We start from the raw sequence: 72,089 nt of genomic DNA, 5'->3' as shown, positions 1-72,089 counted from the left end.
CCTCCCATCCCAATGTGGGAGGTCAATCTGGAACAGCTCAGCATGGAAAGAACCCCGCAGCAGCAGAAAGGATAACATGACTTGGTCTGATGCCTGGAGATTCTCTGCCCAAAGTATAAAATAAAGACAACCCCACACATAATCAAGTATTTCTGTACTGCACTTCCCCTTGGACCTCCTAGACTTTCACTGAGGTGGGCTTTCGATCACTATTTTGAACCCCAGGTCACTTAGATTCTGACAATGGAGAGATTATTTCTTTTTAACCACAGCTAGTTTCAGTTGCTACGATACCACATAATCCAGAACGTTGTTTTGCAAGCATGGGAGAAGAATATAAATTTTACCTTGAGGTACTTGTTATTTTTGATCTTCTTTGCTCCACATTCCCCATTCGAATACTCAAAGTGATTTTTCTGAATTAGTAAAAGAGTATTTAAAAAAAATTAATTTGTGGACTTTATAAAAAAGGTTAGGAGTGAAGGCTGCCTGCATGTGGTTTGTACTTACTGGAAGGTTGAAGGCGCTGTCCAAGTATACTATCAGAATAGCTGTAGACAGACCCTTCTTATCCTGCGAAAGCCAGGGAAGATAAAACCAAAACAAAACACAACACAAGGTAGACATGATCACCCATCAAGGACAATGTAATGCACAACACAAATTCAATGGACAGTTTCTGAAAGCTAAGCAGCTCTTCACCCTTCTCCTAAAACTTGCAATGTACAGGAGCACAAGCCAATACTGCACGACAGTTTTAAGCAGACCAGTAAGAAGAGCTGTAAGTCTTTCCAATTCACTGGCCCTAATGCTCTTCAATCTCTCTGGTGCAGAACTGGTTGGATTCCCCAGTGCAGCAAGACACCTAAGCACATGCTCAACCACATAAATCAACATCAGTAATCCAGTGTCAGCAGAACAAAGCCTGGCAACAAACTTTATTCACTTCAGTGGAACTCAGTTGTTTTTGCTTTATTATGAAGAAACAGCATCCTTGGGAGATGGGCTTTATCCAAGCAATTCTGCTGGACAAGTAAGACACCATTTGGAACTGTGGCCCTACCAAGCACCAGTGGTGGTATCTGCCTATGACTAGTACAGGTTATAGACAGGGGTGCTACACAGATCCTAGATGAAGGGGGAAGGAAAAATTATCAAAGGAAGGAACTGTGAGAGAACACTTTGCAGTGAGTCAAACAAAGCTTTGCTAGTTCAAGCAAAAAGAGCTGCCAGACTTGAGTTACTCCTGAACTACCAAGGGACCTGGGGCAAGCAAACACCCTTCCTCTTCAGTAGGGGCGGGGGGGAAATCACACCAAAATTTTGTCAGACAAAAATAAACTCCCATGAGTTTGCCTGGGGTTCCTAATTTTACACACTCCTTTGTTTGCTGAACAGGGATCAGAGTATCTGAATCCTTTAAGCAAATATACTCACCTCATGTAGCTTTTCTTGGTCATTTACTAGTGAAAGCCACTCCAGTTTTAAATGCAAGTGTCCGCTTGTTGTCTTACTTAAGGGAAACCACTAAACAGAGACAACAAAGAGTAACTTGAGAACTGTGAGGCAGAATAATTTTGATATACGTGTTGCAGTCTCCGAGACTTACGTACAACAGACAATACGAATTGCACTTTGAGCGCCTTAGCTTGCATTTTTGACACTTAGATTGTAGCATGTCCATCTACTTAGAAACACAAGCCAGAAAAAATGAAAATACCATATATGAAAATACCCATATACATGCACATGGATATTTCCAACCAGCAGCAGCACAAGACAGGCATTCTGGCATTGTTTGCAGAGTCCTGGGTTGCAGGATGAAGCACAATAAGACCGGATCATTTCTCCCCTCAGCAATCAGACTGCTTCACCAAACTTTATCTGTAGCCTTGTACAAAACATTTGGTACATACAGGACACGAGATACCAACACAAGATACCCCACCGCTGGCTCAGCGTAACCTCAGGGCTGTCTGTGGTTGAGAGCTTGACTGTAAAAATTATTGTAACGGCTACTTCAAGTTTTCTGAGTGAGGGTATTTTCTTTTTGTGAAAATACTACAGTGCAAGTGTGCAAGGAAGCTTTAAGCACACGGAATCAATGTAGTAGCAGAGGGAGAGAACAAATGAGTACATGTAAGCACATACCACCAACCACATTTAGAAATAAGCTGTGATCTTTACCTCATCAACAGTTCTGTCATTCATTACATCCACTAGGCTTATAAGCAAGCTGAAAGACAAAAAGCAAACGTTTCAGTGTATATTTAGGCATACAACATACTGCTGTTGGGGGAAAAAGAAACCACCTCCAAAAAAAGCCCACACTCAAATCTGTTCCAAATAACTTCTCCGCATTACCTGTGTGCATGTGCACTGGAACGCACTTACACTTCTGAAGTCTCCTCCTTGAAATACTTCCAAAACCAAAATAAATTTGAAGTCATTCTCGAGTCGTGTAGTAACTATAATTTCTAATGGTTTCCTAGGATTCCCTGCAGGAGTCTGGGACCATTCTCTACCCTGTTCAAAGTTAGTTGCACTAGGAACTAGCAACTTGGTATCAATATTTGGACAAAGGGAACAGTTTCCTTCAATATTAAGTTTCTCGTATGAATGATCTGGGTATCCCGCTGCAGAGGTTACTATACCCCAAGCAAGGGTCATGCTAATTTACCTGCCCATAAAGTCATCTTTATCTGGATCTTCATCGTACAAGTCCACTTCTAAGTCCTGACCAGGCACTTCATGCACAACAAACTGGAGGAGAAAGAGGTATTGATTAAAAATAAAAAGCATTCACATAGGTTGATATAGGCTCAGGCTGTGGACGAGAACATGACACTTCGCTGTATAACACATTAAGGACATTCCCTGCTGTTTCGTGGCTAATTGCATAACAAATACAATTGATTATAGCTGAAAATATTTCAAAACCAGTTTGCTTGTTTTGAACTACAAGTTAAACCCCTCAAACTGGTATCCCTAATAAGCAGAGAAGAATCAATGCTAGAGCAGACTACAGCACTGATTGATATTTAAAGCAGTGCTTTGCACCTCCTCCAAAAACCCACATATGTAAAACAGATCAACCTGAACGACATTTCAAGTTTGCAATGTAAATTTGAACTTGTTTAAAGGAACAGAAATGCCTCAATCAAATAACAAGGAAGTCCACCTGCTCCAGTGCAGTCAGCTAAGAGAAGGTCCTCCAAGCACAGGGATGTAAACGGCTGTGCATCCTACAGATGGAAAGATCAAAAGATTCAATACCTCAAAGGTCTCATTCCAAATGGGATTAAGATCTCGGGAAACTGTCTTGCTTCGATACTGCACCGTGCCAACGCGAAGAAGAGCATACGGGTCAGACTTCCCCCTGATTGCACCAAGGAAACTGTCTTTCTGGACAAGGTTTTCAGCTTCTAGCAGATGAACCCTTATTACTCCCTGAATAAGACAAGATACAAAATTGGTCATGAAAATGTGAGCTTTGGATAATTATAATATGCTACCTCCTAAAACTAGTTATTTCAGGCAGCAAGGGTAGTCACCATGACAGTTTTGCAAAGACATGTATTTTGATGCAGTGTATTTCCAATGACAGCTGTATTAAAACACTTTTTCCACCACTCACCTAGAGAAAAAAAACAACCTTAAACAGATACACAGTCCAATCTAGATAATCGGGTAGGAAATATTCAATTTATTTTTAAATCAGAAATATACATATGCACTCAGGATTACAGCCACAGTCAAATCAAGTGTAAAGACCTATTCCCACTGACTGGAGGAAGAACTGAGCACCCATTGGTAGGTTCTTATTTTATTGCAGAGTGGCCATTCAACTTCAATTTGGTGATGCAACTTTGCAGTAGGGAGCATCCCTTTGTCATTCATTTATATTTACCCTCATTAATGAGCATATTAGGTATTTGATGGATGAAGGAGACTAAAGATCTGGATACGTCAAGCACTTAGGAGATTTGTTGTTGGGTTTTTTTCCTGAATTTTTTTCTGTAACAAAGATATGTCACCCTCTGAGCTCCCTATTTACACCCCTTCACAGCATTAGTAAAAAAATCAAGTAGCCTGACACTCACTGCTCATGTATTTACCTCCTCTAACTGAAGATTGGTGGTATTCTCAAATGAGACTAAAGGTTTAAACTGGTAGATGAGCTCAGTGTCTAAACAGACTGCTTATGCCATGTATAGAGGGTAGGATGTCCCAGCGCGCGCCCGCCCACCCCCCCAAATTCTGAACTATCCAACATCTGCTTTTATATTTCTGAAATATTACCTACAGAAAGCCTACAATCCAGGTTGAAACAGCTGATGCAGGAACCTAAGACACTGAGCTTGCATGCATCCACATTGCGGCAAATGCATGCTCAGGTAGATTAACACCCTCACTGAAAAAAAAAACACACTCACATGTGGGATAGGGAACCTCAAGTGGGCAATGTTCATGTTCTTTTTCAGAGGCACTGTGATCCTGTTCGGTAGAACTAGCCGTGCAGCAATGAAGTCTTGAATTAGCGAGTCCGACATTACACTGCAGGTGGGGAAAAACAAAAAGGCAACCTAAATCCCTACAATCGATCACAATTTCAGTTAGAATGAAAGAAGGAGGCACAGAGAAAGAAATGGGCACTGAGAAATGAGTGATACTGCCTACCTTCCCCCAAAGAGTTATCAAGCACTGGAACAGGCTGCCCAGGGAAGTAGTTGAGTCACCATCCCTGGAGGTATTTAAAAGACGTGTAGATGTGGTGCTTAGGGACATGGTTTAGTGGTGGACTTGGCAGTGTTAGGTTTATGGTTGGACTCAATGATCTTAAGGGTCTTTTCCAACCTAAATGACTCTATGAAAGAGTGCCTACACTCTGCAGTACAACTGCACATGGACAGAAGAAACTCATGTTTGTGACATTTATCTTAGAACAAGAGGAAATGGAAAGGACACTTCAACACCAGAACCAATCACCAAAGGTGGGTGTGGATCACTGCGGAAGATTAGGCTGTCTCCTGTCAATAAATCACGTCTAGTTGAGCTGCTGCAGAGGAGAATATGAGCATGGGGTAGCCTCTCAAGATCCCTTTCAATATTATTCCCTATCGTTCTGCACATAATCGCCATTGCCTTGTCGAACACATGGTGCAAGTGTCCACTTGCACGCAGGGGTGTTCCAGTGTAGGGCTACTAGGGCTGGATGTAAATTTGGCGTCTAGGTTGTAAACGATGAATGGGAGCTTAGGCCACATGATGAGATAGTCACGCACCCAAGCAAGTCATACAAATTCATGTGCCTTCTGGGTTTCCTTAGGAATGCTGACACCAGAGACAGACAAGGTGAGGAGGGAATCCGGAATTTTCAGCATTTCACAGGGGGCTCAAGACCTTGAGGTAGTTTGTTTTTAGATTTAGAACATGGCCCCCGTGCACACTGCTGTCTGCTCTTGGCCACATGCCGAGACCTTGCTGTAAAATGGAAGGAGAAGCCAGCCACATTCGAAACAAAATGAGTTTGGCTTTTTTTTAATAGAAGACCAAGCAAAAGATGAGATTCTGTATCTTGGTGTATTTTGCACTAAGAAGGAAAATCTTGTTTGAGGTAACTGGACCTTTGACACACAGGAGATCACACGGACTGAACTGAGGGTACTGTCTGTCTTGGAGTTTAGGGAACTTTTCAGTCTAATTAAAACTTACACATTTTTAGCTTTTCAGTTTAAATCTTTTCTTTAGAATTGCTCTATTTGTATGGCGGGGACAATTAATTTGACCTATTTCTCCTAAGCAAGAAGTATATGGCTATCACAGACATCCTGTATTCTCCAAGTAATTAAAGAGAGGACTTCAGTATAGTACTACAACTCATCATGAGCAGAACACAATATTAAGAGGAAAACCCAAGAGCTCCAAACATCTGAAAGACTTTCATTCTCTTGATAAATCTAGTGCTTATAAGGCAGCTTCTCAGGGTAAGACTGTGCAACAAATTTGTCACAGTTCACAGATGAGGCTGGATTCACACAGAAGGAAAGTCCTCCCCCACTCCAAATGTGAAACCAGGAGCCTGAAAGCCCTTGGTCAGGCTGTTGGCTTTCCTGTCACAGAATCACACTCCCACAAGAAGGTCACAGGATCATTCCTTCTCTTGAGTTTTAGGGTACACCCAACCAAACACAGCTTGTACATGAGGACAGACGACTGCATCCAGCTTCTTTACTCTCTTAAGTAAGTCTGTTTCATTTGAAAAGGAGAGCTCTTGTTCAACCTGTACTTCAGCCTATTCACTGCCAGGCATGTTTTGCTCCTGGCTTTCATGTGCTGTGCTGATGAACAAGCAAGGGTTTTGGGGTTCAAAACCCTGTGAGAGAACCAGGGAGTGAAAATTTAGGACACCAAATTTGCACTTAATTATATGAGAGGCTGTAGGTTGAAACACCTACATAACCTTCTCCCTGCAAGGATTAAGGAAACCACGTTAGAAAAGAACAGATTCATTCCTCTGATAAAAACTGGAGCTCTCAGGGCAAACTTCAGAGCAAAAGGCCACTCTGGCCTCAAATTAAGAGAAAAAGAAAGCTTCCTCTCACTCAACATCAAAGGTCTTCAGAGGCCCTTTAATGCATAAACTGGCACCTAAAGTAGCCAGCCACTTCCTATGAGACTGCAAACCATGAGCTGCAGGGGAAGAGAGGGGAACAGAAGTGTCTGCATTTGCGTTTAAAGGGAGAAAGGCAATGGCTCAGTAACCAAATATATTTTGTTCTTGTGTAACAGAATTTCCTCCTTACACTAAGGAACAAGGACAAAGTGAATGTCCAATCTGGGGAAACAGTTTGAAACTTACAGTACTGAAAACCGCTAAGATCTTCATACTTGCTGTGCAAATTTTATGTACAAGATCAACCCAAAAGGCATTGGGGAAGAGCTACATTTTCTGAAGAACCTAAAGGATGAGCAGATGACACAGAAAGAGAAGAACATTTCTCCTCATAAATCTGGTGCAGTTTTCTTTATCACAGATTGTATTTCAGTTCGTCAGAGGGCCTGCAACTCTGTGATACCTACTCTTTTATCACTTTAAGGTAAATAAACATAAGCACAGACTGCCTGTCACCTAGGTCTGCTCACCTACCTTTATAAGTAACTGGCACATGGGAAGCAGAAGGGATTTTTACTTTATTGATGATTGTAGTTTTGGGGATTTACTATTTCCATCCTAAGCCCCAAATGCAATGAAGTGATTGAAGCAATTTTGATAGAATGTAAAAAGCACCCTCCTCAGGTTTTGCGAACTCCACAGCCAGATATGATAGCATGACTATCAGTGTAACACCTGTTACACACCACTGTTGAGAATAACTTTGATGATTACTGGAGAAAGCCATCCCAACTTCCGAAGGCTTTTTAAAGAATAAAGTGAAGCAAAACGGACACTCACTTAATCCCTGGGACATCCAGGAGGTTGCTCATGCCCGCCCAGTTGATTTCCAAGTGCTACAACAAGATCAGGGAGAAAAATTATACAGGACCATTAAAATTTATTTCAGAACAAAGGTAGAATTTAAAGGGGAAGCAAATGCTTCTAAAACAAAGCCGGCTGTTTAAAGAAAGCAAGATCTGCACCAGTAAGTGACTGCATCTATACATTAAAATCAACAGGTGGTAGCAATTCCCTAATCTATTTTACCTGCCATACCTGAAATGAGGGTATCACTGGGACTTATCCTGCAAGCACAGAGAAACACAGCATTCAGCCCCTAGCAATGGCCACTGGCAGATGCCCTGGGGTCACGCATAGTAAATTGACAGCTCTACTTAGACTTTGAAGCTGTTTCGTCATCCTTTCCCTTAGGGGTTGACCTACGCCCTGAGGCAGGGGGATTTACAAACACCACCTGACTTCAGGAGTCTGTATTCCTATTCACACAATGAACAAAATATTTTTTTCATGTGCTAAAATAATGCTACTACATCTCAACACAAAAACACCTCATCCAAGATCAAAAACGTATGACTTCCATGAACTCAAGTAGAGGATAACCCAGAAGCAAGCAAAGCTGTGTGCTATAAGATAACTGGTTCTTAAAAGACTACAAGGTTTCTTGTATTTTATCAAACCACAGTTCAACTACAAGGCACGTGACCTTAAACAGGCAAGCGTTCAAAGCATGACCATGACTGAATGGTTCCCCAAGATAACTGCATTTAAAATCTACAAATGGGAATATTTAAAATCCACCTGCCAGCAACCTCGCAGCAAAGACCTAGGAAATGGCTCCTGTGCTGTCACCATCAGAAAGTCCTCCCATTCTTAGAGTGATAAGTAACTTTTGATAAGTAACTTTTTAGGTACTACTGCAAAAGCATAGGGCAAATTCATTCCTGTCCTCTTGGAGTTCAAGAGGAGCACTGAACAACTAGGAATTTGCTGTTCAAACACTTGCACTGTGAGGCATTCACTGTCATGCAGTTTGGGTTACCAGTGATGGACAGCTTGTGTCACTCACTGAACACCTATCCATGCATTAAGGCAGACCACGAAGCAAGACAGCTGCAGAGTGCAGTTCACTACTGACTCACCGGTTTCTGCATAAAAAACAAGGTCACCGCTCCAATAAAAGGTGCATCCGTTAGAAGAGGTTCCAGTATCACCCGCAATGTCCCATACAACTGCAAACAGAACAGACCAAGGAAAACTGAGTCTGAAGATACTCTCAGGATGTAGTTTCAAAACTGTGAGCTTTTCAGTGATAGAGATAATTTTGAAAATCCTACTTGAAGGAATTTTATTTAGAATTTAACAACAATAATAACCTCCTCCCCTCCAAACCATTGCTATTGATATCAGACAATGCTTTCTTTAAGTTTGTGGAGTCTCTCTGCAATCTTGACTGTCATACAATGGAGCGATCTGCCTATTAGCTTTCAACATTTCAGAACAGGTTGTTGGTCTATTCATACACCAGTTTATGAACACCATAGCAGAACTGGCTCTTTTGAAGTTCTCTACCTACATGCAGCTCCTCTGAACTCCAGTGGCAGAAGCTGGCCCACATGAGCTCGATGCTCTAGCACTGACCCTGTTTAAGAGTCACACTAAGAAGCTTAACAGTGGTATTTAGGTGCTTTCCATGGAAGGCATCATTTCCCCAGCCAAAACTCAAGGAGATAAAGCCAATCATTCCAAGCCTGTTAGTTGGTGGTTTCCCAGTTAAGCTACCTCCTGCTACACAGAGCCTTGAACAGACAACATTAGCACTGCACGCACCTGTACGCCTTTCACTCCAAGATTAAATTTCGATATGTCCATGTGAATCTCACAGTCCCCTATGTAACTGAAAGAAAATTCTCACATTATTTCACAGTTTGCAATAGTCCAATGAGAAATTTTGGGCTGTACAGAGTATAAATGAAATTATTTTCATGATTAAAAACATGACCCCATAGGCAGAGACAGATTTTCAAGCAACTGAAAAGGGAAAGTTGAGCACATTGAAGAAGGGTCAGATCTTCACAAGAGAAACCCTGCAGTCAGCTGGGATATTGATCTACCTGCAAAATGTCAAAGCAACATCTGTATTTCAAGGTTACTTTTCCACTCTTAAGACTGGGAGCAAGCTTGTCTCAGCCAACTGCAAGGAGGGGATCAACGGGCTCATTCAAAATTCAAAGTCACAGCAATTGCCCTCCTGCTCCCTTCTCTCCCAAAGGCCTAATCCCACCCCACAACCTGCTGACCCAGCTCCCAAGCTGATGCAGAGCCATCCCGCCATTACATATGGGGTCCTCACCTTGCCCACAACCCAAAAGCCCATAGATCACCCTTTACCACAACCCAAAAGCCTACCTGAAGGACAAGTACCTCGCTAAAAATAACCTGGTTTCCTTGAGGCTGAATTAAAAGACAACAACTTAGATCAGATTTTGGTCAGTTGCCATGGAGAACATCAGGCTTTAAATAAAATGAATGCCGAGTGTGGTACGTTCACAATTTGGAAACCACCTTAGACTTTAATAAAAGTACAAACATCACCTTATGCAGAAACCGATAGCCACTCCCCAGGGAGCAGAACCTAGCAGATTTGTTGATGCCTCTGGCAGAAAACAACTGAAGGGAGCTACCAAGTTCCCTTTCAGTTCTCTGAGAAATAGCTCTTTCTGCATCCAGACACACAAACACCCTGCGGGTAAACCAGGGTGTAAAGGTATGGCAGCACAGTGAATGTGCTGTACTTGCTGCCTGCATGCATAATTTCACCCCATAATCAAAGAAAAAAGACAAGATTTTTGCTCTGACCACGTGTACATGGGCAAATAGTGCTGCAGTTGCCACTCATTCACACTATAATTTGCACATAGGCAGGTTCCCTGCCCCCCCAAAAAAATGCCAAGAATGTGTAACCCTGTGAATTTGTCTCCATCTTTGCAAGCAAAGTTCTCAAATATTTGCTTACAGATAGTCACATAACAATTTAAAAAGCTCGTAACACACAAATTAAAGCCTTTAATGTTAGAGCATTCTCATTTCTTAAATAACCAACCTCACAGGCCATGCCAAAATTAAGACAATCTTCCTTATAAGCTAGTCACATAATTAAACAAACTTATTTTTACGTTCATTAATTTCTACAATTTTGACATTATCTTACAGCTCATTACATTGGGTGCTAATAGAGCTTTGTCACAATAAAAGTCTAAATGAGAAGCCAAAATGAGTTCCTTAATATGCAGTAATTAATCCAAGAGGAATTAATTCAGATGTTGCCAGTGTCCAACACAACAAATAATAGTTGTGGTGTTTCAATTTACAACCTTTATGCCTTTCCACACAGTCCTGTCTCTTTTCTCCAGTAACACTTCAATACATGCAATCATGTTTTAGAGTCTAGATGTCACAGAAGTCTTTACCCCTTTTATCAGAGCCTGAGCCTTTAATTATCCTTAAGTCTGCTTCATACAGGCATCACCACACCAAGGTGCTTGGTAGGAAGGATGCACTCTTTGTTCCATTTAGTTTTACTCCTCATTTCCAGTCCAAGCTGCTCATGCTTTCATCTGCCCCCTCTGCCCAGCGTAACCTTGCTGTGCTCTCTGTTGCCCGCCCCCAGACAGAGTGCACCTGAGCCAAACTCAAGCCTTGACACTCAAAAGCATGTAGGGCTTCCTTTGCCCCGCTGCTGCTATCCACATGACCATGCTTTACCCACCCGTGAAGGGTGGAAGAACCACCCATTTCTCCCCTAAATCACCTGCTGCACAAGGTGATGCAGATATGCATGCTTGTGCCACGGATGAGAACTGGAGAAGCTTGTACAAGTGCACATATCTGTATCTCTTCTGTACTTGGGTGGAAAAGCTGGGCCCAGTGTTTATGATACAATGGCAATCCATTGGCTGAAGGCAGGGATGCTACAAGAGCACACCGACAAGTTTGGCTAACCTGGATGCCTACGTATCCCTTTAGAAAAGGCACGTGCAGTTCTCCCCCTGTAAAGTAACTCCCCATGGGCCCCATCTTCTCATCGGCCCACACGCTAAAAGCCCCCTTCGGTCCAGCCTTATCAAGTGCCTTGTAAAGCAGACTACTGCTTAGTCTGCCTGACTTCGGACTTGGGTAAACAACCAAGCAGTATTAGACAAATAAGAGAGACAAGAAAACATGACCAAGTACCACAGGATATGAGAGAAACTAGACCACCTCTGCCTTTCCCCTTTGCCTGAGTCAGGCTCCCGAGTTCCTTTTCTGCTCAAGACCGACAAGTTTCCAAAATGCTTTTAGTTTCTTGTAAGATCCTACAAACTTAGTTAAGCCAAACTCCACCAAAGCTCAAGGTATTGTTGCACACTACTTCTGACTACTTTCTCCAATTCTGCACTACATGACAGAGACTGTCTTTCCAGATTTGAAAACTTGCCAGTTAGGAAGTCCAGAGATTCTCTTTTGAGAGTAAATTGCAATGCATACATATTTTTAATTAATATTGTATTGGGTCTGGCTGAGATGGAGTTTATTTTCCCCATAGCAGCCCTCACAGTGCTGTGCTTTGTATTGGTAGTTAGAAAGGTGTTGATAACACTCCAGTGTTTTGGCTACTGCTGAGCAGTGCTCCACAGCATCGAGGCTGTCTCCCCAGCATTCCCCCCTCACCAGTGGGCTGGGAGTGGCAAGATCTTGGGAGGGGACATAACCGGGACAGCTGACCCAAACTGACCAAAGGGATATTCCATACCATATGACATCTGCTCAGCAATAAAAGCTAAGAGAAGAAGGAAGGCAGCGGCATTCGTTATTTAGGTTTGCCTTCTGGAGCAACTGCTACGTGTACTGAAGCCCTGCTTCCGGGGAAGTGGCTGGACATCACCTGCTGATGGGATGTAGAGAATAAATCTTTTGTTTTCCTTTGCTTCTGTGCACAGCCTTTGCTTTTGCTGTATTAAACTGCCTTCCTCTTGAACCACGAGTGTGGTTTTTATCTAATTTTCTCCCCCTGTGTCCTGCTGAAGGGAGTGATAGAGCAGCTTCGTGGCACCTGTCATCCAGCCAAGGTCAACCCACCACAAATATATACATATTAATTATTACACTACTCTTCTATGACATCTCATGTACTGTAAATGCCACAAAAGAGCACAGAAATGAAAATTCAAAACATTTCCAATGAAAAATGATTATGAGTAGTAAATCAGATTAATGAAATAGGAAGCAACTGGATTGCAAGATATTCTTCTGGGAGGCAACAGTGCCTTCAAATACTTTGAAATTCTGATGATTATAACCAATGATTACATGGCTACAGCAGCTCAGGCAATTGCAGAATTAGTGGGAAGAAAAGCAGCTGTAGGAGGTCAAGTGGCTGCACTTAAAAAGTTCCCAATTTGAAAAACGCACTTTTGGAGAACATTTCTGGAATGCTTTGACATTAATTCACTTGGAGAATGCAACTGTCAGCTCCCTACACTCAAGGGACAGATTCACAATTTAGATTTAGGGCAAACTGTTTGGAGATCCCAGGGTAGTACCAGTTTATTTCCAGCTCGGATCTCATATTTCAGATTTGGGGATTTCAGATCCCAGTCTGGCAGGGATCTCTTATTTCATTTAGCCACTGCAAGAACCCTGATACTTTCTTATGTGTCATGTGAAAGCTGTGGATCAGGTATATTTGTGCAGGGAAGTGGACAGATGAACATAACACAGACACCAGGACCTTCAGACAGATAAATGACAAACTTTGTCTGTACCCAAGGGTAAGCAGTGATTATCTCAACATTTCTGCTCAGTCCTATAAGCTGTGACAAAATTTACGCAACTTAATTTACACCAATTGGGTGCATCATCTCAGGGACCGAGCAAAAGATTTTGAAAGAAGACTTATGGCCTAATTCCTTGCCTTTGCCAAAAGGTCTCTGTGCCTCACAAGTAATCACCTCCGAGCCTTGATTTTCCTGCCAAAAACTCAAGTATAACCCTTTCACATGGGACAGTCAAGACTGTAATGAGACAGTGCTCTACATAACCATTCCCAATGCTCTGACGCTACGGACATGGAAGCTGTTGTTAACAGATGTAATTAAAGAAGCTTCTCAAGTTCCTTTTGGTAACTCCATGCAACACCAGATCTACTGCATCACTGCCTCTGCCGACAGCTACAGCCCATGCAAGTAAGGGACCTCTAAGTGCTATTTTTCACAGTTCCCAAGCGAAGGATGCAATTTGTGATTATCACATCATGAATTTAACACAGAGGAAAGGAAGCTCTTCTTCACATGGCACAGACCTGAACCACAGCATTCAGTGCTGCATCATATTATGGAGATCAGGAGCACAGATTAAACAAAACACATGATGGAACATACGTCTACAAGTGGCCATTAAAACTACACAAATGATTCCACACAGACCACAAAGGAAGGCTAAGAGGGAAAGTTTTTTTCTACTCGGGTCCTTTTCCTGTGTTTTTCCCTGGCTGAGTCAAAGACTCTGAGCTTCAGAGACTAGTCCCCTCCTTGATAAAACTGGAGGAAAAAAATCCCTCCTCCTGTACTGCTGCAAGACTGAAAGCAAGAAGCATTTACAAAGCATGCTGAGATTTCTGGACGCAAGACGCTGCCTGACACAAAGGGTAACTCAGCACTGGAGTGAGGCAGAGCTGCTGCCAAGGCAGGAGTGCTGTCCACCAGGACAACAGCACCCTGCGTGAAGCAGCTGCTTGGCCTTCCCTGCTGCAGTCGCCCTGGCCAGGCTGGATGCAGTGGTGAGCCAGCCAACAGGCCACGCTCACGTGGGTTCACCAGCGAGGGAACTCCCACAAAATTACAGCTAGCAAGCACCAAGGCAAGGGACTCATGTTTATAACATGCAGACACGTTAATCCTTTAATGTCCACTGCAACATAGCTACACTTCTCTGAAACCTAACCCAAGAGAGGGAAGTCAGTCACTGTGGTCTCGGCATTGCAAAGTGCACCACACTGGCACCCACAGCACACCCCTCTCTTCTCCAGAGCCGTGATGCCAGGTCTGTGGACAGATCCAGCCATTGAAACCTCACCAGCATGCAGCAACAGAGAGGTTGTGCAAAGGGCAGCAGCCCCACATTGGGGCGGCTCAAGTCCACCTCCTCTAACCAGCTCTTCTCCCAACACCAGCTGCACTTAGTGCAGACACTCACTGCTATTCATGTAGCTAAGAAAGCCTATTTTGTCATGGGGGTTTGCCTCACTCCAGAAAAGTGGAGATTGCCCTTTTCTTTGATTAAAGAAAAAAAAAAACATGTTCCTTTGGCAATCCAGAAAAAGGCAGGTAAATAACACCACTGCTCATAGATTTGCTTCTCCCTGTTCCTGAAAGTAATACACTACCTCCTGCGGACACCATACAACGCACAACACCCAGCTTAGTTGCAGAAACCAACGTTAATGTATTAATGTAAGAGAAGCTGGGTCCTTAACTCAGCCCAGGAGAAGAGATCCCCATCAGAGAGACAAGGTAGTCTTAATACTCCTGTGTGAATACAGAAAATACTTGGGTTATCAGATGACAGTTCAGGTTAAGTCATCGTCAGGATGAGGAACAGAAGTGTTTGGCCAGTTTAGAGATGCTGATGGGTCTGCCAGAGGGACAAGAATGAGGAGGTGGGGGAATCCCTCTGCAGAAGATCGTTAAAAGTGAAAATGAGTATGTGGGAGAAGCAGCCTGGAGAAGTAGTTTAAGAGAGAACAGCAGCAATCTCCTGTAGAGCCTTAAAGGCATCAAATCCCTCGATTTCAACGTGGAAATTATGAACGATTTGCCAAAGGCCCTAAAACTAGTCTGGCTATTACAAAGAGCACTTCACTGACAGCACTGAAGCACAACATGATCTGGCTGAAAATCAAGCATGTCATTTTGCAGGGAGCAATAGTGCTCTGCCAGGGCTGGGGATGCTGCCATTCCCTTGCCACATTAAGCAGCAGGCACAGTTCTGAGCAGCTCTGTGCTGTTGCCAAGACACTCCGTAATTTCACATTGCTTTTTCCTGGCACCACGATGAAGAAAAGCTATTTAAATTAGGCAGCTCAATCACCCACTAAACTTACAGAGCTACAGCAGCATGCAAGTGGTAATTCCCCCAGTAATTCCATTCTCCAGGCTAAACCAGGAGAGAGTTTAGCTCTGCAGTGGCTCTGATGTTAACAAAACACACAAGCTCATTCAAAGCAGCCTGGAAGGTATCAAATATTTTATCTAATGTTGTTGTTAACAGAGCTAGAGGCAGTTTTATGCTCAGAGAACAGCTGTAATCAAAAAAAGCAGATGTGTTAGGTGGCATATGGAACAAACAGTGAGTAAAACAAGAGGATTAATCTAGGGGAAGGCATTAAAAAATAAATAGTGCAAGGAGTTCTGGAAGAACTGGAGAGGTTGGACTGAAGAGGAACCATAGTGGGGCAATAGACAGATCAAGTGCCTCCATGCCCGAGAGCTGTCAGAGCAGGAAATACAGTTCCAAAATCAATTATGCAAATGTTACCATATCTGCAGGTCTAGGATAACTTGTCTTCTGTCGATTTCTTTGGTGTAGGCTTTTATTCCATTGATTCTAGGGCACTGAAATAAAGACAAACAAGATATGGCATAGTCAATATCTTTCAAGTTAAGCCCAAGTGAAAAGTACTACTCACTTCAATCAATTTGAGTACAGAAGCATTCATTAAAGACTTTGCACAACCGCATGTAAAGTATGAGTAAACCACACAAGTTTTTCCCTTAAAGAGGTAGTGTGAACAGCCTTGGCAGTGCTCAAATACAGGGCTGGTTGCAAGCAGCCCATGCTGCAAGCCTCAGGAAGCACCGAAAACTCCTGTTGCAAGGGTGTAACAGAAAGAAATGTGGATACGCGCCCCTTTTTCTATCTCCAGTCCCATCATACTGGCAGCATGTGGGAAGGGTTGTGTGTCTCCTATATGATCTTTCCTTCACGGTGAAGATGCTTAAGTCAACATGAGGAGGGAAACAAAGGAGGGTGCAGTGTTGTACCAATACCATTTTGTTAAACACTCAGAGCTATTAAAGAGCTGAACATCAGACTCCACTTGCATTTGCACTTTTCAGAAATACTGAACTGCAAGTGTTGCAAAGGATTCGCACTACCTTCTCGCCAAAGTTGATCTTGGTAAAGGTGCATGTTTTCAGATGTACATTCTTTGCTCTGATTTTTGGTTCAAGAACTTCTTTAAATGTTTTTTCCATGATTGTCCCAAAGTATGGCCAAGCCTGTACAAGGACCTAAGGAATAGCAAAAGCAGAAACACACTGAAGATGCTTTGTAGACGATACCTTTTGTTGAGAAACAGACACACACATCACAGAAAACCTGGCTATTAATGTCTGGCCTTTTAAAATACCAAGTCACATTTGTGGTCTTAAGTCATCTTTATGGAAGGATCCATCTCAGTTCCTCAGAAAATGAATTTGTTTTAGGAACTGAAGGGTGAGTTTTCAGCCTCAGAGAGTCTATTGACTGCTTCTAACCACAGGGGTTGAGCCACCAAAGCCCAGTGTTAAAGCCTCTAAAGCACAATAGTCCCTCATTACTCTGAAGTGTCACAAAGTTCCCTGGAGTTAGGTTTATTTAGAGAAGAGCGAGATGAGCTTTTACATCAAAAAGAAAGTTTGCTAAAAAGAAAAACAGGATAGTTCGTAGATGCTAATTTGCAAGTTCAGCTGTTTTGCTTTGAATTCCAGAGCCCAGTTCCAGTGAGAGCTTGACTACACCTCTGCTGATGGGAACACCTGCCTCAGAGCTCTCTGGGAACCTCTTTGGTAAGACGAGATGTCACTACTTTTGCTAAAATAATAATAATATCTACACACATATGTATATACACATATATATACATGTCTATATATATACACGTCTATATATATACACACACACATGCTTTTTTTTAATCTCAGAGTGAAGTGTTGTGGTCAAATTCATCAAACCTCTATCAACCAGGCACACCTTTGGTTCTCACCAAAACCTCAGTGGCAACTCTATACTTAAGTGGCTCCAAGACTTAAGTACAGACACTGATGTGATTGAGATGTATTGTAGCGACTTGATAACTTTCTCAGACTTGGCCTGCAGAGTTTGTGCTGTGATGCAGCTCAGAGCAGATTGCCTCACAAACTGGAGTTCAGAGCTCCTCACCTTGTTCAGCCACTCCACTCGTTCAACATCAGGGAAGTGAACCTGGGTGCAAGGAAAAATAAAGTGAGTGCCACATGCCATCTGTTTCGGCATACTGCAACACATGCAAAAGATACCACAGAGCGTGGAACAAGTTTTAGAGTAAGTTGAGAACCCTCCGCCCTCATACATATATCCTTTATAATTTACTACCTCCTTGAAAAATTGTAAAAGGCAAATAAAATAGTAAAAGGCAAAAGAACACACGTGCACTGATGTACCAGTATGCCTCTGGGAACGTTTATATGATTAAAGCAAGTGTCATATCCTGTTCGTGATGTAAAGCAGCATTAGATTTCTCATCGTTCTCTTGGTCATGCCTTGGGAAGCCACGAGAACCTGCTTCTCTTCAAGATCACTAGACGTGCAAGACCTGTTTCCTGTACTGGCTCATCTCAACCAGGACACCGCACTGTGGAAAACAAGAACCTGCTTGGGAAACTCAATTTATTGGGTCCGACAGCATTTATCCACTAACACTTACGTAGTGCCAATGGCTTCAGGGAAAAGAAGCACTGTAAGAGTTCAAGCCTATTAGCATACACTATCATGTGTAACAGTCCAGTGTTTTCACCTCTCAGAGCTTTTTAAGATGCTAAGGACAAATTAAAATTAAGTAGTCACTCATGCATCATGTTTTCAAGTTGGACACATCAAATGCCAACAAGAAGTGTATGTGTCCATTACAAAATCCCTACAGTTCCCTCAAGTGATGACTCGTTTAATCACCATCAGGACAGTCGGATATGAAGCCACTCTCAAGTAACTAACTGATCTCTCAGACCTCACCAAGAAACTGCTGAGTGAAGAGCCACAATCACCTTACTACGATCACACATTAAAGTCTTATGGATGTGGTATCTTCAGCCAGTGCGACAAACTGGTAGCAGGTCATTGCAGAAGGGAAGGATGGTGCAGCAGCTTCTCAGAACAGGCATTCAGGCCCTGCTCAGCTCTACAAGTGCACCGGAATACAAAACAACTCCTTCGACTATCATCTAGCCTGATAATAGTAATTGGGTAGGACAATACATTACCTCCTTATACAAGAGCTGTGAATTACACTCTTCAGTCAAAGGCTTGCTGTTTAATGCAGCAGCTTTCAGAGAGGTGCTCAGAGATGTTTGGATGGAAAGGACAGCAGCTTGCCTTTTATTCCAGCTTGATGTATTATTTCAGAGCCCATTTCCCTTGCTCAAACAATGCTTCAAATCATCTCCAACTATTACATTAAAAAAACCCAAAGTGATATTACCATATTCTTTATAAGCAATTTCTTTTGATGCTCTAAATAGCAAATTTTGCATTAAATAAGACGACGCAAGTTCACTGAAATGTCAGCCTACCCAGATCTATTTGCATGATAAAGTGAGAATACCGCACCAGAAGGGACAATCAATACTGATAAAACGGGGCTGACATTTTACACTGAGGCGGATTATGTGAATCAGGGGACCTCCACTTCACCTGCCAGCCTTTCATCTTTCACCAAAAGGTCCTCCGCCAGGGCACATAAATCCTGGGTAGCCTGAAGGCAACTGGTCCCCAGCTCCAACGCAACTGCCAAGCGCCAGTGTCTTGCAGCATTTGTGCCACAGCCCCAGATCAGTCACAGGCAGGGTAGAGCAGGGATGGAAGTAGGGTGGCGAGCTGTCCTTCAGAAGACCTTACAGTGAGGAGAGGGTTGTGACCCAAATGGAAGGACAAACCAGGACTCAGGGCAACAGTTAGGCCACCACATCCCAATGAGACAGTTGCAGACCATATTGTGAGATACATTTCTCCCCTTAACGTTGGTGTATCACAATATAAACCACTAAAGTTGGTTGGGTTTATTCACTAAAACCAAAGCTGCTAGAGATGCAACTGCAAGAGGCAACCAAGAAGCAAGCCAGTGGCCGAGGAGAGCTGGAACAACACACAAGAACATCAGGAAACGGGCAAAAACCGTGAGAAGGAGGCAGCAGCTAGACCAACCTCAAGAAAAAGCAAAACTGAATTAACTGTTTGAGCCACAAACACCAAAACCAGGCAGCCCAGGGCAAACTCCAAAAGCAACCGCAATGAATCACGTATCACTGTGTCACACCTCAGATTGCTGTGATAGGATTAGCAGGCATTTGTGGTACGTTTCCATCCCACTTGACACCCCCTCATTCATGTGTCAGCAGCACAGCTCCTACCCAGGCACTCTGTGCCTCAGTTTCCTTTGACAGATGGAAGAAATAGCACTGCTGTAGCTGAAAGGTACCAAAGACCACCAGGAGCTCCTTGGCTAACACAACAGGGGTCTCACAGAGGCAAACACCACAGTAATTGGCCAGCTACATGTTTCTGGTGAAAAACAGCTTTCTGCCTATTATGAAAGGCCACCAAATTTCAGTGGGTTCCCAATATCAAAGGTCAACTGCACTCGATGGTATGAATTCAATGAGCAGTTCTGCAGAAGCAGAGCTTGGCATCCAAGTGTTGCAACTAGATTATCTGCTGACTAGTAAGATACAAGTTCTGAACACAGCCTTTCTTACCCATGGGGTATTCCCACAACATGCATGTCCCGCTAGCAGAAGATGAGTTCTGCTCTAGTTCAGCCCAGTGACACCACCAAGCTCTCTTCTTGACCCAACAGCTTACTCCAAGAACTTATGTCCCATGGTGTTGTGTGGTGTGGGTCGTTTTTTGTGTGGTGGGTTGGTTGTTTGGTTTTTTTTCTAATGGTTGGACTTGATGATCTTACAGGTCTTTTCCAACCTTAGTGATTCTGTGATTCTGTAATATGTTTTGGAAAAAAACCCATCTGCAGTTCCATACTTTTTAACCACATGCTCTGGACTTCAGATTCACTTCTGACCCTTGTTACTGGTGAGAGCCCTGGCAGCAAGGTCTTATCCTCAGGTTTGTCATCAGTACAGCACAGGTAAGAGAAGCCCCAAAACACTTCCTACTAAGCCCAGAACCAGCCACCAAGAGCTGCCAAAGTTAACACTATCCCAGAATAAGGCTTAATTCTGTAGCCTTGGGCAAGTCACACTATCAAAATCAGCTTTCCCCATCTACAAAAGCAGGCATACTTCTTGTCAATATTTTAGGAATGCTGCAAAAATTACTTAGCATTTGAAAAGAGCTTTGAAGATCAAAACCACTAGGTAAGGGCTAATTACTAGCAAGTAAAGAAAATGTGTAAGCTTCTGCACGGCTCCACCTTGCCCTAGGGCAGGCCACACCAACAATCACAGCAATAGTAAAAACTATGTCTGAAACAACAGTGCCAGTCTGTTCAAATACAACACAGGAATCTATCCATCAGGGGTGCTTTTTTTGTTTGGTTGGGGTTTTGTTGGGGTTTTTGGTGTTTGTTTTTGGGGTTTTTTATCTCCCTGTGCAGGGGCAAAAAAAAAAAGTCTAAACAAGCCTTTTGTATGAACAAGGAATTAGCAGACAAAGTTTTAAAAGGACTGTTCTGTACCCAGCAATATCAATTTCTCCTGGTAAAAGGAGTTTAACATCAGGAAGAAACCCAGCATACTTGGATGTTCTCAACTGCAACCTGCTAACAGCTGCAAAAGCAACATGGAGAAGTCACCAGAACCCCCAGGAGCCAGAACAAAGGTGGAAGCCTGGCTACCTCTGCTCCGGGCACTGACTGGTTTTACAAAAGTCAGGCTAAAAGCTGCACAGGCTGAAGTCAGAAAGTCTCACCTCTCCAAGACACAGACCTGACTCTGCTCGACGTGAGCAGATTTCCAGCCTGGTTTCCTAAGGAAGCACAGCCTGCCCACGTAAGCTGTCTAGCACAGGAATGCCTCTATTCCAAACTCACTGGCTGGTTTCAGCCAAGAAACTGATGCTGCAAAATAACCCTGCAAACTCCCTGAAACAGATGGTTGAGTAGATGAGGGAAACCCTCCCAGCATCCCCCCTGAAGGAAAGGCTGCACTACGAATGCATCTCCTAACAACTGATACCAGGACTGAGCGGAACCTGAGTCGCATTTGAAGGAGCCACTGCACTGCTCTCAGGGAGAACGGTTTTTAACCAACTAGCGCAATCAATGATTGGTCCTAACTCTTCACTGGAGGGATCCTCCTCATTTTACTACAGGGCACATGAGGAGACAACTATTTACCGATCCCCTAAGACACTGCCATTGCTTCATGCCTCCGCACCTTTCCTAGGATTACAACTGCAAATCCAACCCATGCTCCCCCTAGCCTGAATTGTATTCCCACTCCCACCTCTGTGTGTCAGGAGAGAAGAATGCAAGGGACGTTTTTAGAGCTGTTTCAACTGAAGGCTCATGAACACTTAAAGGCAAAAATGAAAGATAAAAAAAGATGACACCATGGAGAATAAACTGAATAGACAGCGGGTGAGAATCAGCCTCCAAGACTGGCACAGGGCAAAAGTAGGAGATCAGATGGAGTAAGGGAATAGGAGGAAAATTAAAAATGGGACGTTAAAAAAAAACATCAAGCGTAGTGTGAAAGCAAACACCAAGTGATGAAGAACAAAAGTTACCAACACAGAAAAGGAAAGGAGAAGTGGCAATATGGATAAAAGCTAAACCTAAAAGCACATGGCGCAGCCCCTTTATCCTTAGGTCCTACATCCTGCCTTCCAGCCAGCTCCAAGAACTCGAAAGTCAGGAGCAAGGCCTCTGGAGCGAGTCTGACTCCACCTTCTCTGTGAGCTGGGCGGTGGGAGACAGCAGTGAGATGCCCCTTAAGGATCTCCTGAAGGAGGCTGAACAGCCCCAGCTCCAGCAGCCTCTCCTCACACTCCAGGTGCTCCAGCCCCTGACTGCCTCAGTGGGATCTGCTGGAGCCTCCCCGTTTCTCAAAACCCCTCCTGCGCTTGGGGAACACAGTGCTCTCGGCGCGGCCTTGTGAGTGCCAAGCACAGAGCAATCAATAATCCCTTCCATCGACCACCGGCCCATCCACTAATGAAGCCTGACACTTTCAACCACAAAAACGAAGAACTTTTGAGAGTGCGTGTGTGCGTGTGTTGGGGGGGCTATTCTGATTTTTCAACGATGACTAAAAGACTCAATTTCTCATTACCAAGATTCAGGGAACTTGAGGATAAAACACACTATTCCCACAGCATCAGGGCAAGAGCTGACACCACCACACTCATTAATGCTCTGAGTTGTTTTAAATGCTCTGTCAACACAAACAAGCAGAAACCTCATTCAGATACAGACTTCTGTGCCCAGTGGGAAGGAACATGTGCAGGGAGCTGCACCAGCTCTGCTAGGAGACCCTGGCCTCACTTCTCAGAAGTGCCAAATTCCTTCATTTCCCACAGTATTAAGGAGAGCCAAGTGCTGTAGGTTATATAAAACAGTTTGCTGACTATAAATGTCTCCATGCAACACTCCTTACAAATAGAGCTCTTTGATATTGTCTTTCTTACAAGAAAAGCATTTCCCTACCGGTCCCTGACATGTTTTTAAATGCTAAGCAAATGACGATGAAGAAAAAAAACCGAAACCCTCATCATCCTTTTCCATTAGCCAACCCAGGCTACCCAACAAATAACCAAAGACGTAGAATAAAATGTGCAGCTAGATTTTCAAGTTTCTTCACTTTAAAACCTACAGTAGCTAGGAACAAATGTGAAGAACAAACAGGGGCTGGCATTCCATACTATCAAGAGATGGCTCTTTAAATATCTGGGTTTTAGCAGGCAGAGAATATTATGTTTATATATATATTTTTTTTTTAAATGACACTAAAAAGAAGGGGGGAAAACTTTCTAGATGAAAAGGTCTAAAATAAGTATCCTCTACATGAAAATAGCTGCAATGCAACAGCGCGTATGTGAAAGAAGATGTCTCTGGGGATACAGCAGTCTGTTTTGCAAGCGACATGCACATTTCCTGGACTAAAACAACTTCCAGTTCGGTACTCACTTTACTAAGCAAGGCTTCAAAGCCCGAGACGTGACTGCTCGGTCCAAGGCATCACTGCCACCTCCCTTCCCTGCCCTTTGGCTGCTCACCACGGAATACCCCGCTCTCCACACTGCTCCCGCCGCACCGCCGGGCGCTCCGCAGCCACGCAGCCCCCAGCCGCCCGCACGCCCGCCGCCGGCAGCCCGCAGCGTCCCCGCTCCCAGGGGCTCCCGCCGCTGCTGCGGGGGGATGCGCGGCAGAGCGGAGGGCGCAGCGCTCCTCCGCCCGCCGGTCCTCACTCACCCAAGCCGGCAGGTGCCGCGCGGCCAGGCCCCGGCACACCGCCTCCCGCTCGTCCTCCAGCAGCGCGAAGGCGGCAGCCAACCGGTCGCGCTTCCACCGCCGGTTGTGTCCCCAGCACAGCCACAGTGCCAGCCCCAGCAGCACCCAGCTGCCGCTCAGCCCCAGGTAGCCCGCCAGGTAGACGGGACCGAGCCACAGCAGCGCCCGCGCCGCGGACGAGAGCAGCAGCCGCGGCAGGACGCCCGCCCGCCGGGCGGCGGGGCGGGAGGCGGCCGCGGGATTCATGGCGTGCGCCGGAGCCCCCCGACTCCGAGGGGTCGCCCCTGCCGACTAGCGCCGTCCCCGCGCCGCTGCGGCAGCTGCCTCCGCCCGGCGGGGAGGCGCGCCCCGCGCCGCCGGGGGCACCCGCCCGGCCCGGCCCCGCCGCCAGCGCGCCACGGCCCGCCCCGCCCCGCCGCGCTACGGCGCCCCCCAGCGAGCGCGCCGCCAAGCACCGGCGGGGCAAGCCGCGCCCTGGCGCCCCCCAGCGAGCGCACCGCGGGGGCAGGCGGCAGGGCCGGGGCCGGCAGCGCCGAGCGCCCCGCCGAGGCGCCGCTGCCCGGGCCGGGCTCGGGGCGCGCCCCGCTCTCGCGCGCAGGGGGCAGGCGGCTCTCCCGGCCAGGCTGGCTTCCCCGAGGGCCACCCGGCACCGGTCTTGCCGGTAGCCTGCGGGTGGGGGGCAGTCGTCGCATCCGAGCGGGGAAAGGGGCGAGAGTGAGGGAGGCCGTCGCAGGCGCGGCAGGGCGGCGGCCAGCTGATGAACTGCTGCCGAAAAGGGGTGGCTCCCACCTGCCCAGGGGCAGCCCCGCTTCAGGCTGCAAGATGTGGCATCACCCACCACCGAAAGGGGGGCCGCCCCTGGAGGGGCCTGGCTCGCTCCAGCCGTTACTCCGGTCCGTTTCTTCCAGCGGACCTCACCACGTCCTGCTGTGGTTGCTTGCTGCTAATATAGAAGGCTATGAGGCAGAAACAACCTGTTTCTGTTGGTTCTGGACACTTGCTGCTTGGAAGAATAAGAGCACTTTTTTCCTCCCGCTCTTCTGATTTTGAGGGGGATGTTGTGGGGGTTCAGATTTTGAAATACTGAGGATTATGCGTTAGGGAATGCGGCATTATTTGGGAACCATAAGACACTTTTTGAGATGCTTTTACTGGCAGCAATATTAATTCCATACCTTTCTGTACATGCCTGAAGAGACAGGCTGTAATTGTACGGTTCTACACTGTGTTTTCCACCGCAGTTTTCCCTGGATCAGGCAAATGCTACTCTTTGTTCAGTGGATAAGTCTGGAACATCAGTGAATGATGCCAGCTTTTATTGTGGCCCCTTTTTGATATTGGCTGCACAAGATAACAAATGATGAGTCAGACACAAGCCTCCAAGAAACAGAAGTTGACCATGACTGGGGAGAACCAGGTTTGGCCTCCACTTTGCCATGGAATTGGTATTTAATTATGGGTCAGCCAATAAATCAAACAATACCGCCAGTGATCCTCATTTGTATGTTAATCATTGCGCATGACTGATCTTGGATAGAAATCAGTTCAGGCATCTGAAAAAATCAAGCCTCAAATATCTCACATTAGACAAAGTCATGCATGAGACATCTACTACTAACAGGTACTTTTGGACACCCCCCGCCCAATCTTCCCCTTCTGTTAAATGAGGATGAATATGCTCTTCTTCCTGGGGGTGTTGCAAAGATAAATCATTATAAAACACACTTAAGAAAGTACTTCTTTACACAGTGGGCAGTAAACCTCTAGAACTCAGAGGAGGGTGCAAGGCAGACAGTATCAGCGGGTCCAAAAAGGGATTAGATAAATTCTCAGACAACAAGGCCCATAAATGTACTTCCTAACATCATGGATACAACAACTGTGGATGCTGGGGGATGTTGAGGGGAAAGGACAGCAGAAAATGACGGCTCATGCTCTCTCCCTAAACAGCAACTCCTATTGCCACCCAGAGCAAGTGGAACAGCGGTCTGACCCCAGAGGGCATTTCTGTTTGTAAAGTGGGGAAAAAAGACCAGAAACTGATGGATCTAACAGCTGAAGGAGCATCTGCCCTCTTGATACCATACATTAAAAAACACGCAATCGTTAGTTTGCACAATTACATGTATCAGGAGATATGTTTACATGCAAAAACACACCTGGTTTTGTTCTAACTGGGACCAAAGACTGAGGCTGACTTGTTACTTATTTTTCCCCACTGCCATTAAAGCTCTGTAAAACATTTTCAATATGACATTTCAGCCATGGGGTGGGACTTCACAGAGATAACCTCAGCCCCAAAGTCTGACCTTTCAGAAAAACAGAAGCTTCTGAAAAAAAGGGAGGCTTTTTTGTTGCTTTGAAGACTTAGATGTTGCTTTTGCTACCAGGAGAAGCTATAAGAAAAGGTAGATCCAGTGTTTTCCTCCTTCGATTTATTACTCTATGAGAGTTTGAGATATTTCGCTCAGACAACTATGCAGTTCAGGAGCACCAACAGGAAGGAAAAACAGTGGGGCTGCAGTGAAATACATACTGGCTAATTTCATAAATAAACTACCATTTTTTGCTTATTCTTATCCTTCACTCAGCTGATCACAAAAACCTAGGTTCAGGTTAAAGAGTAATAAGAGAGATCCCTCTGTGCAAATGAACAGAGCACTTTGAGCCCTGCAACACAGCCCGCAGCTACTGTTCAGTGAAGGAGATGCTTCCCTGAAAGCAGAACTCCATGTCCCAACCCGCACTGTCTCCCAAGACCCTGAGCTCAGAAATAGCCACGCTCTCCTGGGCACTGCTTTTTCCTTTGCTGCCAACTCTTTCCCTTGTGAAGAGACAATTCCTTTCTAGATCCAAAGAGGTTTTAGGAACTTTAAACAATTACACAAATAATATAAAATTTCTTTAAACTTTAGCTCATACTACTTAAAATTTTAAAAGTTGAACAAAAGAAAAAGAGGAGTAGAGGTGAAAAATTACTTTTATCACAACAGGTTACACAGAGAGCTGCTCTCAAACCAAATACTGTGCTCATGAGAACAAGATAAATCAATAGCCTTTGAGACCTCTGTTAACTCTGTTTATGATGGATAGTAGTTACCCTTTAAAGAATAATTGTTTCCTGTGGTTTTCTAAAATGTCAGAGGAAATACTGAATCACTGATCAAGAGGACAACTTAAGACCTATCAGTTTCCTACTGGGAAAAGCATGATCTTGACTGCAGCAGGCTGCTTTCAAGCACCAGGTATCTGAGCCACCTGAAGTCAATCTTATTTTCAATTACAGGGAGATTCCACAACCTGTTTCTCCCAATATACACAGGACAGTCACTAAGGTAATGACCCAAGGCTATTGTTCTGGCCTGTGGCAATCTTCACCTCTGATTTAACTTGACTAGACATCACCACTAGCTTATTAACACTATGATAAAAACATATGTTGTAGCTGATTATGACACAGAGATTTTACAGAAACTGCAGGGCTTTGAAAATGTATTAGTACTAAATTTGCTGTCTTTCAAGCTGGCCATGGTAACTAAGGCAACCCGCTTTAAAGGTGGAGAGTTATGAAAAACCACTGCCAACGCTTTTTCTTTTAACTATAGAGAATATGCAAAGGAATTCATCTGAAATATCCATTTAAGCACATACCAGTGAGCTATCAAAGGGTTTACTGAAGATGACTTTCTAACTTTCTTGTGGCTTTCAGGGTTTGTGACCAGTGTGAAATTCCCACGTTAATGCCAGCAAATATTAGAGGTGCACCATGTCTTTTCTCTGTACATCCACAGCAAAACAGAAAACACTTACGTAAGGATAAAACCTTACTCCTTGCGTTACAAGAATGACTTCTGTATCAAGACCAGATTAAAGCAGTTGCCCCTTTTGGAACTCCCTGTCACTTGACAAGGAATTATTGTTTAGTTTCCTCTGGGTTCATACTCTCCACCCATGCACTGTTCACCCTGTCAAGCAAAGCCATATGCAGACTCTGCCTATCATAGGGCAAACCCCTTGTATCTACTCCTACTGCCTGTTCTCAAGCAAACACTCCCACCAAGTCTGGAGTGCATTTCCCCAGGGAAAGCTGTGGCTCCTCCATTCTGTCCACAAATTAAATATGAGCTGGGCAGCTAAAATGAGCCCGTGCTACATTGTTCAGCCAGGTGTATTATTCTCGCTGGAGATGCGTAATTTGGTCATGAAAATAATTATGAATGTATGTCCTGTTTTTGGAATCATTCCACTGGCATAAAACAATACCAACCTCAAGCCTAGCTGTGGGATACTCACTAGCGAAGCCATACCTAGGACTAACTGGTATTATCTGTAAACCTGGTCTGGACTGGTAAAGCTAATGGGACTTCTTCTCGCGTGAAAAATAATCACATGCGGAAGACTGCAAGACCAGGGCTTTAGTTGGGAATATGTACAAAGCTGGGCTGGGAGGACATGACCCTTGCTTTTAAAGGCTCTGCTTCACTGTGCTCACTCCCCCGTACCGTGCCTTGTGTCTGCCTGGTTCATGGGTTCTCACTGCTTTTATACAACAGGCAGTAAAGAGAGGCACTGAACAGCCAGTACTTTTGGCAATATAACGAAACCAGTAACAGCAATTTATTTCACACATCCACTTGTTCTTTCTACAACCAGGCCATTAATGTTAGGGCAGTGCAGTAGGATGCAGAGTCTCCACCGCAGCAGATAAAAGGGTGGTGTGGCCCAGTGCCCCTTGCCCAGCCTTGCCCTTCCTGCCATCAAATCCCAGATTGCTCTGACACTGCGGGTTGCAGTGGACATCTGGGTTAGCAGAGCGCTGAGAAAAGCTGTGTCTTGTATACACAAATTATGTAACTGCACAGGTGAGGCACAAGAAAGTGAAAGAATACAAAGTGCAATCTACAATGGTAGCGAAGGGAGAGAAAAAATAAACTTCCCTTACAGTGAGGACAGTATTTTCCAGTGCTTCCAGAGATGGCCTGCAAGTTGGAGCTGTCACCTTCCTGGCTCTAGGGACGACTTGGCTTTTCTCACAAGACACATGAGCGCATGTTTGTGTCATCTCGGAGCCTGCACTGACCCGTAAGCAGCTGGTGCCACCTGGTGAACACAACAGCTTTTATTTCAGAAAGCCAGGTTACAGAAAATAGAGCAAGAGCAGAGATTACCTGAGAGTAGTTATGACCTGCCTGCCTAGGATTGATCCCTGGATGCTGTCACAAGGTGGCTTTGCATCCTGTCATTGATGTTAGTATACAGACTAAATTGGGTAGGTAATTTGCAGTCTGGGGAAAAATTATTTCATACCTGAAAAGTCAAATCTTGCTGAAATTAGACTGCATAACAGAATTAGCAGAGAACTGAAAGGAGCCAGGGGAACTTCAGTTTATTTTTAAAAGTCTTTGCTGAGTACAAGTTCTGTTATTGTACTATACATTTTACTCTCAGAAGCACAGCATGTTAAATCTGTTTTTTTTTAATTTTGCTGTTGTTATAACATGAATTTATTCCATTTTTCTGTTTGAACAATTGTGTCTGCAACAGGATCTGTGAGCACAAGATACAATGTCTTCCGTCTAAAAATAGCACAACACATTTCTTGGAGGATAAAATATTTTATAGATTTTGTTATGTCAGTTAGTGAAAGGCAAGCAAGAAAACCCTAGTAAAAAAATTGTCTCCACATCCTTTTAAATCCTTTCCTACTTTGCTGAGTGAAAAAACATGCTGGTACAGGCTACTGACACACATTAGGCTGTAAAAATTGCCTTTCAAGTGCTTGATGAAGTTCCAGAACAAGCTTATTAATAATTTATAGTTTAGTCTGTAATCTGTACAACGTACATCTTGCTGTATTTTAAGTGCTTAAAGGACTTGACTGAGCTCACAGAAACCTCTTCTTTAAGGAATTCGAGTGCTCAACCTTTGTGAAACACATTAAAAGTGTCAAGCAGTGGAGGAAGATAATTCATGAACTACAGAACTGCTGTCCCAGCTAGTACCTCCCCATCAATGGTGAAGCCAGGAAGGAGAAACTTTCTCGGTTAAGTTTCTTGGAGGGCTACATCTTGTTTACCTGACACTTTCCATTTTAAGTGTCACAAAACAAAAGGGTTTCTTGATAAACTGTACCTGCCTTACCTAATAACACCGTCCCTGTGAAGCTACTTTCTTTACACCGAGGCTTTGAGGAAGTAATGGATACATCATCTGCTATGCTTTCTCTCCCCAGAAGGAAAGCAGGGAGGTAAAAACTGACACTTTCTACACCTTTCTTTCTGCTGCAGGGCTCAGTCATAACTGCACCTTTAAAAAAGTCCATTTAAAATGCAGATCTGCCTGAACACTCTTCATGTCTGTGGTCTGTATTTGACACGGCACGGGACACAGATCAAATTGAGACCTACAGAGTAACAAAACACGTGAAACTGTGAGGAATGCTGTTTACATTTTTGCCTGCTTAGACATCCCTTCATCGTAATGGATCCTGACACAGGAACACCTTGCCTGCTATCTCCCACTTGGAGCGTGGGCTGCCAAAGACAGCACAGGCACAGTTTGCAATGGCACGGCCTGGCTGGCACAGGGCTGGGAATTCAGTCAGTCAGAAGCCACTTTCCTCAAGCCAAGTTATTGCCAAGGAGCAATGACAGTATCTTGCCTCTCTGTGAGGCTGTGCCTCCCAGCTGCTACTAAGTTTCTGATTAGGATGCTTAGCCTTTTCTTTGAGAAAGGAAAATGTATACAGCCTGACTGAAGAGCTCCCTCCAAAGAGCTCCTACCACCTATTTTCACCCATTTTCACCTATTTTTGCTTTCAGCAAAGAGCTGATGCTCTAAAGCAAAGACCTGAATTTGGAGAAGTGCTGCCTTCAAAGCTCCAGAAAGGTCAGTGAAAAGCCTATTCATGGCAGAATCAGTGCTGAATTCAATAGTGTCCTGAAACCTCTTTGACCAGGCAGAACTGCTCTGTGCCAGAGTTTGGCACTGGAAGACGTGCACTGGGTGAAATTTTCAGATTACTTTTCTTAGCTTATCATGAGCAGCTGCAGCACACAAACAAGCTCAAGACTTAAAGGAATTGCACAGTACTGTGGAAATAGGTTACTAAGCCAAAATTGGCTTCCTTTACACAATGCTTCTCCCTTCGCAGCAGTGTGTATCCTAGAACTGAATGAGGTTAGGTGCAGAACGATGAATTGTTTGGACTGGGGAAAGATGTGATGGTATTAAGTGGGTTTTATCAAACCCAAAGGGACTGAGAAAAACTTGAGGGAAGAAGACAACTTTGGAGTAAGCCAACACTGCCACTCACAAACACGAAATCCCCATCAAGAGGAACATGAGATTACAGTAAACTCAGCAGATTCAAAGCCCACCTCAGCCACTTCACTGCATCCCTGTGGCACAGACAGCTGGGCCCCATGGGCTACACCTGAGCTTTTACTACTGTCCATCCAAAAGGGATGACAGGTGACATCTCAGCTTGACTATTAAACCCTGACACAAGCATGCTGACACTCTGTCTTCGGCTAACTGTACCAAACTGCACGGTGTAGTTACAAAGTCCTCCCTAGCACTGTGCACAAGTAGAAGAGTATCCTGCATCTCTTTTTATAAAGTGTTTTCCCTCTGCACCTGCTCCAGCTCATTGCTGGCAAGTACCAGCCCACTCAGAGCGCAGACCAGCTGCAAAAGCAATATTGATCCCAAGATTATTTTTAAAATCTTGGAAATTTTGAAAATCCTGAGAAGATTCCTTCTTTTTAGTAAAAGTCCCAATCCACAGCCCGATGCTATCTCCCCAGCAGTGAGCATGCTGAACAACAAGGCCTCCAAGGCCTTGTACAACAGTTCTTCCTATAATCTCTCAGTGGCCTCTGCTGGCCAGGACTGAGATCCCGGCCTCTGTTTAAGTGTTAGCAATCCTGAATCCAGCTAAGATTTACATAGATATTTTATTGGTGACAACAGCAGAGACACCACCTACAGCTCTGTATTAATCTGCGAGCATCCCACCTGGTGCTGAGCACATTGCTCAAGTCAGTCACTGACAGCAATACAATAGCAAGGACCTTGCAAAATAGCCCAGATTTCCCAAGTCTTTCCTACTTCACTTTTGCGTGCAGGTGCAGGTATCCCTGCTGGTATGAGAGGCTCTCTAAGCTATGTCCTAGAGAAAACTCTTCCCAAAGACTTCTTCTGTCACCCAAATGTTTGGTAAGTGATAGAAATGCCTGAGTGGTATGTAAAGGCATAAGTGGTATATTGAGATTGGTATTCAAAGGTAGGTATCTTCCATTATGGATAAAAAGAGAAGTGCATAGAAAAGTAAGCAAATGCTTAGCACTGAGAAATATCAGAATAAGTGACTAGAAACACATCATTGGCTGTTGCAAACTATTTTGGCTCCATTACATTTAGTGGAGTCAAACTAATACAGAGCAGCTGATTGTCTGACCTGCAGTTCAATATACATAACACTAATGCTACTAAAGCCCATTTCCAAGAGCAGAAACTGGGGTAGAGAAGTTAAACAACTGGCTTGGTAATACAATGAGGAATCCTAGCTGGTCTCTGGTTTCCAAGCCAATGTTTGCAGTGTATTTGTGGCCCCGGCCTTATTCAGAAAGCAGGAGAGATAGTGTTATTGAATCAGGGAAGCCCAGCTACATCTGGGCTTGTGCTAACTGGAGTCATTGTTTACTGCTCTCGTGATTAGACTTCTAAGGTTTAAAAAAAACCAGAACATACAACCTCCAAATGAAAATCATACTTTTTGCTCCAGGAAAAAGGTAGCAGTTGATATAATCTTGCTCTTTTATGAGTTAATTTCCGATGGCAAATACTGTTCATTCTCAGGGTAAATTCAATTGTTGCATATTAAATGCTCACAAACAGGTGTTTAGGAAATAGCATTTCAGAGCGACCGCTTGGAGCTCTGGACATCAAATTCTTATGTTTTCACTGTGTACTTGCACTAGAAAAAACATTTGTCTGGAAAATCAGCTAGCTTCTGCCATTCAGTTTCTAAAACTTCAGGCTCACTACCTTCATTTATAGCCATCCTTTACCAGGTCAAATTTAATACACGGGAAATTTAAGGACCAGAACATTTTTTTCTGAGAAAGTACTTGTCAATGAGAGATTAAATTCTCCCCCTGCAGAGAGAAGGCACAAGTGTCTGCAGTTCCTCACAAGTGGGGAAGGAAGGAGGGGCACTGTCACAGGCCGAGACAGTTTCCTTCACTCAGACAGGGAACATTATTAGGAGAAGGGCTGTACTGATTTTTTTACTCTTTACTTTTTGTACAGTGTTATCCTATTGTATGTTTTAGTAGACTTTGAATGGGCTTGAGATTGGGAAAAATCAAGAAAGAAATGAGCTACCTGTTGTCCAGAAAATAAGAATTTGTATCTCTGTATTATAGTACACTGTGTTACAGAGGAACCATGGGGGAAAGGACTTTGTGTCCCTTGGTATTGGTATCCTCAGTTTTGTTAAGATACAATTAAGATAGCAGTTTTTCACCTGGTTAGAGAGCAGCTGTCATTTCTGATGAACTGCTTCTGTCACTGTATAAAGAGGAAAGACCTAGTGGAGCTAAAATTTCTCATATTAGCAAAGTGGTCAGCATTTTTTACCTTAAAAAGAAGGTGTTTTCAGTGCAATACACTTGCTCCTGCTAGTCCTGTCTGCCTCACAATTGTTGTGATGTATGTGATGCAATCTTGTTTCCAGATTGCAGCAAGCAACAAATTAAAAAAAGTAAAGGATTGCTAGTCATATCATATCTTTTCTTGAACTCATTTGTTTACATTCTCCCACAATATAGGCCAGTCCCTGAAGAACTTATGATCTAATTTAAAGACAGATCCAACAACTGGTGTTACAAGTGTACAAAGAAATCAGATGGATTAAGGTCTTGGGGGAAAAAAGAGGAAGAGAAAAAAAAGTCAGAAAAAAATTGCTGGGAAAGAATTTAAAGCCTAAAATGCTGTCAGGACCAGTGTACAGTGGCCTGGCAAGGGGCCAGGGGCAAGTATTCAGCCATGTTCTGACTGAACACTGAGCTACAAAAGTTCACAGACTGTTTCACATCTGTGTACCCAAAAGGAGCAATTTCAGTGGGAGACAGGAGTCACAATACCCTAAGGTTCATGCTAAGACACTACTCAGAGAAGTGGACAAACACGCGACTGAGGCTTGTACTGCTGGTAGACAGCACATGCAATGTGGCAGTGTAAGTTAGAAACAAGTTGAAACAGGAAAGGGATTATTAGTAAAGATAAGGAATGGAAAGTCGAGTCTATTGGTCTGGCATTTTGTATAAGAAGATGCTAAATAACAGATGGGAAAACACAGAGCTGATTGAGAGATACCCATGTCAGTTCCTGTATCATTCACAGGTTTGCTACTGATAGCAGCAGAAAGTTCTCACTAGAGATCACTGTTCCACTATAGCTCCTTGTTTTGGACATGAAATACTTCTGGCAAAAAATCTTGAGGGGTACAAATCAAAATCACTGAAGTCAAACTTTGGATGTGATTGCTGTCTTTGTTAAACCTTCAGCTTTATGTGGTGCTGTAGGAATATCATAAAAGAAGACACTGGCTGGGAGTGTGCATGGCTGGGAGTGATCTACTCTTCCAGGAAGAAGAGGAGTACTAGGGAGTACAAATTCTCTGCTTCTAGAAGAATATAACATTACCCTATCATTGTAAACAGGTATTTTTCTCTTTGTTTCTCTACAGGAGGTTGGTAGCCTTCCGCTGAAGGATTTCTCTTTGAGAGATATCATAGCTCCATTTTCTTTCCCTTACCTTCCAGTCAGTTTCCAATCCTTTATGGGCTCCTGATTCCAGTAGTTGCCTGTGGAAAAGCCTGTTGATACAGAAAAGAGAAAGGTTGATTATTTTACGTTAAAAAAAAGTATCTTCTCTTCCACTCAGGAGCATTCCTACAAAAGTTGGGTTTCATATATTCTAAAGAAAAACAAATTAAAACCTTTTTCCCCCCTTATTTCTCTGTTATGGTTCTAATTCAAAGGCTTAAGTGAGATTTTGCTTTTAGCCTTTTCCTTATTGAGATCATTAAGGACTTCTGCTTCCCTACAAGCAAACCCATCATTAGAACATAAGCTCAAGGTTGCCATTACCATTGAATTTATGTGTAAATAACTGAGATACATGCTACCTTGCAGCCAATCAGTAGTCAAAACTGTATCTGCTGGGAAACATAAACAAAGACTAGGTGCAAAAGCATAATGTTTTAAAATTAAAAAAAAAAAAAAAAAAAGGAGAGACATAAAAGAGTCAGAAAAACTCCAAGGCAGGAATGTTTCTACCACTCTCTCCTGCATAAAAGAAAAATTGTGACTTTTTGGGGAAAACATGAGAGAACGTTCCTTATGCCGTGGTAACAGAACTCTGGAGCCCCTTGCCAAAGGGAACTGGAATGGCAAAGAACCATGTGGATTCAAGGGGAGAATGGACAAGTACCGAGAGAAGAGGTTTGCTGAGGTTTAGCACATCACGCTCAGGAAATCCCTGAGATAAGAACAGTTGGAGGCTGGGAGAGTTTTGGGGGAGAATTGTAAGTGCTTGTCCTTACTCTCCCCTAAGTGGTTGCTTATGGATACCGGGATAACCCTTGCTCTGGACCCTTATGGCCATTCTTATGTTCCTATGATGCAAAGCAATAGGGTGGGGTGAGAAGTCCCCTTATCCTCTACAGGATAGGATCACAGCTCGGTGCTTTCCACTACACATTGCTGGGGGATTGGAAGGTAGAAGTAAGGCAAGGGTTAAGTCCACCCCACTGAACCATTCAGCACAGTGTAGCTGGCTGTACTGTGAGGGCATTGACCCCCCCAGCTGTACACCCCACTCCCTCACGCTCCCATTTACAGTGGCTGGTGGGGCAGATGCCAAACCAGGTCTATTTGTAGATCTCCACCAGCAGAACAGCTCCATTGTCTTTTTCGTGACATCTACTTGGTGGCAAGAGAAATCATAGATAGAAACTGAGTCCTGTATAATTATTTTTTAGGTGAGATCTTTTGTAAAAGGCTAAAATGTTCCGTTTGTTTCAAATAAAGTGCCATCTGGGGATGCTTCTTCAACAATGGCAGGGTCAGAGAGTCCCAATGTAGCCTGTAGGCTAATAGTAGTAACAAAAGCCTGTCCTACTCCATCTACCAGCAAAATCTGGTGAGATGGGATATGGCATTCACAACTGAGTGAGTGTGAAAAAGACAAAGATACTGTTTACTGAGAAAATGCTCCTCTTCTAAGCACCCCGGCCAATAAAGTAATGATTGATTTCAAACTGGAAACACAATAGTAGCCTTGTTCCTTCTCTTTGTTCAAGCTCTTCTGCATCTGTTTTCTTCCTGGAAATTAGCTTATAGCTGAAAAACTCTTTTCTTTCCAGTTCCTGCATTTGTTTCTAATATGTTTGTTACCACAAAATCTTTTGTTCAGAGGAGCAGAGCAAAGGCCCACTAGACTTAATTATGTCCTTGAAAACTGTTCAGCTTTTCCAGTAGAACTGTGTGATTTTGGTTGGTAGTTTTCAGGAATACTTTTTCTTACAGAAAATTTAAGTCAGATCAAAGTGCAAAAAATACATCCACTGGAGGGCAGGCCTGAATCTGGTAGAACACGCTGAAAAGGCCTAGAAGGAAAGATAAAAAAGTTATGTTCTGCTGAATGGAAGTTGTCATGAGTCAATCAGGACTCAACAGTTAAGAACTAAGAGACGGTCTTTTTTCTGAATGAATAGTTTCATGACTTCAAATGTATAGTCTATAAAACAAAGACTCTAATAAGAAGGGTTTAATAAGAGTTCATGGGTAATAAGAAAGGTCCTAGATGAAGCTTCTGACCGTGACTATAATTAAAATAAACCTAGCATGACAATTATTAGTTGAAGTCAGCAAATCCCAACAGGACTGATCCCAGGTTGATCAGACAACCACCAAATGAATTCAGTGGAGATGAATTCAGTGGAGATGATAGGGCTACAAAGATGATGAGGGGACTGGAACATCTTTCTTATGAGGAAAGGCTGTGGGACTTGGGTCTTTTTAGTCTGGAGAAGAGAAGACTGAGGGGGAATCTTATTAACGCTTATAAATACTTAAGGGGTGGGTGCCAGGAGGATGGTCTTTTTTCAGTGGTGCCCAATGACAAGACAAGAGGTAATGGGCACAACTTGGTCATAGGAAGTTCCATCTTAACATGAGGAAGAACTTCTTTACTTTGAGGGTGGCAGAACACTGGAACAAGCTGCCCAGAGAGGTTGTGGAGTGTCCTTCTATGGAGATATTCAAAACTCGCCTGGACGCATTGCTGTGCAATCTGCTTTAGATGGACCTGCTCTGGTGAGGGGGTTGGACTAAATGATCTCCAGAGGTCCCTTCCAACCCCTAACATTCTGTGATTCTGTGAATTCCAGGGCTGAACTTGGCCCATAGGTTTCATGTGTTCTCACAGCAGCGCTACCCTCCAGCATGGGCATGCAGGACTTGTCATCTGAGCTTGACAGGGTGAAAGGTGCCTCACAGGAGGTTCTTTCTGTGCCCATCCATGCAGTCCAGAGGCACATTTGATGTGCACAAGCAGAAGCGGTGTCCGGCTCCACCTCACACTCACAGCCAGACCAGGGCATGCTCAGGAAAGAACTGTTCTGGGTGGGCATCTGATGTCCCACTCCCTGGAAGTGCAATCTGTGCACTCTCTACTGCCAGGTCCCCTACTACCATGGAGATGGCTCTGCTTCAGAGTTAATTACATGTGACTGGATCAAATACTTCATACTGTACTTGTTTCTAGCAAGGACTAAGTTTGGCTCAGCAATTTGAGATGCTAAACCTTTGACAATCCAGATACCATCTTTTGCTTTGAGTGCCATCAAAATCGGAACAAAACCAAAGAGTTTATTTCATACGGCAGCTGAAGATCCCATATTTAACGCTGCCAGACTTTGTCAATACTCAGTTTTCTTTCAGACAAACTGAAAACTCAATTTTCTCTTTGCAGTGTTCATGGGAGCATATTAAATGAACTTCCTCCTTTCATCAGTGACTCACTCCTGGAAAGGCTATTTCACAAATAATATCTCCATTCCAAAGGAAACAAGCTGTTCCCTCTTACATTACTCAAGTAGCTGCAGATAAACTAAAATACATTAAGTCAAAAGCTTTCAAAATGCATTAGATACTTAGCTCAGAGACAGTTAGCTTTTTATCAGATAGTTTTCTGATATGAATTGCTGACTTTTAATGAAATCACTCAAGCCAAATTCTAAAACTGACTAGAAATTCTGGGTGCCTGGCTGGAGACACCTTACAGTCCCATGGAGTCCATAAGTTCATACCCCTCTCATGGTGTCTAATGTTGGTCACACAAAATTTCTATAGCCTTTTTTGAAAATCTTGCCCATACAGAATGCAGCTAACAGGGTTAGATAGAAACTAATATAGTTCTACAGAAATTCTTTCAGCAGCTGAAGGCTGGTCTAAATCAGAATCAGGATCTAAGTCAGAATAACTCCATTTGAGATTGTTAACAGCCATTGAGACATTGCAAAGTCTACAGCTGCAGATTTTACCTAAATTACTGTTTTCTACAATGTGAACTAAAGCCTTACCTGGAGATGTGAATAAGGTGATGATATGGATACTTTCATTAGCAATGATTACTGATGTGTTTAGAGTTGAGCTGCTGCTGCTAATCTCATCAAAGAAAAGATACTAAGAATTCCTCAAACAAACAGTTAAGTCCCCAAACAAACAGTTGAAAACAGGCTATCTTGACCGTATGGGTGGGAAAAAGTCAGGCCTTTCTTGTTGAAGAAAACCAGAAGTATAATCATATCTTTAAGCAAAGAGAAAAGAGAGAAAGACTTCTATAGGAAACAAAATACCTCCCTGGCAGTGTCTAGTATAACATAAGAAAATGCAAAACTGTCATGTTACATGTCAGTCACAGGAAGAACGTATTTGAAAAAGACTCTTCCAGGGAATATTTGTAAAAAGCAGCACTCCTTAAGGTGTTCAGTGGTTCAAGTGTCACAAGCGACCAGGAATTTTTCCAGCTAAAGAAGAGTTCGTTAGAGCCAAGTAGCTTTCGGAGATCTGGCTACCATGGGTGAAGACAAAGGACCAGTAACTCCAATATTATGTTGAGTGATAAAATTAAAACATTATCAGGGTCCAAGATTGTCCTACTGTTGGCAGTGTAACAATTCACCTCTGGTATATTATCTGTAAACAGGCCTTCCAAGAGTGCTCCATGCCAAGAAGGTATTATTCCATTGCTATCAGTGGAAAGCTTTGTGTTGTTAGACTTCTGTTGGGTATTTATGGACATTGTTTCTGTTACACATAGCAAAGCCAGCAAATACTCAAAGGGAACAAGATAAGAGATAGGCATATGTAGAAATTACAAAACCAAACAAGAGCCCAGCCTATGCAAGACTTTCCAGTGCTGAGCTGTATATAAATGACTTTAAACTGATCTGAGTTCTGCCTGCAGGTTAAACAAATATTACTGATGTAAATAGTTATTTTTGTCTTTGTGTCATTGTGTCTGGATTTCTTTACTTTCAGTGCCCTGAAATCAGACTGCAAACATCACTTCCTCACATTTGCATACCTTAACAGAGGCAGACTAGTATATTCACTTGTCTTAAGGATAAGAAAGGCTATCATGACCTCTTGCATGGTCAATGTGTTCCATCTCATTCAGTAACTTTCGCTTAAAGTCAAAAAAACCAGTGATCAAACACAGGCACATCTTTCCACCACAGATGCCCCCCTTTGGTTTTCTTTATCAACATTTTATCAGACTCGGATTGTTCTGATTTGATGAAGAGTCCCTTTTGGAAAATATTTTTCAACTGGGCCGCTTTCATAGACTTTACCTATTCTCAGTTCATCCTTTTGGGAAGCCCTTTCTTCCACTGTGTATCTTCCCTACCTTGAATATTTATTTTAATCTAATATATAAAATCCACCTTAGCAGTGACATTCAATTGTACATCAATCTCCAACTCCTGGAACAGATATTCTAGACACTCACTTAAATAATAACCATAATCACAGTAATAATTCACTACTTCTTTTCGGAAAGTACATTAATAGCTTTACTTCTCCTGTGTGAGATGTCATCACTATAGAGAGTGGGAAGTTTTGACATCTTTCAGGGTACTTACAAAGTTATGTCACCATGTTTCATTAAAAAGGAGATTTTCACTGTGATCTGGTATGTTTGTGGGGTTGGAAGGGTAGATAGGATAGTTGTGCTTTTCCATTGCCTCCTGCCTGATATTTTTCCACAGCTTTTTGGTTATTTTTAGAGTGATTAGTATAAATTAGTACTGTTGCTCTGTCCCTCTGGGAGTCTAACACACTCCAGAGCAATAAGCGCAAACAACCTGTGGGGTCTGAGAGACTGAAAGGAGGACTGTCCAGAATCAGCAAGTTGCTGCAATGTCTGAGGTTAAAGATTCCTTTCTTTGCATTCTGGCACAGCTCTTTGGCTCAAATCTATGAGGATATTTGGATGCTTCACCGCCAGGGGCATCAAAGGGAGTTAGGTACTTGAATTCCTTGCCATCTGCTCCCTCAGTGATTCGCAGCAGCATCTGATGCCTTTATAAACACACAGGATTTAACAGAGAACATTTAACAGCATTTAACAGCAGAACAAAGTAAAGGCTTTCCAAGAAAAGCAGGCTACTGTCAGGCCCCTCCTGTGCCACCCCAGCCTAGCAGGATGAAGTGATCTCTCAGGCACCAAGTTCCAATCTATCACCTTAAATATAGGATTATGTCAACGGCAAATGTTTAATGTAGCAAGAAACATCATAGCCTAAAAGGGCTAATACTAATGCCATTGATGTCAGTGACAAAAAGCCTGTTGTTTTCAGCCAAGGCAGATCAGAGCCAAAACGCAAAAACTTCTGAAGAAAATTCAGTATGTCAGTTTTGCAAAACTAACTTTCCTTTTATCTGCCCATTAGTACAGAGTCTTCTAAATAATACATCAGGATAATAAATCCAACAATGGCTAGACATAGCCACAATTATCACACCCAGTCCAGATGTGACCAGGAATTTCTTCTGACCAACACAGTGTTTGAGTCTCCAAAGGAAATGACAGAAAAGTAGTTTTAATGTTAACACAGACTCTGCTGTTTACAGTTTAATTCTTATAGAGGTATTCTGCTGAAGTTTTCTTGAGGCCTGCTACTCCCTTATTGCACCTTCTTTGGACCAGAAAGCATCAAGGATGACAGCCACTAATTCCAAACAACACTAACAGGCAGAAAGAATCAAATATAGCTAAACATGGTGATTTTTCAGAGGCTCGATTATTCCTGTAAAAACAGGACCAGACCCTAAACCAGTCTTCAGGTGAAGCTGGTTCATCTTTATTGATAACAGTTTTAGGACACCTGCAGTAACAGTCTGGAGTCTCACAGTGTCTGGTGCTGTTATAAATGCCTGTTTTGTGGATGATTAAGCAACACAGTTTTTAATTTAATATAATATACTTGAAATTAAGGTTCCAGCTTTCATAATTTCAGAAGAAGCTTGAGAATGTACTCTGAGCATAACCTGCAGCACAGAAACCAGAAGTAAAGAGAAGAAAATGCAGACTGATTAAAAATAATTCAGACATTCTGAAGATCTGGCTCAAGCTTTAAATGTCTGTGTTTGGCATCACTGCGCACACTAGCTGAAGATCTGGCCAGCAGTCTTGCCTTTTGACACTCATTCGTAACACTGAAATCATATGAACCTCTTCTTCCCTCACTTCCTAAATATGAACTACAAACAATACAACATTAAAAATTCTATGTGTTCTCAAGAGAGGGCTGGATCAGTTTACATCAGCTGAAGCTTCACACTGATACCCAGGGGTGCTCTTTCAGATCTCCACTCTTTTTTTCCCTGCTGGTTAATCGAGTAATCAGGATCACTCATCATATATAACTGTTATTTTTACTTACTGTTAACTTTCAATTCTTAAGTAGAGTTGCACTCTAAAATGCAGGAGTCTTCAAGCATGTCTCTGCTAAGGTGGATGGTCTGACTGCAGCACAAAAAAGCTGTCAATGCTAGTTTTAATCAAGGTTGATTCAAATGGGGGCACTGTGAACCTCCTTGGATGCTGGACACTGGTGTTGGTGACCAGTCTGCACTGATGCCTGCTTTTTTTGCCACCAAGATTTGAAATGTCCAGTTTAGCCTGAGTCACTCCTCCCAGCAGGTGTGTGAATGCTTGTATCAGTACCTCGAATAGAAGCTCACAGCTTCTGTATCACCTGCTTTTAGCAAGGCAAGAATGTGACTACACTAAATTGACTGAGAGCGAAATGATGGATGATGCACTGGGAATGGCACTGAACTTCCCCTGCTTCCATAAGCCAGTATTTCCAGCGGTGCAGATTAAAAGGGAAGGCTGGGAACAGGAAACCCTCGCTGGGCTAGGACCCTAGCACTGTATTTCTGGAAGACAGGTTTGAAAGACAACTCATCAGTAGTATCTTCAGCACTTTCCAGGAGGAAGGATCTGTTGAGGAAGAGTGCATACAAGCAGCTGGAGAGGTGTTTGCAGAAGGGATAAATGAGTGACCATGGTGGGTATTACTGTCATAGCAAACACAGGTGCTTTGTTCCTTTTCAGCTGTTCTACAGTGTTACCAAACAGCTACTACAAATTATGCTGTGTTCTAGCAGCAGATGGAACTACTCCTCACATTGACATGGAGGGGTTATTTATTGGCAGGAAGAGCTGAACTTCAGAAATTTGACATTCCCTGTTCTGTTAGCTACAAGGGGAATCAGAAGCTTTTCGGCTACTAGCTCTGGTGGTGGACATTGTTCATCAACAACACTTTTCAGCATCCTGAGCTGTATCTGACCGTCCTGTACCAATATATAAAATGACTGTTCCTGATTGCTGACAGTACCTGTCTGGGGACATCTGTGCCTACTGTGTTGCCAAAGTAGCAAGTTTGTTGAAACACGATGCTGCCTGCAGGGAAAGGTGCTTTAGAGGCAGGGAAGCAAAGAGAGAATTGTTTGAAAGCAATTCTCTCTTGATACTTGATGTCCATTTTCAGGGTAACATACAGAGAACTAATCATGCAAATCCAAACTCCAGGGAAATAAGCCTTGGTTTCTTCATCTGGTGCTCTGAAACTCAGCCAACAATACATACAACCAATATCCCTGAAGTGACAAAGTGCATTGTTGATTTGTAGGCATATTGGATTACTGGAGACTCCACACTGTGAAATGATTATAAACCAGTAATTAGTTGGTGATGGAGGTATAATTTGGTTCAGAATTCTGCAGCCAGATAAAATAAACTGATTAAAAATAATGCACTGTTAACTCAGTCCCTTGTGTAATTAAAAACTCATAGAACCTGACTGAAGTAGTTAGAAAGGTCTTCTAACAGCAGGAAAAAATGGTAACCATTTAAAAATGTGCTCAACTAACAGTAGGGTTGGGTCCTGGAAATTTTATTTCTTTAAAGACAGAAGGATGTGCTATTGCTCTTCACCCTAGAGACCCCTCACCCACTTAAATGCAGCTTAACCTTTGGACAGTAAAACATGAATGCGCTGGAACTAAATAGTGCCTGGCACAAGTTAGCAGCTCATCAGAAGATGTTTATTTGATGTACCGGTGCTTTGGAAAAATACTTCCTGCAGGTGTTCTGAACTCACCTGGAGCTTTTCAGGAGCTGCTTGATTTAATTTTCAAGTCCCTGCTGTGGTCATACAGACATAATCTGAGAAGTCCCTCATGACCAATTAGCTTCTGCAGGTGTTAAGTGGCACAAGGTAGCCCTATCAGATGTGTCTGGCTTTTTTTGGCCAAATCATGTGATTTCTTGATCTTTTTTGTGGTTGAAGTTATTGCCGTGATACTGCACGGATTTTGGTTTTGACGAATTCAACTTTCTTAGAGGACATAGAGGGACATAGCCAATGAAAAGACAGCTCAGTACAGCGGTATTTATGGGAGACTTCTGACGAATTCCAGCTATGTAGAAATGACACGTGTTACTTGACATGTCCATAAAAATGAAGAATCACAAGACAGTTTTGACCAAGTCCTTCAGTCTGTGGGAGCAGTATGAATAGTACTGATTCCTGGGAAGGGCAGGAGGTGCCCTTCTGAACACACCCTGAGACCCTGCTACTGACAATACCCCACACCACAAGGCCCAGAGAAGAATTGTATCTGACTGTAGCACTGTATTCCTGATGGCTCTCCAGGGCCCTACACTAAAGCAGCTACCACTGACCACCCTTTGGCAGCAGGCAGAGCTGGAGGAGGTTGAAGAGGTTGCTCAGGCTAGAAGAGCTGATTCCTGTGCCACCAGTCCAAACAGCTGTAGACACTGCTCATTGCTTTAAAAGTCCTCTCTGAAGGCTTCTTACATTTCAGAAAAAAAAAAAAACCCTAAAGATTTTGAGAAGGCTGTCTTATCACTGTATACTGCTAGCCACAACTGCTTCAAGAAGAGGACTCATTCTAAGCAACCAGTGTGGCAGTCTGTGCAGGCTGACAGCAGGACAAGCAGAAAACAGTGGACAAGAAACATTTTTTTAAACCAGTTATGCTTTAAAATTACTTCTATGCGAAACCTACGTGCATCAGTGACAGCTCTGGTTTTCACAGGTCATAGAAGCACTCAGCACATCACCTGTTTGGTGTTTCTCCAGGAACTGTACGAATTATGCACTTATTGATTGCAGAGCATCACTTCACAATTACATTTACAAAGAAATTTACCCACACTAGCACACAGAGAAGTCCTTGTTCTCTGTGTTTACCCAGCTTTGTAAGAAAATGACACTGTTTGTGTATCTCACCTGATAAATTCCAAGCCTGCTGGCTATTTCCAACCAAACTGAAGGAGCAGGAGAGGTCTCAACAGGAGTTAAAATCCCTCATGGTTAAACAGCTGGAGAGAAGCCTTCAGTGTTTCCGTAAGGTAAAGGATGCAGTGTGACCACAGCTCTTATTAGACACAAGAAATCCTGTGCAGGAATGAGACGAAATAAATGCCCAGACCACAAGAAAAACTTCAACTGGAGCTTGGAATGAATGAAGGTTGCGTTACAAACCCAAAGGTAACAAGGTTTCTTTAGTTTGGGGTTCATGAAACTATTCTTATGAGCTGAAAATATAATTTCACCCACTTCTGTACATCAGACACACACTGCTGTTTTTCTCCCAGCCTTCTTATAAAATACAATTAATTTACATTTTAAAGACCTTGATGGGTTTTTGCTCATTGTGGAACAATAAGTGAGATTAATAACCCGGTTACTGACCACTTAAGCTCATGGATCATTTCCATATAAAAACATTAACATTTTCTTCATTTTTAAAATGCACCTTTTATTTGATTTAGAGGTTAATGCTCGTTTCTTATGTAATAAAAGGGAGAAAAGCTAAAGTGTGAGTCAGTGTTTATTAACCTTGCTAATAAGACAGGCTTTTTCAGGCAAGATGGATTTATCTTAATTGGCAAAACTGTTGCATTGTCATTTAGCCAATTAATCCTTTCCAAACAAGGGAAGCAGCAGCAATTTTATTTGCAGTGAATGGAAATAAACTTGTCACATTCAGCATATCAATTTACACATTCTTACTTTCCCACTTAAATTAGTAAAAATGCAGCCCTTTGATTCCCAAAATAAGTCAATCCACAGATCAGCATTAGAATGTATGGAAATATGGCTATATATAACATATTATTTGATCTTAGTTTGCAATCTGTATGTAAACTCAGTCTGCACATTCACGGGATTAATCTAGAATTGAATGTTATGTTTCCTTCAAAAGAATGTGATTTGCATCTTTAGGAGAGGCATAAGAAAGCAGATTGAAAGATGCCCTAATAAACTGTTTTTCACAGTTTGTAAAAAGATAGCCTTAGGGCTGAAGTTTGCACTAATGCTGTTTTAACTAGCACTGATGTTGAATGCTGACATTTCACACAATTGCTATTGAATCCTACTGGCTGATCCTTAAAAGAAGAACCTATAAAGCATCCGAGTGTTTATTAACAGGTATTAACAGTCTGTTAGAGACAACTATATATATGTCTTTTATACATAAAAATGACCTCCAAAATTTATGCTCTGGTTCCATACATTATAAATGATAATCCAGATAAAAACAACTGCCAGAAATATTCCAGTGCACTGGGTAATGTTATACCAAAAGCACGATTTCCATTACATCATTCCTTTTTCTTTCGATTTATTTTCTGTAATACCTCAGTCCTTTTCATGAAACACTGAACAGGCATAGAACTATGAATAACCACCAACTGCAGGTTATAATTCTTATAGTTTCTATCCCATTTCTGCAAGTGTTCTGTAGTCAACCAGGAGAATACTTAAGTGGCCTCATATATGAAAATCTAAGACTTCTCATTATTTAGCCAAATGTAATGTTCTCAGACACAGCTGGATTGCCTCTGATAGCTTATCACCTTGAGAAGAGTCAACCTCATATTATGAGGTATTCTGGAGGGATATAATGCGCAGAGGTCTGTGCATTACTAGCTGTTAAAACAGTCCCTTTGTATTTTAGGGCAAGGTAACAGCTTTTTCTTACCTTCTCTGCACACTGAAACCTAGCCCACAAAAGCCTTAAAACACAGGAGGATCACTTAAATAGAAAGGAGGTTCATTTCTTCGAAGGCTGGAGTCTACCACTGGAGAATGGAGAATCATGACTAATTTCCATTGGGATGACCAGGAAACTCTGGAGGAGAAGGGAGGAAAGAGGATACTGCTGTAAAAAAAAGGACATCAACCCTGGTTAATCACCGTTGTTTCTGAACACTTACTCCATCTTTACTAGACATTGAAATTTAGCTGATAGATAACAGTTCCCAAGAATTATCTATGCTTGATTTAACCTAAACTGTGAATTATGAACTGTGAACGCTTTCACTGTAAACTGTGAGAACGTTTTTGTCATGGTCATGTTAAGAAACATGCTCAAGTCTTAGTGGCCTCTTAAAAGATCAACTGCTTTCCTTAGGACTTGCAGAAAAAAAAAACAATGTGTACATATTTAAGCAGTTGTTTGTAGTCAGAGAAACTCTGCAGATATCCAGACCTGCATTCTGAACAATCCCTTGCCAATAAGACAGTTAGCAGAAACTTAACAGCTTTTTATTTCTTTGAAGTGAGCAGAGATAGTATCTAGCTAGTACAATACAGGCTATTCTGCAGCTTTATTTTCACCCTACTTTCTGATTTACTATCTCTCTGGTTTTTTTACAGTTTGTCTACACTGATCTCCTCTCTCTGGAACAAACTTCTTTTCTTAGGGGTTTTAAGCATGTCTGGAAAGAAGTATGGCTCCTAGGAATGTAGTATGTATTGCTGCATTTTCCATGCCTTTTAGTATAAAAGATATGTGCTTTTCAGTGCAAATAGCCTGGACCACTGTTCAAAAAGAGCCATCAACTCACTGTGGATAAACCCAGTTTTGCCTGATGTCCAGCTTGCCCACAAGAAAGTAGGAAACATCTCAACTGAAAGGTGATATGCTGAGAAATCTCCTTTCTTAGGAATACACCCTGAGCATTACAGGTCTCTCACGAGGCTCTGGAGTTCATGGCCCCAATCCATGCACCCTTTTGCCAAGAGAGCTATGATTGAATTAAACCCCTGAACAGCTAATGAAATCTGCTTGGACATTATCTTTGTGGGCAGTAACTGTGTTCAAGTCTTCCCTTTCATTAAAAATCTCAAGTGTATGATTTACAGTCAAGTCTGATGACTTACCTGCAAAACTTCAAGGACAGGCCATAACTAAAAAACAAAATCAGAAGAACTTGGTCATGAGGACTTTTCACATTTTATTTGAAAACAGTGGGCTGTAAATTAATTACCGAACTATTTACATGGTAGTACTGTGGTTTTCTGGTCCTTCACACCAGGACAAAATGAGCAGGTACATGGCTGAGGATTCTCATTGGAGCAATTACTATGTTTGGGGTAATGGTCACAGTGAGAGTCCTTGACAGAGGTGGCATTACTGGTGGTTCTCTTCTCTTTGCATAAGAAGTTGCTGACCTCACTGAACATAAGTACATGTGGCTGGGACATAGGAGGCCTCATGCATTAACAAGATAAGCAGTGCCAAACCATGGACTTCGTAAAACTACTCTTATCCCAGAATAAGGGTTTTATTAAGTGCTTTCAGCTTCATTTTCTCCACATGTTTTTGAACCTTCTCTCTGAGCTCGCTGTTTTCGGGTTGAAAATGTCCATCTGGATGGTTGTGCAGGTCTCTGCAAGAAGTTTAAAAAGTCATTTGTATTTATAATAGCCAGGGGAGCTACTTAGGAATGCTGACAAAAACAAAGGAAGAGACACTCACACATAATTTCTCTCTTTTTTTATAATGAACACAGGGTATTCCATTACTTATGCAGAACTGGAAAAGGAGTGAAACTGTGAAGAGAACATTCACTCTTGGGTTGGCCAGTTAGGAAAGCTAACCATCTGATAGGTAAACGCATAGTGGACTGAGTTTTACATTTTATCTATGAAGGAGCATATGCTGTAATGGCCAGAACATGAAAAACTGATTTGCCTTAAGGATAAAATGCTGAAACTGCTGTAGAGGAGCAATCTGTGCTCTGTCATCTAGTGAAACACCACCCCATCGATAACAACAAAGAACCTTCCAGTGACAAAAGAAAGGATTGGGACTTCATTGTTTGCTAATAAATTTTTGTTTCCCTCTTTACAAAGCCAAACAAATAGAGAAGCTTTCAACAAGTCAATATCAATACCGAGAGGTGTTTAATATAGAAAAGTATTCTCATTTTTGAAGAAAACTTCTAAAACTTCAAAAAGAAAGAACCTTATGGTTATAAAACTACTTACCCAGGAAAAGCACCATCCAACGCTGTACCACTGTGGAGAAAAAGGTCACTCTTTAGTTACACAAGCTATCCCAAATCCCCAAGTTCTGACAAGCAGAGTGTCATAAAATGCAAAAAGAGGCACTGAGTCAGACACACCTGCGTTTTTACAGCAAATTATTTTCAAACAATGCTGTAGTAATCACAATACAGCAATCAGTGTTTTGTCAGAGAGCTCATAATATGCAGCACTGTTTTAAAGTTTAATGGCTGACAGTTGCACAGGATTTGAATGTCAATCAAATAATTTCCCTCTAAAATTAAAGAAAATGAGACATTCAAATCTCTTGATGGCTCTGAAAGTTTCAGGCCACTATGCACATCCTGACATCTAAGCCACATCATGACCACTTTAAAGAGGGGGCAACTGTTGGACAGAAAGATTAATTCACTTGCTCCAAGTCACACAAGGTATCTGTGAAAACACAGGGTTAGAACTCAGCACTTTTTCCTGTGTTGCTCTGCAATCACTTATCCTACCCATACTGCCTGCTGCTCAAGCCCACTGCCCCCAGTGTCCCACTTACCAGCTCATACACCTCCTTGCATCCTTCCTGCACCATCACATGCCCCCAGGTTTCACACAGTGCATCCACTTCTGCTTCCAGCCCCACAGAACTGCTGGGCAGTTCTGAAATGCTGCTCTGAAACCATGGTGGTAATCATCAGCCCCATCAAAGACCCGTTCATTTGTCCCTCAGAGCTTTCCCTGTCCTCAGGTTCCCCCTCAAGGCTTCTCTGCTCAGCTGCAAGCTCAGGACATTGGCCTGACAACACTGGAGGCAAAAGGCAAAATTTGGCCCTTACAGTGGCCAGTTTACAACATTTTAGGGAGCAGGTAATTCTGCGTTTATGAGTGCAGGTTATTTTACAAGCTGTGCTGTATGCCTAAAACACAAAGTGTGTTGGTGAAGTGTGAAGCTCGGACAGTAGAGCAAATGTGACCCACTTCTAGGAACAGCCTGAGAAAAAAGCACCATTCCAGGGGGAAATTCTAAGGGCTCATTCCTCTGCCAGCATTAATAAATACCTAACCAAAAGGGTCACTGAAAAGGAAATGCCACTGGTCCAAGAACATTGAATAAGTCTGCGAAGGCAAGAAAACTGCCTGTGTTAGATCATATTGATAAAACTGAAGTCAGAGACATCCAGGCCAGCATGACACATTCACAGCTGCTTTCTGAAGTCAAATCCAGAGATGACATTTGCAGTGCACATTTCCTGAAAGTACCAGATCTGCACCCCACTCATGATGGAGCTCCTAGAGCATCTCAGTATGACTTTCTACCTAGTTCTGAAGGGGATGCTTGTCTTCAGATTCCTTCCTATTCCTCTCCCCTAATTTCAAATTATACCTACCTTTCTTCTTTTGCTGATTTCTCTTTGCCTTCTCCTGAGAGTGTCTGTCCAATTTGTGGAAATTCAGCTCTCACCATCTCTGGAGTAAGAATCATTTTGAACTCAGTTTCATCTGTCTCACTAAAAATTAGTAAGATGAAGAACAATCAGGCTTTATCCTTTTAAAAGTATTTTTTAGCCAACAAAAAAAAAAAAAAGTATGTTTTATGCAAGAGGGACTTTGTGCTTTTGCCTTTGAGGATCTCTCGGGACAGATTTAGACACATCCATACAAGTGGTTAAGACATAATCAATCACACTGAACACAAAATAGAGGAGAAACTTACTGGTCAATTATGTTCTCCCTGTCTCTCTCAGGTAAGTCATACAGTATTGGTGGTACATCTCTTGGAAGCATATCTAAACTGTAAGGATCCCTGTGATGGAAAAAGTATTAGTTTAAGATGGACAGAGAGTAACTGCACTCAATGCTTACATTTTGAAGCTTCACAGTAGTTGTAGTTACAATGAAGGTAATGTACTTTTATATATTCCTGGAAAATCTGAGTACACCAGAAACTGCTGTGATATGAGGGAACATGAGCCTGAGAGATGTTGGCTACCGCTGGGTGCAGATGCCCATATGTTAAAGGTTTTACTGTTCATACTTCTACAGGACAGAGTTTGTACCTCCCAGGGTCTTCTGGCACTGAATCAAAAAGCATTCAGGAGAGATGTTATTGAATGTCCAGACTGGAACTCTCCTTCCAGGGCTAGGTATTTCCTCTAATGATATTGTTCTTAACCCACCCTTCAAGGAGGTCAGTAGGGGTTTTCCCCATTGGTTTTGGATTTATGAGCAGCAAGTAATTCCATGTGTAGGCCCACTTTTATCTGTGGGACTAGTTACTGATCAATGTAGTTACAGACAGCAGAAACTGCTGCAGGGTGGAGGCACTGTACATTCAAAATCTTTCTTACCTAGGTGTTGTACTTGTCAATGTGGGAGTGTTAGAAAAAGTGGAACACACCACTGGCAAGAATTTTCTCCATTCCATTACTCCACAAATCACTTCCTGAAATGACAAGTGCTACAGCAATCAGACCTCTAACACATAACACAGTGGGGAGAGAGGCTTGCAGGACAGAACATCTGACTTTTTGGCTGAGAATTGAATCTGGGGAGCTGCGGTTCTCCATGTTTAAAAGATGCTTCCTCCACTACAAGGTCATGAAAATACAATAGACAGTGAAAAGAAGGAAAGAGCAGAGAAACACTTAGGGATAAATAAAAGACATTGATAAAGCCTAACAAGAACAAGTTATTCTGACCCATGTACTGACTATTTAGGTGCATGCATGATTTATATTTGAAAATGTCTTCTATCTAGGATGACTCTTCATCTTCCTTTTTGATTCCTTGGAGCAAATTCTCAGCAAGAACATACTCAAGTCAGGTACTCATACAATAAACCCAAAAGGCCATACCTTGTGATGCAGAAATTTCTTTTGTGTGACTGGAATACTGGATCCTTTGGGGCATTCCTTGGTAAAGGTATATTTTGGATGAGGACAAAGATGATATTCAATATTTGTTTCAGAATAGGCCAAAGGAGGTAAAACTGGAATTAATCCCGGAGTGGGGTTCTAAAAAACAAAGAAGAGATTATTTTAAAAAATCATTCTGAGCACGATAAAGAAGTAAATTGATGAAAATTCAGTTCTTACAATCCATGTAGTCCTCCCAGATTCACACCTTTGTCTCACTGTTACTGTTCTGTTTGGTGTGACCCTTCATTTCCTGTCTCTTCCCCTCATCACAGACCCATAATCTGCCTGGTTTATCCATGCTCTTTGCTGTCTAAAATACAGCAATTTAGGTGTTTCCAAGTTTGGAAGAAAAAACTATTGCCTGATTACTCCAAAATCCACTGCTGATTCTCTGAACAGTTCAGAATCCAAGAAAGGGAACTGGCCTCACTGTAGTGGAAACTAGTGAGCATTTTGCCATCTATTTCACTGCACTAGCATCTGTTCCTGAACAAAGTCTAATGCTGGGTAGTGTGGGATCAGGCTGCGCCTGGCTTTTACATTGACATGACAGAGGGATGACAGAGATGCACAGAGGATCTCATCAGCAAGTCCACTGGAGCCCTGGCCACATGCAGTGAGGACAAGTCTATACCATATATGTTATGCCAAGACCACCAGACTAGCACACTAGACTCTGGGCCATTGCAGATAAGTAATGCTGAAAGACAGAGCCACCCAAGCAGGCACAGTGCCATGCTGGCTTGGAGATGCTGCCTATACCCACGCACAACACTTCACTGAGCTATACAGCTGTCTCTGCTCGCTCAGAGACACCTCAGGGACCTCCAGGCTGTGCTGCACTGTGTAGGAAATACCTTCTGTAGTTGGTGCCAAGCACACAATCTACATGACAATGAAGTAACAGAAAATCCTCCCAAGTATGTGGTTGTAATTTTTTGAATCTCTGCACCTAATAATTTGGAAATGTGGTTTTGAGATGCTATGAGAACTATTGGAAACTCTAAGGCAGCAGGACGCAACGTGAGCAAAGAGTTTGACTTCACTTTTCTCAGTTTACCTAAGGATCAGGCAGAACTGCAGTCCCCTAGCTGAACAGAAGGAAAAGACTGAACTTGTCCTACCTACCTGGGCAAGAGCATGAGGTTTGAGAAGGACTGAGATGCCAAGATCATGGCTTTTCTTCTAACATCCAAATGGAGAAACAAATGGAGAAGAAGGGAGGGGCCCCATGGTGTTCCAGGGAATCCTGGGATCAGTGACCATTTGTAGAGTGTGAGACTGGAAGGGTCTCCAGTTCTCTGCCATCACTGGCAACTCTGCCTTATCATCCCTCCCCTAAACTGATCAAATTCCACGTTAAAGTGAAATGGTGCCCCTCTCAGTGGGATGAGCTCTGTGACTTCTACCTACCAGGGCTTGCAACTTGAAGGATTACTCTCATGCTGGATAGTTTTATATACCAATCTGAGTAAGAGAATTGCCCACCAATTCCACAACTGGCTTCTGATGAAACAAACTCCTTTTCCCCTCCATTCTTAGGTTCGTTGTGGAAGTCAGCTTCTACTTACAAAAATGCGAAGTGGGTTGCTCTCTGTAGGGTAGACTAAAGCTTGGGGAGGAACCAGTTTTAAGAGGCTGATATCCTTTTCTGCTACTTCTTCTGGGGATCGTTTGTGAAAATCCATCCTCTGGGAGACCAGGTTAAGCTGCCCCTCAGGAGAAGCAACTACTTGAATCAACTCATCCTTGAAAAACATAGACATCAAAGGTTTTCAGACTGTAGTAAGCCTTTTGGTATAAAATGTTGAGACAAAATTAATCAAATAATTGTAGAAATGTAGAGTTGGAAGTGACTACAGCAGAGTTTGTATTTGAGATGACTTGTTACCTGGGCGCCCTGCCTCAGTGGTCGGGAAAGTTTTCGAGGTTTGTAACTTGTGGCTGCATGGTGTGTACAAAATGGCTGATACTTCATAATGCTGAAATGCTGAGGAACCTAAGTACAAAGAAAAACGGTGTGCTGCAGAAGATTACTATAATCACTTTTGATTAACACATAGATGGAATGGAACATTCCAGCTTTATCACAGACATATCACATCTCTGTGGTAAAAGATACTTGGATCACTATTCTGGAACATGGTATATGACCAAAACTTGGAGAAGCCACACTTCACCAGGACAAGCTGAATAAGTGCATAAAGGAATATTACCATTCTTGCTTTTCTATGAAAGATGATGTATTTAATAGTTTTTTGATCAAATATACTGAACTTAATGGGGTGGGGAAAAGTTGTGTTAAGTAATATACATAACACCGATAGATGAACCAATGTGTAATAAGGGGAAAAGATGCTCCAAGAAAGCTTCTAGACTTGTTACACCACCTGAAAAAAAAGGAAGTGGACATTGAGCCAAAATCTGCATCGATTTGAACCCGAGGAAATATTTTTACTTTGATGGGGTGCAGAATTTGATCTTTTGCCATTCAAAAATTGGAAAGAAAAGGGTTTCGAAGTCAGGAGAAAAAAATGTTTCTGTACTCGTAAAGTTCAAAACTCGTTATATATTTCAAGAATGAGATGTTTGCATTTCCTGTGCAGGAATGAAAGAACGAAGCATGCAGAACTGGATGCCAAATAAACAGAAGACTTCCATTACTTTCTAAAAGGAAGGATACTTTTATAATGTCACTTTCATAAAACTCTAAAATCAAAGGAAAAACTGTGTGGTATGCAGGGCTTGCAGTATCCTCATTCATAAAAGGATTTTGTTGTTTGAGATATAATAATTTCAGCTGAGGTGATTCATATCTCTGTCTGGAGAGAGGAAACTATTGCTAACTATAAGCTTGTTCCTTATGGAAACAGGTGAGATTTGTTTTTAATAAAAGCATGGTAATCACACAGCCAGGTAACATTTCTACTGGGCTGCACAATGGAGCCACTGAATCAGGCAGAAAACATATCTAACCAGACTAGTGAAAGACAGAAACATGATACAGCTGAGGGAGCTGTACTGACTCACCTTCAAGTCATAAAAAGGAAGAATGTGTCTGACTTTCACATCTACAGATTCGATAGGAACTAGGCCAAGAGCATCAGGTGCCTGAAAGAATACAGTATTTAAAACCCAGTAATATGGTGGGCATTTTGTTTTGCATTGGCAGCAATCCATCAGCACAGCTACTTAAAAACATATGGAAATAATTATGCAAACATTTTGTTTGATATTTCTCCTGTCCTTTCTTGGACTTTGGCTTCGACTTGGTTATTTTTGATTTCTTTTCTTCTGCAAAATCATGGATGTTAACTAACTCTGATCATCAATGTAATACTCAGAATTTTAGAACGCAATTAAGAGAATGTAAAGATTTTTTTATTGTTTTCAGCAGCACCCTTAGGAAATCTGAACTCCTAAATTAATTTGTGGGAATCCCACAACACCAGTCACACTGTGAAATTTTAATAAAGGCAGTACTGGGCCTGGGGCCAATTTCTTCAACAAAATTCTATCTATCTTGAGTGTTGGCCATCATTTTAGTTACTATACCTACCAAATCATGGTGCAATTCATGGGAACTGTAAAAGGGGAATTGAAAAGGCAATATACGATCTTCAGATATGCTGGAAGAAATGCCCTTACATTCTTCACTTTTCTCTGGTTTGCTGAAACTCCTGCTTTCTGTCATGAATGGAAAGCAAATATTAAGATTTTGTAATAGATCTTAATATGCTGTTTCAAAAATAGAATCAAACCACAAAATATATTTAATATCTTCCTAAGACAGGATGTGCCTAGTCATTTTAATATAAAAAGTAAGGTAATATTTTCTAAAGGCTTAAATGCCACATCTACAAGACAGCAGGCACAATACCTTGACTAGCAGACAGATCTAATTTCCCCTTTTCTAAAGGGACATTACAGCCGCCTCATTCCAGCATGGTCCTCTATCTCATTCCACTCAGCAAGGCAGAGACAAGTCAGAAGGCCTCTCTTACACTACCTGCCATTATGCCTTCTACTTGAAGGACCCCTGCAACTCCTGCATGCTGGGGATTAAAAGCGCCTGATACGGAAAGGTGTTTCTGCAGTTGTCAAATTGTATGTGTATGAGGGAGTGGGAAATAAGAGACACAAAAATTCTCTTCTGTCCCCAGTATACCCAACTGTGACTCCCATCCAAGGCCAGTTTCCTTCTATGACTGTTAAAGAACAAGTGACTTTTCCAGGCCAGCACTTTCATTTCACTGTAAAGAAAAGTGATTGCTTGAAAGCTCTTGTATGAGAAAATGATAAGAAGAAAAACTCAACCCAGTACTGGACACCTAGCCATGTATCTCATGGTTCCTACCATCTCATTTCACTGAGTTCAGGTAACTTGCCTTCATCACATTCAGGTGTCTTTCCCTCTTCCATCCCCCGTGTGATAAGCTCCTCTTATCCTACATCTCTAACCTCTTGGGCTCTACCTGATCTGTTTACCTACCTCTGTTTCTCATATAGTCCCATATGCCCTTTCCTTGTTCCTCAGGCCTGTAAGTAGAATCATAGAATGGTTTGGGTTGGAAGGGACCTTTAAATATTATCTAGTCCAACCCTCCTGCCAGGGGTAGGGACATCTATCACTAGATCAGGTTGCTCAAAGCCCCATCCAACCTGACCTTGAACACTTCCAATGATGGAACATTCACAACTTCTGCCCCGTTATTAAGTAGATAAGCTGCAAGGCTCCTAAGAAGAGTTAATCATATTTTTAAAATCTGGTAAATAATGTGCATTAAAAATAGACATATTTTGACTACAGCCATTTCTACCTTGTCATACTTCTCTTTTTTGCTTGAAGACTCCTTTGTAGGAACTCTGTCTTTATGTTTACATGTCAGTATATATGTAACGCACCTGACACACTGCAGTACAACCTGAATTATCATAATTCATGGCCAAAATATCAACTTGTTCTTCTGCTCCTTACCAGACACAGAGCCTTCCTCCAAACCTCTGGCTTCTCTGATTAGCCCACGGAACAGGATCAGTAAACGATTTAGCCGAATCTGAATCACAATCTGAGAGAATTATTTTAAAGTTTAATATTAAGCCATAGAACCCTAAGATTTACAGCCATAGAAATATATGTACATTACAACTGTATTTATTCTACGGAGCTCACTCAAACATCTCTATTGCTCTCTACAATTACCTGAAAGGAGGTTGCAGAGAGGTGGTTGTTGGTCTTTTCTCCCAAGTGACTAGTGATAGAATGAGAGGAAATGGCCTCAAGTTGCGCCAGGGGAGGTTTAGACTGGATATTAAGAAAAATTTCTTTACTGAGAGAGTGGTGAAGCACTGGAACAGGCTGCCCAGGGAAGTGGTGGAGTCACCCTCACTGGAGGTGTTCAAGGAACGTGTGGACGTGGCATTGCGGGACATGGTTTAGTGGGCATGGTGATGTTAGTTGATGGTTGGACTTGACGATCTTACAGGTCTTTTCCAACCTTAGTGATTCTGTGATTTCAGAATTTTTACTATAGTTTTCTGTTCAGGAGGGAGAAAATGAGGAAGGAGAGATGTGGAATGGATCTCAACTTTTCAGTGACATTACACAACAAAAACAATTCAAACCTTCATTTACTCTTACAGGTTAATTAGACTTTTTTTGGCTGTGTCTATTGGCATATACAGATTTAAAATGGGTAAACAGTCAGTTGATCAGGGCCATATGAATACTTGTGGCTCTGTGAATGGGGAGAAGAAGTAGTAAACTGCACTGTGCAAATTGCCTAATGCCATGTATCACAGGGTAACAATGAAGAGTCCTAGGTTTTAATACCAGAAGGGGCCATTTAGCCACCTCCTTATTTGTGCAATACCAGAAAGAGCATGTCATTTCAGGATCTCTGTATTGAGCCTAATACTGTGAATAAATCGGAGAAGAATATCCGAACTGGATACTAGGAGAGCAGGAAATTTCCATATTGCTTCCTGCATTTATATTTACTGGTAAATGAGCAGTGGACATGCAAGATAATATTTAAACCCAATGAGATAACTGATTTTACTGATTTAGTCTTTAGCTTCCAGGTTGGAAGGGATCTTAGGAGGTCTTAGTCCAACCTCCTGCTCCAAGCAAGGTCAGTGATGAGATCAGACCAGGCTGCTCAGGGTTTTAGCCAGTCTGGTCTTGAAAACATCCAAGGATGTAGACTGTACAACCTCTCTGGGCAACCTGCTCCAATGATTGACTGTCCTCATGGTGAAAAAGGCTTTCCTTATATACAGTCTATACCTCTCTTATTTGAATTTATGCCCATTGTTTCCCATGTTGCCAGCATGCACCATTGCAAAGATTCTGGCTCCATCATTAATAACCTCCTCAGAGGTGTTGGAAGGTGCTGCTCTCTCTGCCCACTTTCCCTCTCCAGGCTGAGTAAGTGTCTCCTCACAGAGTAAGTGCTCCAGACCCCGACTATCTTGGTGGCTCTACAATGAACTCACTCCAGCTTATCGATGTCTTTCTTGTACCAGGGGCACAAAACTGGGCACAGTATTCTATATGTATTTTGAAATCTTCTCTTTTTTGTGCAAAAGTATTTTTTTAAAAAAATCTAAATTTATCTGCATTCGTTTAGTATTGATTGCAATACTAAGCACCAGCAGAAGCACCAGCTGAATACAAAACTTACTCCAGATCCTTATTTCCTGGTGAAGTAGGAATATATTTATTAAACTATCAAATCCCTGGCTAACTGTGAAGACTTCTTACGTGCTAGCTTGCATGTTCTTTTGAGCTATATCCAAGGCGTCATGCCATCACCCCGCATTCTGGTTGTGCACGTTACCTTGTATGCTGCTTGTTGGAATTTCCTCAACATCCTGTTCCTGTTGGCCCAAGGGTCATTACGGAGCAAGTCAAATGTGGGATGGACACTTGGATGCTGCATGGTATTTTTTAAAAAAAGAAAAAGAAAAGAAAAGAAAAAAGACACCCCTCTTACAACTAGACAAGGGAGGAATTTCCTCCAGCCCAAGCCATTCCTTGGCCTTAATCCACAGCTTGTTTCCAAACACTGAAATTAAGTAAAGTGAAAACATTTGCAGTATTGGCATTTAACCAGAAGCCTTCGCTGCAGGGCTTAATGGGAGGTAATCACCAAATATTTGCAGATGCAATATGGGGAATGCAGAGATAATGTAGCATGGTCTGCATCCACACATAAATGACAACCACATACTACAACTTAAGTGCAATGCATGGGCAGTCAGACAGTGGAGAGAATGGACTAGGTCTGTAGTGTGTCTGTACTGAGTACACACTTCACCTTGCACAGACGTGAAGTCAGAATAGCTGTAAGGGCTCAAACCAGGGGCCCAGCAAAACCAGTATCCTGTCTCCAATAATGGCTGATAGCACATACCCCAGAAGGGTGAAAGACCAGGGTAAATTTAGAGTCATAATTCCCCAGAATAACCTCCCCACATCTAGTGATCTCTGGCTCTTGAGACAGAGATGATGTCTCTATATTTAATGCCTTAAATTGTTGGAATGCTCTTTGAATACAAGTAAATCTCTTTCTTGATGCATTAACCTCCTCTCCAGTTTTAAATTGACGTGGCAGAAGAATGTGGCACTAGAAGAGACTCCAGCAGCCCCAGAGTACAGTACCTCTCAACAGGAGGGCAGCTGCTCAACGAGCATTTAGATTAGGAAGGTCCTCAGAACACCAACTCCACACAACCCCGTGCCATGCCTCACCAAACAATTTTCAGCACTTTGTAAGAGGCATAAGAGTACAGTAAAAGACCAACTCCCACAGCCATTATGTTTCTCAAGAAGAAGGTAGCAAGGATCCTTTGTGTTGCTAACGTTCAAAGTTCCTTCAGTAGCAGGGTATCTGTTAAACAAAGCTCCCAATAATTCTAGGAAATGGATCTTAGGAAGTGCCTCACATCACAAAGAACAAAAAAATCTAAATACCAGAAAGGTTCCTGTCCATCTGACCTGCAGGTAAAGGTTGCAAATCTTGTGATACACTTAACCTTATGTTTAGGCATGAGCAAACTACTCCTGAGAGAACTTTCAGAAACGAGCAATGTGAATCTCAGGTTAGGCCTGCAGATTTCCACTTGTGTCTCATATTAGATCATCAGAAGAGGAGCTGTGCATGTAGCACACTGTTTGCCCTACTGTACTAAAAGTAAAATGGGAAGTAAGACACTGACACAGAAATGGGAATATTAGGAAAAGTATTCAGTACCAAATATCTGTGGCTGTTTGTTAGCTTAGTAGGTGACAATAACATATAGCAGGCAATAATAACATGTAAACAAACCTGGTCAACAGGCCGGATAACATGTCTGAAAGAAACTTCTACTTCGTTCCTTTGAAACTCCTGTTCTATGATAGGATCTCCTCTTTGGATCTAATTTGTCACCAGGAAAAACAATCACATTAGTACAAAGCATCCAGTCAATTCTCTCCTCCCTTACAATTAGTGGAAGTCACTTACAGTGTAACATTCTGGAGGTGCTTGACAAAACACAGACTTCATTCCCTTCCAGGGAGCAATTATTGCAACCCTTGAGCAAATCAAACAAAGTAAAACAATGTCTTTTTGGGTCTGAATTTCAATCAGATACCTCCCCTAATGAAACACAGTTCACTTTGCATAAGCTACAATCAGCCAGAGAGGGGTTACAGAACCAACATCGTAAGCTAGCACCCAAACAGATTTTCCCCAACAGACAACAGCACTACAGAAACTTCCTGCAGCTTCCCCATGCTCTGTGAACATCTCTTGTCATGGTTTCCAATGGTGCCAGCTCTTTAATCTGTTCATGTGTGAAACAGCTTATCACTGATATCACTTCACTTCTTTGAGACCCTCTCGAAGTGTTCAGGCATGCTGGATGAATACCAGTGCTTCTTTTCATTGTGCCTCTTCTATCCCAGTCCTGCTTACCTATTGTTTCATTTCCAGAACACCATTATGTCTTAAACAAAGACCTTGGGATTATTTTGCAGAGTGAAATTCCCGTAATTTTCATGGACTGAGGTTTTAGTTTGTACAATGGAAGACAGACCAGTTAAAGGTCTCCAGGACAGCCACTCCCAGGCTGTATAACATAGTGGCCACTCGAGCAAATGATGGAGGGATAATAAATACTCTGTGAGGCCTAATGACACTCAAGGTGAACAAACTGACAGTATGAGCAAAAATATGCCTCTGTCAGAAAGTCATGGGGACAACTGTGAAACCAGCCAGAGATCGCCACAGCCCTTATGGCCAACAGGTAAGTAAATCAACGTTTCTAAACAAAGTTAACATACATTTAATCCAGTGATACAACAATCTCACAATTCAGATGCTCTTTTTACTCACTTCCTCCTTTGTTAGAATTAAATATAATGTTTGAATTAATCACAGTGCCTAATTCGGTGTATAAAGCCTTTACCCTATCTATAAATAATATCTATATAATATCTATATAATATCTATAAATAATTTTACTCCCAGAAACAGCTCCTTGGAAGTCAGTGGGATGTCAGAAGCTACTGGAATATCCAGGAGGCAGGATAAGAGGGACAAGCCCCACCTGTCCCTGAGGGCTGTGCCACATGGGGAAAAATATTTCCTGCCACCAAGTACTGCTGCTGTCACCCCCATGGAAGATGACCTGCAATCTGGGGTGACTGGAAGAAACCAAAGAGAGGGAGGATGAAGGTATAGAAGAACAACATGATCAATTATCTCCCCATGGCTCTGCATTAGAGTACTGACTGCATTTAGCTCTTTGACCGTGAGCCATTCAGGCCACCAGCTCTTCAGAGAGGTACAATATAAACAGATGGTTGGATGTGGCCGCGGTGCTGACATGATTACACTGCAATGTTGCACCATGATGTGGCTGGGTGGCTGGATGCAAATCTGCTAGGTTGGGCAAATACCTACTTACATTTCCGTTAATAACTTATCCTTCTCTTTGTCTACTTCCAAGATAAAACCACCTCAGAAACAGTGATACACAGGCATAATAAAGATATAACTGTAGTAAGAAGTACAGGTAGAACAGGTTTGCATTGACGTATGAAGAAAAACTAAAGACGTAGAGAGCTTGATGAAATTCACTAGTACACTGCATAATCTGAAAGTATAAGTTTGATTTTAAATTTATAGAAAAAACTGCAAAGACTAACCTTGTATTGCTCTTCTTCCCTCTGTCGGTTTTCAATAATCTCTTTTTTAAATTCCACAGAGATTGGATCTTTGCCTTTATGAACTTGCCTGCATTTATAGCGGAGGCAAGAAAAATGCTTTACTTAATGCACAGTTTGCTTTATTTAAAGGTTAACAGACTTATTTTCCTCTTCCTAAAGTGTCTAGGGGTCCATAACATTCAGCATACGAGCAAATTCGTGGATTGCAAATGAAACCACGGTGTACATGTGCAATTCTGTTCACTCCATTATACATTTTAGCCTCGATTTATTGACAACCATGACAAAAGCTTCCTTTACCCTCAAGGGCTCAAGATGAGATGCATGAGAACAAGATTAGGTGAACAAAATTTTCAGCAGGTTTCTTTCTGAATGCAACCATAACACAATCAAAGACCTCATTGGGTACTACTGTGGATTACTACTGAGACTGCTCTTAGGCAGAAGAGAAAAAAATGAAAGTAAAACAACAGTAACTTAGCTGTAAAACAAACCTATCAGGACATGAAATGGCAGCATTATGCACTAGTGGATATTGCATACATCACTCATAGAGGCCTTAGTTAAGCAAACCCCAGTGTTGTTAATGTAGTTAAGTAACACTTACCACTTCTTCAGATGATTTGCTTCCTCTTCCTGAGTATTTTGTTTGACTTTTAGTTGAAATATGGCTTCCTTCATCTGTCTTGTTTTTATCCCTTCACTGCCTTGGCAAAGGGCTGCAGGAATATCAGAAAGCCATACCACACCTCAAACTAGATTGAATTTTTAATTGGGAAATCCACCCATTATGACAACTGAACTCATTAATACATAAAGCTAAGGTGAGATTTTTTACAGAAACTATAATCACATCACCTTAGCAGTTCTGAAGCTGAGTTCCTAATCAGAAACCTGCAAATAATGCTAAAACCAATTTTATGCTGCTTAATTACATTACCTTCTTTCAAGTCCTTAATCTTCAATTTGCCTGGTTCCTGATTCAAAACAGTAGCTACAGCATATGGATTTGACAAGTCTGTGGGGAATCTGAGGTTCTGGTATTCAATTTCCTACAAGATATAAATTAATAGGAAGAAATAGAAACAAGAAAGATTTTCAGCCCAGAAAAGTACTTGTGATTATTATCTCTTCACACCTTTACTTTTTGGATAGGCCTTGATTGTGGTTGGCTGAATTGGTCTCTTCTCCACACCATGGATTTTGCTACAGACGCAGCTTTTTTCTCTGGATGACTTCGTTGTTTGTCAAAATGTTCTTTTCTACATGTCAGAAGGACAGATACTGCTCTTAGAAGTACTCTGTAAATGGTGTATAAGTCTAGTACATGCATTTACATCCCCTTTAGATATACAAGGAGACTGGAAATTTCTCTCCCAAATTACAACTGAAACCAAAGTTTCTAATCTGCAGAGTTCACAAAAAATTAAGTACAGCCTGAAAGACCTTATTGCTCAAAAACCCCTGTATCTTGCAAGGCCTCAGCAATAAGAATAACATAGAGCAGGCATAATAGAAGCTGAGGATGCTCAACACTTTAAGGATACATAACTTCTCGTTATTTTTATTTTGGTACAGTTTCACTTCATAGAGATTAAGGCGTTCTGAGCAAATGATGTAAGAGAGCAGGTACATGTATTAACACTCAAATTACCTTAGTGCACTTTAAGTTTTCATAGATACAAATGCTTAAAATGGTTACAGCAAAATGGCATTAAATCCTATTACATATGAATTTTTTAGCACTGGTCAAAAATACTCAAAGATCAGTCAGCCACACATACATTAGACCCAGATGTGGTGTTGATGTTCCTGTGAATACACATACATAGGGTTTTGAGTGAAACTGTGAAATCCGTAACTGCATTGTCATTTGTGCTGTTCCATACTCAAGTGGGGAATATTTCACAGTTACTTCCACTTTCCCATTGCCTGGAATGATTCCTGTGATTAGAGGAGAAAACAATAAGAGTCCATCTAACGTGAGCCCACTTAAGTATGCTGAAATTAATTCTGGACTACATTTTTTTTCAAACAATATTAATGTTTGAATGGATGGCAGTAGGCCTGGAAAATACTTCAGGTCTCAAAGCGTCTTTCAAGAACTATCCATTGCCAGATAATGGGAGATATTTTGCAATAGCAGAGAGATTTGACAGTAAGACTATACTCCTACTGTTGTGAAAATCATTGCCTGTTTATATGTAGAAATTCCTCACTTGCATCTGCCAGTCTTAAGTCTCTGGCACTTCCTGCTTTCATGAGCAAAGCATTATAAACATATTACTTTGTGGTCTTCCAAGTTGGGGGGATTTGATGCATTACCTGTCTCTACTTGGACTTATTTCCTTATTACCTATTCCATTATTTTCTCAACCACTTTAACCACCCTTCATATCCCTAAACATTCAGTGCAATCCCAGGATACAGGCCCTGATGCTCCTCAGCATTTCTGCAACAAGGAGTTTATTCGGCTCATCAGAAATATTAATTTCTCATCTCTGTAAAGTGACCATTGCCTGGTTTTCTGCATCCTGTAGTTTTAAACACCAGTTAGTTTCATTGGTTTTTTTTTTCGTGTGTGTGTAAATTGTTAGAGTATTTAATCATTACTGATCTCAGAGCACAATGGCTTGAGTAGGAGCTGAAACTTCTTAGTGCTTTTCAGATAGCCTTCAGCACCTCAGAGTTTCTAGCTACCAAAGTTTCTGACTTAACTTTTATTGGGTTGATGTTTTTTCTGGGATATTTTTGTTCCCCTTTCTCCCAAGAACTAAGCCAACTTAGAAAGCGTGAATTAATTGCAGCCACTTTGTCTACGACCCGTGCAAAAAACCATAAAATACCTGATGAATTTTACAACTTCTCTCTTGCTTTACTCAATTGTAATATTGTTCCTTACCTCCCTTGATATATCAAAACTTTTTTAAGCACAAAGTAAGAAAGAATATTATCCTGAAAGAATGACCCAAAACAAGGAAGCAGTATAGTTCATCTTTGTGAACCATACATCTGATAGAACACAACTACTACCACTGAAGAATGAAAATCCATCTGACAAGACAGGGCAAATTCATATCATTGTACATACAGGAACAACAGCAACAGCAACTTTCACTGAAGTGCATAAATAATCAAAGTCTAAATTCCAGTGTCACAAATGGCACTAAGTGCCAGATTTATGAAGGTTTTTATTTATTTAGATATTTATATATTTTCATGGAATTGACCAGATTGCTTAAGGGAATTATGCAGCCAGGTCTCATTCGCTCACACATTTTTGTCAGAACACCTAGGCACTTACATGCTTCTGCTGGCACCTGGCAAATGTAACAATGATAGCAACTGATCTGCAAATAGTTACATCTGCCTCAAGACAGAGCCCTCTCCAGTATTAGGCATGAAAATAGCTGAGCATAATGTAGCCAAAAGTCCCTGCCTCTTGTAAAGCCCTTACACAGAGGCCTAAACTGAATCTAATATCCAGTGCTGTCCCATGAAACACCTGCAGCGGTGTGTTTTGTGCCCATCACTGTAACGGCTCCTGAAGCAACAGACACAACTCTACCAAATTCTTTCAGACCACTAGGGCAAAACAGGTATGGGGATATGTTTGATAGAGCAGAAGTCACTTTTTATTTCCTCTGTGCCCCCAATCAAGTAACATGATGCATACCTATTCCACAAAGACAGATATCTGTTCCTTTAATGGGGCAGGAGCCAGACAGTCCTTGGGGAAAGGTGTGATAAAGAGGTGAATGCTGGGCTTCCTGCCTCCCTTCTTTCCAAAGGCCATACCGGCAAAGAGAGCAGACAAAGGCCAGACAGACTGTTTGGGATGTCCTATATTTTTTGTGGGAAAATGTGGATTTTATCCATCAGTCACAGAGGGCTATGTGCCATGAGGCTGCATATGACTAATATTTATCAGCCTGCCTTTACCTGGAAACACTCTGAGGCAAAGGCTTTTTCTGTACAGCGCTGAATACACTGTCACAAGTAACTACACTCAATAAATACGGATTTAACGTTTAGAATTTTAAATAAGTTCAATCTACCAAATGTTGGCTGGACAGTGAAGGCTCTATGAGGCTGAATAAAATCAATGTGGAATTCAAAATCTACCGGACAGCTGCACTGCAACGGGATAACATACTCCTTACTGAAAAGAGAAAGGAAGAAAGAAATTAATGAAACTACAGTTCATCATCAATTACAAGCTGGGAAATTATATTATACACAACATGCACAGAATTTATCTGTGTTCAGAGGGATGGGTTACTTATTAATGTGAAAATAGTCATTCCTCATTGTTTCAAAATAGCAAAATATTTCAGATCTTTCACTCAGTGAGGAAATGAGAGCTAAATCTTTATTTGAATGCTGGATATTTTACATCTTGACTTACTTTCTCCTACCCATACAGAATCTGATTACAGAAAAATTTATGAAATTTAATTTTTAGAAGTTTTTTATGTGTATCCTCACATTCTTACAAACTGCAACGTCTAGCAAGTACAAATAATCCAAACTGGAGCAACAATAAGTACAGAACCAGAAATCAGTCTCCTCCCATGGCCCTCCTTGTGGAAGACAATGAGAAAAGACCCTATGCAGTCTTCAAAAGTGTTGAAAACTCCAGCACATCAGAATGACTGGACTTCAACAACTGTAGAAATAATGGTGCTGTGGCCTGATTTTCATAAAAGCCCTTTATGTCTCACGCTGGTTGTGTGAGGGGTATTAGCACACATCTTTTCAAGCTATCTTGCTTTTGTATGCATCTATTTTCATGTATCAAATTGAAACACAAAAGCATTGGTTTAACACCATCCATCATCCTACAAATCAAGACCAATTTACCCAGGCTTATTTCTGTCTTTTGTAAACTGTCTGACTGAAATCCTATCCTGCTGATTAGCAAAGAATGCATGTTATACACAGTGTTCCTTTGGAAAGCACATTTTGAAATGCCTAAGGAAATAAACAGTAATAGCAAAGTCCTTTTTTCTCTGCCTTAATATGACCTGTTCATGAAGAAGACGTAACAGCAGATTGGGGACGCAACTGGTTTTGAGGTATAGTGCAGCTTCTACAGTAACTGAAGTGCCTTAGATACAAGACAATTATGCCATCTGTTGCCTTATGGACCTTATGTGCCTAAGGAGAAAGCTGGGTGGTAGAATATAGGTCTTATCCTACACTTATGGAAGTAAAAGGCAGTTTTTCCATTGACCTCAGTGGGCTATGGATTGAGCCCATAGTCCCTTGGGTTCTGTACAGTACGAAGTATCTCAGAGACCTTTCATTTTTGGGAAAGCTTTTAATAGCCTAATTATTAAAAATACTGGTAAAAATTAAGGTTTGAGTCCATCAGTTTTCTCTTCAGGAACTCTTCCAAATTCCCTCAGGGGCATCTCTGAGCATCCCTGTTGTGTTGAAAAATTTTCCCATTAAAGTCGTATTTTGTACTCTGTCTAATCTCTTCTCTGTATTCTGAGAGTATGAAAATTCTGTATACCTCAGCACTTGCTATAAAAATGGAGCAAATAAACAGAATCACATCATGCCTAGAGGCACCCAGAAAGTCAGAAGTTATGTTCAGTCCTGTGAGAAAGCTGTAACGTCACTTCTGACAGATTCACTAGAGTTTAACAGATTAAGGGGGATTAGAAAAACAAACAAACAAAAATAAATGTTCATTCTACAATGCTGGGCTCATTTTTACTGCAGAATTTTGCATTTTCCTCGTATGTGCCTTGCCTATTCATATTTCTGTGCTTCAGTAAAATTTATGAATTACTTCCAACTCACAGGCTAAGACAAAACCTAGCTGCTAAGAACTTCAGTTCCTAGAATTCACTCAAATGTTTACACTAACACAAATCACCATAATTACAACTAATGCAGTCAAAATACTACAGAACCAGACCCTAATCAACAGTTCTCCCTTCACCTTTTCCCCTTCCCAGTTCCTATTAATAATTATTACTGATTACGTTGTGAGAACATTCGATGTTATATCAATGCAACAGACAGAGTAAGATGAAGTCTGTGCCATTTAGAGGTCCGCATCAGAAGATGACTTTAAATATTTTTAAATAGAATAAGCAAATCTAATGACTGATCGATATCTGGGCTGAGGTTAGCTATTTGCTATCACTTACACCTACCATACCTTCATTTCCAGAACCCTTCATCTTGAAAGGAAGATCCATTCACTTAGGATTTACTAATGCTAAAAAGACATAGCACTTGGGAGTGTACAGATTATGAACAGCAGCCATATTGCTTCACCATACAATGAATGAAATGAGTCAGCACCAATTTAGACTAACTGAAACCCCAGTTCCATCTATGTATATGTTTAGTTTGGGCAGCATTTACTTTCCTGTGAATGTGTGCCTGAAACAGTTCAAATACAGAATTATTTTGCAGTCCAGATGGTAGCTGACTTCCTTAAAGCTTCCAAGACATCAAGTTGTACAAAGAGAGGAAAAGGAGATTTTTCAGATTTTGTGCATGTCTTACAAAATGTGGACAAATGTCTGTCCTTAACTCACCTCTGACCTACTGATACATCAGACAGATTTATAAATGATGGAAATTCTATAACATTCACAGCAGGGTAAGCATGCACAGGAACAGCTAATGTATCATCTCCCTGCAAAAAAAAGGGGGTAAATATTTATTTCTTACAATGAATAAATGTTATGGAAAGAGAAAGTTTCTGTAGTAGTTGACCAGTAAGTGGGCATAAAATATCTTTAAGATCATCATAGCATTGCACCTCAGGATATTGATAGTCTACCTGCTTTTAGTATCCATCTATCTTTCCATACTTTCAGCAACTCTCTACAGCTCCTCCAAGCCTGCTCAGCTAAGACATTACATCAGTGTGGCACAAAGACTGATCTACTGGCAAAGAATAACAGAGTAAGGAAGATATTCTAGCCACAGCACTGGGATGTTTACAGAGAGAAAAATTTTAGGTGCTTAAAATGAAATACTCCAATCCAGGCTTACTGGGAATAAATCCATGTGGCTCTAGGAGATTAATTGTACCTTTACTTTATCATTATCATCGTGTCCTAATAGTTGTTTCATTCCATTACAACTGTAAATATAATTATAGTAAATCCTCACCTGACAGTGAATTCGGATGCAGTCATAGTAATACCGCCACTCATCAGGACAAAAATCAACAGTAACCACATATGACAAGCCAGGGACAAGCCGATGCTAGAAAATGACCCAAAATAAGATAGAAGGCATGTAAAAGCTGCTTATATGACACAAAACCAGTGCCGCATGCAAAGAGCAGTGTGAAGACTTTCTGACACTTACTGTTTTGTTGTATTTGATCTGAAAATACTTTGTCTGGGGTGGTATTATGTGAAGGTTTATTACATCGCCAGAAATATTTATCAGTTTCTGTAGAACAAAAGAAAACCAAAACGACAAAATGCTTTACAATATAAGAGGTCAACTGAGAATGCCAACTGCACTTCTTGTAAGACTATCCATAGCAAAGAAGTAATAATTTTTAGTTTAGTAGAAATAATTCTGAATATGCTCTGAATTTAAAAGAAAATTATGTAAACCTTGCATACTGCATTTTTTGGAACCAAGTCACAATTCCTTACCTAGGAATAACAGTTAGTCTTGCTAAGGACAATGCTACTATTGAATCAAATTCTGGTCCTGTTTTGCTTATGTGCAAAAGGAACAAAAAATTAAACGACCTATTGACGTCACTTTTACAGAGGTCTGAAACAACAGAAATGATGAAATATTCCATGGCTTTGTTTTGGATCACACAGCAACAAACCTTTGGATGGCAACAGTTTGGCCTGTAAAGCCTCCTGCATCTTGTTTACTTTCATTACATCTGGAGGAGCTAGTCATAGAATCATAGAATAGTTTGGGTTGGAAAGAACCTTTAAAGGTCACCTAGTCCAAGCCCCTTGCAATAAGCTCAGAGCCCCATCCAACCTGATCTTGAATGTTTCCAGGGATGAGGCATCTACCACCCCTCTGGGCAACCTGTTCCAGTGTTTCACCACCCTCATCGTAAATTTTTTTTTTCCTTATCTCTAGTCTGAATCTACCCTCTTTTAGTTTAAAACCATTACCCCTTGTCCTATCGCAACAGGCCCTGCTAAAAAGTTTGTCACCATCTTTCTTATAAGCCCCCTTTAAGTATTGAAAGGCCGCAATAAGGTCTCGCCGGAGCCTCCTCTTCTTCAGGCTGAACAATCCCAACTCTCTCAGACTTTCTTCATAGGAGAGGTGTTCCATCCCTCTGATTAGTTTTGTGGCCCTCCTCTGGACCTGCTCCAACAGGTCCATGTCTTTCCCATGCTGAGGATTATGTCCACCATAATCACCCAACCTCCACCTCAAAACACTTACCACATGAGTAAAGGTGGCAGACAAAGGGAAAGCAGAGAGAAGAAAAGGAAATACTCAAACTATTCACAAGGCAAGGTAATCAAACCTATGCACTGAGTTTCTTTCCTTAGATTAAATTGCTCTTGGCAGAAGGCCAGAGGTGCTTTCAGAATTTTCCCATCAGTGAACATGTTTGCAGCCACAGCGATGGTCTAAGTACATTTTGAAAACAGTTAAACCATGGAGTTAAACCATGAAGCCTTCATTCATGACTTGCAAGTCACATACCACTAACACTGCTCGCAGACACGGGAAACAGAAAGGTAAAACAGAGACTGTAATGGACAGTGATGCCCACAGCATGCTACTCGTCTGTTCTGTTACCACAGGGCCACTGATTTTAAGTGCTGCTTTTTACAGCACTCCATAGAGCAAAGGCCTCATGACCACAAGCAGTCTACTCAGCTTCTGTTATCCTTTTATGAGCCCCAAGAGGATCCCTGCTCTGACACTTACCAGCTTCTGTTGGTGATGTTTTCCAACTTCATACCCTCCATAGTGTAACACAGCAGGCTCAGCCTGTATAACCTCGCTCCTCTGAAGTTCTGAATAAATCTCTACAGAGATAGATAATAAAACAGGGAGAAAAGGAGACCAGGTGAAACACACATGATGACTGTTACTTACGTTGATTAAGTATATTTATGTTGCGCCCAATGTATTATAGAGAAAAAAAATGAGACAGAGATTATTCCTCCCATTAAGCAGGCATGACTCTTCAAATGGAAAGTTAAGGCAGCATCTACTACCCCAGCAGAGCCATGATCCTGTCACCAGTTTATCTCTCGACACCAACAAGCCACCCCAAAACTTTAGGGTCAGCCAGGATCAGTACAGCTACTATTTCTTTCCTGACTGCCTCTCCTATTTGGGCTCACAGGAAGACGCAATTTAAGCAACAGGATGGGAGTTTTGCATGTGAGTTGCGAAAAAAAAATAATAGAGAAGTGCCTCGTAGGATTGCTCCAAGGTTGGGGAACAGTCAGAGAGCAGAAACTTACTTGATTCCAGCAGGTGATTGGGGACAGCACGTGGTTTTTTAGGTTCCTCCACTAGGCTGCCCAGAAGGACACTGGGTATTTTCTTGAAGGATTTCTTAGCAATTCTGATTTCTGTGCCAGATGATCGAACTATGTCCATGTTAGGACAGAAATGGAGTCTGAATGATACTAAAATTCCTCAGCACCTGGGGTCAAATCAAAATAGCATAATGATCAAAATGTCTTCCCTTGCACTGGTAACATCTGTTGCCTAAAACTGCCTAAAAACATTTAGGAGAGGGAGTTACATTTTTTCCTACTGAAGTAGATTACTGCGTGCATGCTAAGTACAAGGACAGAGTGATTCCAGGAAACCTTGCTTTCACTGCAAGCCCTAGCACTTTGGGCATGTTCATCTGTTCTAAGGCTTATTGGGGCCATTTGGCTTTCAGAACTGTGTAAAACATCTCTCTCTTCCTTCATGTCCCACAGCACAGAGGAGAGAAGGTTCTTCTGATAATTCCACCAGCCAAACTGATTTCTGCAGAGATATTCTTCCAATCTCTCCTGAG

At 42.0% G+C, this 72,089-nt stretch overlaps 2 protein-coding genes across 2 annotated transcripts in view; both read right to left on the bottom strand.

Moving 5' to 3' along the window:
- The window catches only part of ESYT3 (extended synaptotagmin 3), a 33,660-nt gene extending 9,439 nt beyond the window's left edge, over nucleotides 1-24,221 (bottom strand). Inside the window, exons 1-14 of the mRNA XM_059820491.1 lie at nucleotides 23,937-24,221; nucleotides 17,696-17,737; nucleotides 16,651-16,785; nucleotides 16,031-16,107; nucleotides 9,287-9,353; nucleotides 8,599-8,688; nucleotides 7,457-7,512; nucleotides 4,437-4,557; nucleotides 3,277-3,450; nucleotides 2,681-2,763; nucleotides 2,188-2,236; nucleotides 1,438-1,527; nucleotides 511-573; nucleotides 348-416 (exon numbers count right to left, since the gene is read on the bottom strand). Of these exons, the coding sequence (XP_059676474.1) occupies nucleotides 348-416; nucleotides 511-573; nucleotides 1,438-1,527; nucleotides 2,188-2,236; nucleotides 2,681-2,763; nucleotides 3,277-3,450; nucleotides 4,437-4,557; nucleotides 7,457-7,512; nucleotides 8,599-8,688; nucleotides 9,287-9,353; nucleotides 16,031-16,107; nucleotides 16,651-16,785; nucleotides 17,696-17,737; nucleotides 23,937-24,221 (1,401 nt within the window). The remainder of the gene's footprint in view (nucleotides 1-347; nucleotides 417-510; nucleotides 574-1,437; nucleotides 1,528-2,187; nucleotides 2,237-2,680; nucleotides 2,764-3,276; nucleotides 3,451-4,436; nucleotides 4,558-7,456; nucleotides 7,513-8,598; nucleotides 8,689-9,286; nucleotides 9,354-16,030; nucleotides 16,108-16,650; nucleotides 16,786-17,695; nucleotides 17,738-23,936) is intronic.
- Nucleotides 24,222-48,212: 23,991 nt separating this feature from the next.
- On the bottom strand, nucleotides 48,213-71,677 carry CFAP221 (cilia and flagella associated protein 221). Its single transcript, XM_059820668.1, has 24 exons — nucleotides 71,539-71,677; nucleotides 70,994-71,094; nucleotides 69,431-69,517; nucleotides 69,230-69,325; nucleotides 68,647-68,747; nucleotides 66,142-66,245; nucleotides 63,868-64,027; nucleotides 63,222-63,345; nucleotides 63,024-63,135; nucleotides 62,694-62,802; nucleotides 62,063-62,150; nucleotides 60,198-60,287; nucleotides 58,707-58,802; nucleotides 56,843-56,933; nucleotides 55,424-55,551; nucleotides 54,895-54,975; nucleotides 53,756-53,863; nucleotides 53,436-53,612; nucleotides 51,802-51,960; nucleotides 51,295-51,389; nucleotides 50,661-50,750; nucleotides 50,335-50,454; nucleotides 48,938-48,967; nucleotides 48,213-48,336 (listed from the first exon to the last, which is right to left on the bottom strand). The coding sequence occupies exons 1-24, from the start codon at nucleotides 71,675-71,677 to the stop codon at nucleotides 48,213-48,215; spliced, it is 2,610 nt and encodes an 869-aa protein (XP_059676651.1).
- Between the last annotated feature and the right edge of the window lie 412 nt (nucleotides 71,678-72,089).

This window comes from Gavia stellata, chromosome 8 (assembly GCF_030936135.1).
Source record: "Gavia stellata isolate bGavSte3 chromosome 8, bGavSte3.hap2, whole genome shotgun sequence".
NCBI lineage: Eukaryota > Metazoa > Chordata > Aves > Gaviiformes > Gaviidae > Gavia > Gavia stellata.
The sequence above is the reverse complement of the archived record's forward strand: the minus strand, read 5'-3'. Positions and strand labels throughout refer to the sequence as shown.

Excerpts from the sequence above, each read along its gene's own strand:
- CFAP221 (XM_059820668.1), bottom strand. The coding sequence starts at position 71,677 with ATGGACATAGTTCGATCATCTGGCACAGAAATCAGAATTGCTAAGAAA. Across the intron at positions 62,803-63,023 it reads GATTAAGGACTTGAAAGAAG|CCCTTTGCCAAGGCAGTGAA; the intron begins GTAATGTAATTA and ends ATATTCCTGCAG. Across the intron at positions 56,934-58,706 it reads TCCAACAAGCAGCATACAAG|ATTGTGATTCAGATTCGGCT; the intron begins GTAACGTGCACA and ends TAATTCTCTCAG.